The sequence below is a fragment of the Primulina eburnea genome, chromosome 16 (genome assembly GCF_022965805.1).
Source record: "Primulina eburnea isolate SZY01 chromosome 16, ASM2296580v1, whole genome shotgun sequence".
Taxonomy (NCBI): domain Eukaryota; kingdom Viridiplantae; phylum Streptophyta; class Magnoliopsida; order Lamiales; family Gesneriaceae; genus Primulina; species Primulina eburnea.
Window position 1 is genome coordinate 29,084,209 of NC_133116.1, and position 60,948 is coordinate 29,145,156.

General features: G+C 35.5%; 4 protein-coding genes across 14 annotated transcripts; 3 read left to right on the forward strand and 1 right to left on the reverse strand.

The window, feature by feature from the left end:
- Window positions 1-12,874: 12,874 nt before the first annotated feature.
- Window positions 12,875-17,664, forward strand: LOC140816290 (heterogeneous nuclear ribonucleoprotein Q-like). Of its 11 annotated transcripts, none has more exons than XM_073175448.1 (9): window positions 12,875-12,988; window positions 13,812-14,290; window positions 14,390-14,506; window positions 14,630-14,770; window positions 14,859-15,041; window positions 16,577-16,781; window positions 16,968-17,128; window positions 17,209-17,294; window positions 17,376-17,664. In XM_073175448.1, exons 2-9 carry the CDS (start codon window positions 13,913-13,915, stop codon window positions 17,503-17,505), a joined length of 1,401 nt encoding a protein of 466 aa, XP_073031549.1. In that variant the 5' UTR covers window positions 12,875-12,988; window positions 13,812-13,912; the 3' UTR covers window positions 17,506-17,664. The 11 variants fall into 11 exon arrangements, with proteins under 11 accessions (XP_073031549.1, XP_073031551.1, XP_073031555.1 ...); XM_073175450.1 differs by having other exon boundaries at window positions 13,838-14,290; XM_073175454.1 differs by having other exon boundaries at window positions 12,879-12,988; window positions 13,893-14,290.
- Window positions 17,665-32,951: 15,287 nt separating this feature from the next.
- LOC140817391 (very-long-chain enoyl-CoA reductase-like) lies at window positions 32,952-36,002 on the forward strand. Its single transcript, XM_073177049.1, has 4 exons — window positions 32,952-33,114; window positions 33,317-33,356; window positions 34,356-35,110; window positions 35,642-36,002. Exons 1-4 carry the CDS (start codon window positions 33,046-33,048, stop codon window positions 35,708-35,710), a joined length of 933 nt encoding a protein of 310 aa, XP_073033150.1. The 5' UTR covers window positions 32,952-33,045; the 3' UTR covers window positions 35,711-36,002.
- Window positions 36,003-41,635: 5,633 nt separating this feature from the next.
- Window positions 41,636-42,085, forward strand: LOC140816154 (uncharacterized). The gene has a single exon (XM_073175232.1). It carries the CDS (start codon window positions 41,636-41,638, stop codon window positions 42,083-42,085), a length of 450 nt encoding a protein of 149 aa, XP_073031333.1.
- Window positions 42,086-58,015: 15,930 nt separating this feature from the next.
- On the reverse strand, window positions 58,016-59,490 carry LOC140816491 (uncharacterized). The gene is made up of 2 exons (XM_073175813.1): window positions 59,374-59,490; window positions 58,016-59,274 (listed from the first exon to the last, which is right to left on the reverse strand). Exon 2 carries the CDS (start codon window positions 59,052-59,054, stop codon window positions 58,212-58,214), a length of 843 nt encoding a protein of 280 aa, XP_073031914.1. The 5' UTR covers window positions 59,055-59,274; window positions 59,374-59,490; the 3' UTR covers window positions 58,016-58,211.
- Window positions 59,491-60,948: the final 1,458 nt, after the last annotated feature.

Consider the following 60,948-nt stretch of genomic DNA (forward strand, 5'->3'; position numbering starts at 1 on the left):
TTTGGACAAATAAAATTTGTACCGAAAATTAATGTGGAAAAATTCTAAAAATGAAAATAGTAAAATTTATACTAAAAAATGCATTTATGCACCTTTGTTTTTAGGGTGTCACATGATTACTCTGCTTCAGCTGATCTTCTCGGCTATTTATATGCTTTTCTTCCAACGATAATAATGAATTCATTTTGAATCTTTAAATCCGTTGTATAGCCACGTCAACATTCTTCTGACAATCGTACACTGTAGTTTTTCTAAAATGTGGCGTTCCCACTATACGTTGCAGTATGCTCTTGTACAATTGTCGGTTGATAGCTATGTTCCTTAACTGATGATGTGTCAAACTGATTTATCAGTTGACATAGCTGATAGGATTGACTGATTGTTCTCAACTGATTGTAGTGTAACTGATCAGTCTCAGCTAATCATCTAGTTGACTACACAGTTCAGTTAGCTTAGTTCACTTTCATTTTATTATACATGCACTAACCTTCAGTTCGGGTAACTAACAGTGTACGAATTTTTAGTTCAGTTACTTTGAGTCTTCTTGATCAGTTGTTCAATCTTTTCACGCTCAATTTGTCAAACTCCGAAATTAAGTTTCCAACAATTCTCCTTTTTAGGTGTTTGACAAAACTTAAAAGTTACAAACTGATGAAAATGAACTCATCATAGATAAAATAATCTTTTATTGACAATTCTTTCAATGTACAGATTTGTACAAAGAATGAAAGAATAAAAGAATCTTCTATTGACTGAAAATCTTCCAAATTTCTCAACTGAATATAAAGACTGTCTTCTAACTGATCTGGATATCTTCATTCCTTTGCTCTTTTATCAGCTGGTCCTTGATCATTCGGTTGACTAGGTCTCTTCTTTGATAGCTCTGGTGTTCTACTACCTATTCCCCCTTTTTGTCAAACTTACCAACTCTGCTGGATAACGTACAGACTTTCAAGGTGACATTAGATATTGCATTCATTATTTGTTCTTGTATCAGATCAATTCTCTTTCTATCTACTGTTTCCAAAAATTCAATGCGATTTTTGAACATGTCTTGAGTCTGGAAATATGCTTGAACTGTCACTCGGTCTTTCTTTAATTGATCTAGTTGGAGAAATAAGGAAGTGATATCCTTTGTAACCTGGTGTAGGTTCTTCATTGTATTCTACTTCATATAATCAATCTTCAATGTGTGCAGCAATTGGGTTGACTTGATATCAGAAATAGAAGAAATCAAATGGAGAAGGTTGTACTTAATGTCTTTATAATGCAATCAGTAGCCATTAGTATATGAGGAGACAGAGCTTTAGAGGATTCTGATTCCCTCTCCTTGTCTTCTTCATTAAATATTACCAAGGCCTTATTAGTTGATTCAGGAACAACGGTAACCATTTCTGGAACAATTTCTGCAACTACTTTCTGTTGAAGTTCTTGAGGAGAAGTAGAAATCTGAACATCAGCTCTTCAGTTGGTTCCGAGTTCTTACCGGATCAGATGGATTATCTATCACCAATTCTGGTGGGTGTGATTTTTTCAATCTGTATTTAGCATTGGTGGATCGATTTCAGCAACTAATTCAGTTGGTAACTCAACGTTTTCTTCAGTTTCAGTTGCTGCTGCTTCAGTTGGTATTTGAATTTCATCATTTTGCTCCACCAACTGATGCTCAGGAAAAATTTCTTGTTCAACTGATTGATCCAGTATCTTTGGTTCAGGTGTTTAAAGGAGATTTCTATTTATATGAAATTCTTCTTCACTATCACCGTCCAAACTTATATCTGTAAAGCAATTAACTAGCTCAACTGGATCAGTTGGCTTATCAGTTAGTACATATTCATCAAAGACAACATGAATTGACTCTTCTACATTCAAAGTGCATTTTTTAAAGATTTTATAAGCTTTAATAACTGATGAATAACCCATAAATATTCCTTCTGTAGATTTTGCATCAAATGATTTTTGCCATTATCGTGAATAAAATATCTGCAGCCGAATATTCTGAAGTAAGATACCACACTTTTATGTCCATGCCAGATCTCATATGGCGTTTTTAAATGATTTTTGTTAATCATTTATCTGTTCTGAGTGTAACATGCAGTGTTTACTGCTTCTGCCCAAAAACCTTCGAGAAATACCAGAATCAGCAAGCATTGTTCTAGCAGCTTCTTTAAGAGTTCGATTTCTTCTCTCAGCCACACCATTTTGCTGAGGAGTTCTGCTACTAAGAGCTCATGCTTGATCCCAGTGTTTTCTAAAAATTGTGAAAGATTTTGATTGATGAATTCAGTCCCTCGATCAGACCTTATTCTGTCAATACCAACTGATTTTTCATTTAATAATCTTTTGAAAAGTTTAATCAGTTGTGCAATAGTTTGGTCTTTTGATTTAAGAAAGATAACCCAAGTAAATCTTGAAAACTGAAAACTCATCCACAATTACAAAGGTGTACTTCATTTCCCCTAAACTCATGACTGATATTGGACCAAAAAGATCCATATGCAGCAATTCTAAGCATATGGAGGAAGAGTTACTACCTTGGTTTTTAAATGAAGATCTTACTTGCTTACCAAACTGACATGCTGAACAAATTTTATCTTTTGAAAAGTTTATTTTAGGCAGACCAGTTACAAGATCATGTTTACTCAGATGAGCAATAGACTTAAAATTTAAGTGGTTCAACCTTTTATTCCACATCCAGTTTTTAGAAGATTTTGAAGCTATAAAACAAACTGGTGCATTAGGTTGATCAGCCCAACTGACTTTTAAGTATTCTCACAATGATTTCCAGTTAAAATGATCTCATCAGTTGAGTCTTTAACTGTGCAAGTTTGTTTGTTGAACTGTACTGAGAAATTATTGTCGCGTAGCTGATTGATTCTTTTCAAATTATATTTCAAATTCTCAACTAGTAAGACATCTTTAATAATAAACTTACTATGGATAAGCTTACCCTTACCCACAGTTCTACCTTTAGAGTTGTGTCCAAAACTGATGTTTGGACCAGTGTATTTGATCAGTTGGGATACCAAGTTTGTATCCCCTGTCATATGTCGCGAGCATCCCCTATCCAAGTACCAAATTGATTTTTTTGTTGTACCTGTCACCTGCAATCACACACAATATATAATCTTGGTACCTACATTTATTTGGGTCCTGAACTGATTAGTCCTTTAGGAACCCAGACTTGGATCAGTCTAATTGACTTACCAGTTGTTATGTTCCAGGTTATTTTTCTCAGCTTGTGTGTGTTAGGTGTGTGCTGCGTGGATGAAACTGTATGATTGTTAACCTTCTTCAACTTCGTGTTCACTCGATATCTTTGTTGAACTGGCTTACAGTTGTAGTAATTGTAATAGCTATTCCTAGAGTGCTGAATTTTGTAGCTGGACCGTTTAGATAACCAGCTTCGTGAATCAGTTGGACTCTCAGGGCTATATCCAATTCCAAACTTCTTATCTTTGTTCTTATGTTCAATCGGTTGAACAATGAGTTTACTTGGTTCAAAGATTTCATGTGCCACAGTTGATTTCACAAAAGTAATGTACTCTCCTTTGTGCTCATTCAACTTAGGCATTGTATAACTTACAAAGGTTTCTTCAATTCCATTGAAGCCTAAACCAGTTTTATCAGTAACTGATTTTCGCAAACTCTGTGTTTCAGTCAGAGTGACTGATAACTTATTCCAAGCCTGAATCAAGTCAGTTTGTTTTGATTATTTCTCAACTGATGAATCAAGGATTAACTCTCGATCATTTCAGCTTTTTGCTTTGCAATCTCCCTTTTTAGACTCAACGGTTCAACTGGCTCATCAGTTTATGTTGTATTGTCCTTGGGATTAGTTTGCTTAGCTTTGGATTTTTCAAATGAGCGAGCAAGTTTGTGATACTAATTCACCATGTCATGCAGAGTGGTAATGAGTTATTCTCGTGTAAAATCAATAGAACCGAAGTCAAATACCTGTTCACTTGTTTACTCCAGTTTAGCATCGTTAGCCATTAAGCACTTAACCTCTTCTTCATCATCACTGGAGCTGCTTGAGCTCTCTGTATTCGGTTCACTATCAGTCTCTGCCCATTTTGACTTGCTCTCTTCAGCTAGCAAGACTTTGTGTTTTTTCTTGAATGATCTCTTATCATTCTTGTCTCTTCTTTTGTATTCAACTGATTTTTCTCTTTTTCAGTTGAATGTTTATTGTCTCTTTTTGGTTTAGGACAGTCAGCAATAAAGTGTCTTGGTTTGCTACAATTATAACAAGAATTTTGTTCTTCCTTGGAGTTGTTTCTCTGATATTGCCTATGGAATGAACCTTGATTTCTTCTCATGAATTTACCAAATTTCTTCACAAATAATGACATTGCATCACTACTTAACTGATCTGCAGTTTTCTCAGCTGAACCAGTTGGTTCCAGTTTGACAGCACTAAGAGCAGTTGTAGCTGCTGGTGTAGAAGGTTATCCTTCTCTTGTTTGCAACTCAAACTCATAGGCCTTTAGATCAGCAAATAAATCGTGTAGTTCCACCTTATTCAGGTCCTTCAATTCTCTCATGGCCATGGTCTTAACATCTCACGCCTTAGGAAGACCTCAGACCACCTTCAGCGCGACTTCTTTGTTTTAATACACTTTTCCAAGTGCATACAATTCATTTATGATGTTGCTGACTCTCTCATCATATTCACTCATAGATTCTCCAGTTTTCATTTTAATATTATCAAACTCCTGAACAACAACTGAGGATTTATTTTCTTTGGTTTTCTCATTGTCTTCGTAGAGCTGAATCAACTTCTCTCAGATTTTTTTTTGCAGTCTTGCACATATTTATCTTGCTAAAAGTAATTTTATCCATCGTTTTGTAAAAGATTTCTTTAGCCACATTGTCCAAATTGGTTTTTTTTTGTCTTATGCTGTCCATTCTTCTTTGGGCTTTTCAATGCGATGTGGTGCACCATCAGTTATGGCATCAACAATGTTTGCTTTCAGTATTTTCATGGGTCCGTCAGTGATAACGTACTACATATTATCATCTTGTGCAGCTAGATGAGCCTGCATTCTAATATTTCAATCGTCAAATTCTTCTCTGGAAAACATTAGAATTTTGTTGAAGGAAGACATGGTAATCAGATTTGTAGATAAGAATATTTAGGAACGAGATTCAACTTCTCTGATACCACTTGTTAGGATCGGTTGTGAGTGAAAAAGTATTTATAAGGGTGTGTTAAATAAACACTTGACAGTTTTCACACCTTTTTCGAATAATGAGTCAGTAGTGATAAATTGAATTTAAGAATCTTGTTGTCAATGTCAATCAGTTAACTAATGAAAGTACATAAATAAACTGAATACATATAGAATAAATTGAAATTAAGGGACACGAGATTTGTGGATGTTCGGAGATTTCAAACACTCCTACGTTACCCTTTCTATCTCGAAGATATGATATTTACTAAAGACTTTGATCTATACAAAGATTTGTACAAACTCACTTCAGTTTGGACTTAACACTGCAAAAAATGAAACTCTTAGTTTCAATACAATTTATCAGTACTCAACAGATGTCTAACTCTTTAGCACAACTGATCTCTACAAGATCGAATGATACAACAATGAGTGTTTGTATTTTTAAGCTCAAAGTATAGCCTTGAAAGCTACGAATGTGTATACTAAGAGTGAGCTTTTGAGAGCATTTTTTAAACTTTAAAGAATATGCGCAGAGTTCTGCTTGATAACTTGGACAACTTCGTAGCTTGATTACTCTGCTTCAGCTGATCTTCTAGGCTATTTATATTCTTTGTTTCCAACGGCAACAATGAATGCATTTTGAATCCTTATATCCATTGTATAGCCATGTCAACATTTTTCTGACAATCGTACACTGTAGTTTTTCCGAAATCTAGTGCGAAAAATAAAGTCCCTCCGGAGTGTACTGCTATATTCGATCCACCGAAGCGTCAGCACCTCCTTCAATATCATCATCACCTGCAGCATTCAAACCTAGTGAGTCTAATGACTCAGCATATTCTAAACTTGAGTAACAAATAATACATATACAAGCACATGCATTAAAATTATACTTTTATTTAAAATAACTTTTATGCATAAATAAATCATGAATCGTAAAATCCTAAATCATAAAGCTTTCATCATTTATCATTTTGGGTGAAATTTGATTCTTGAAAGTGACTAGTCTTTTATCCTCTGTTCGACTGATCAGTATTTAGATCCACATACGCATGGGGACGTAGGCACTGCCATGGAAATACGATCATCGGGCTCCATCTGAGGCCTTGTCCCGTAAATGGGTTCCATCTGGTGCCTTTTCCCTCACGACATTCTAATAAAATTGTAAGTTCATCCCTTCTTAAAACAGATCCCCACATATCCTCTATATCATTTGTCACAGTCAATTTATATCCCTCAAAATATTTTTCTTTTTAAAGCATAAAATATCATGACTTTCTAAAAATAGCATTTTAACAGTAAGGATCACACAGCTTTACCACAAATCATAAATATAATATTTCCATCGAAATCATCATGTTATATCATTTATAAATTGTTATGACCCTTCGGACGCTGCCAAACATTTCGTACTACCCAGGTGTAAAATGACAATTTTGTCCATAGACGTAAAATTTCTCGATTTTGATTTTTTCTTACTTTTACTGAGTCTAAACCACCCCAAATATTTGTTTAAGCATAAATTAAATTTTAGATATTTTATTTAGTTTAAATTCAAGACTTTCGATTTAATTCATAAATTTCTAATTCGTGGGACGTTAAATTCCCGAATTAATTTAAACCATGATATTTTCTTTCCAAATCTTTAACATATATTTTTTATTACCTAAAATACCCTCGTGAACCATGAACCCACCCCCGTGGACCACGGCTCGACCCTTTTTCATTTTCCTAAGCATTGTTTCGAACTTAAGCTTAACCCTCGAGCCACCTTGCGTTTTTCCTGAGCACACTCGAGCCACCTTGAGCCAACTCATGACCAGGCTCCTCTCGACCCTACTGACCGTCCTTGACCCATAGATGCAGCCCAGCCCACGTAAAAACCAAGCCGTGTGCCCCTCACTATTATTCTCTAAGACCTGGCCCTCCACATCGAGCCACCCTCGATCCCAGATGCACCAGGCCCTAACCCGACTCCTAGGCATATTCCTTGGACCCTAATGGACCAGCCCTGAGTTGCCCTGCCCTAGCCACAAACCACCCTAGCCCCAACCACACTTGTGCGTGCATGGGGAGAGTCTTACTTCACAAGGACTCTTCCCCAGCCGCTGGTCTCGAGTCCTAGCCCTGCTAGGACTCTTCCCAACCATTGAGCACATACAGCACGTCTACCTAGCCCAGCCCCAGCCCCATCCGAGCCACACGACGCACCAGCCTAAACCGAGCCTTCTTTTTTAAAGAAACCCTAGGATTCTAGCTTCTCTTGTGCACATCCCTTCCAGCTCTAGTCCAACCCTCGTTTCCACCTTAATTTGTTCATATTCTATCAATTAAACATCCTATGTTGGCAGCATACTCGTTGAAAATCATAATACGCTCATATAAACGTAAAAACATTCAAAACTTTAAAAATAAATATCATACCGTAAATTTGATCATACTTCTAAATTTTTCATGCATAAATAAATAAAACATGCATAATATTGTTTGAATGATTCTTCGAAAAGATTTAGTAACGTGCCTTTGCATTTAAAACGCTCAAATACGTGATCGTCGGCGAGGAAGGAGGAACGAGTGACGAAGAATCCTAGCTTTTCTCCCTTGAAACTTTCAAATTTTTTTTTTGTGCAAGTGTGTGAAGATTTTGGCTGCTATATGTGAAGAAAATACCTATGTTTTCTATTTCATAATTTTAATTTGCATGTTAATTAGCTTAGGTTTTTGGCCTTCAAGTGTCGGGGCAATTGGGCCCACTCAATTTAGTTAAATTGGGATCAAACTCTTATTTAATTAAAAAATAAAAGTTTATAAAAATTAGTTTCTAAAAATAATACTTTGATCTTCTAAGAACTCCTCCTTTGCCAAAAACTAGCTTCCCGGGAGAGATTGAGCTCGTTTCATAAAATAATTTGAACTCTACTATTTTTAGAAAAATTCAATCATTTTTATTCATATTTAGAAGCCTTGAAAATATTTAATGAAGCATATATGTTTGTATCTCTGTCGTCTCCGATCTCTTTTCCCCCGTCTATTATCGAATATTCGGCCAAAATCTACCATTTCATGAAATCATGCCATATAATCATGCAATCATATACTTAATCATGTGATATGCACCAAGTAATCATTTAAAATCAATCGAATAAAATAATTATGAGATTTAATTCATTTGCATCTATGTGGTTCACGTAGGTCGATTTTTGGGCGTTACACATTAGCTTTTAAAAATTCACAAAAATTGCAATACTCGACCAAAATTCACGAAATTTCAAAAGTAACTTAAAGAGGTCTAGGTAAAAAAAACTAATTTTTCGTCAAGGTTATGGTGGTGTGTGACCGGTCTTTCGACTGCCACGCACATGACCCATTTTTTCCATAGCATGTATTTTAAAGTTTCTCAAATTTCCAGCCAATTAGCAACATAATTGAAATAATCTAACATGACTTATACCCTACTTTGACTGTCTAAAAATACTATTTATAACAGCATTTCCGGGAAACAATCAACATACATGAGAAATATGACACTTGATGAACAAATTTCATGCTTGGACTAAGGTAGTATACGATCAGAATATCTATGAAAAATGGGAGTAAAAACAGTACCTCAAAAATGAGTTTTCTGGCACTACTTCATTCTTGGGCATCGTCGGTTTTAAAATTTTAACAAAAAATCGGCTGGTCTTTTTTTTACATAACTTTTACTGCTTACTTTCTGGGAGATTAATTTTTTTTAAGGGTTTGATAAAAATATGAGCAGTTTTCCCGTATTTAACTTATTAAAACACTATATTTTCACGACTCTCTTCCATAATCTAGACCAGTCCCTCAAACTCAAAATTTGACAATGAAACTGATGGAATTCTTCAAGCGGAAGTCCTTTTATAGGAAAGAATCAAGCATTTCCTCTTATCCATGTAGGACACCTTCCGATCACTGGTTGGTCAATAAAGGAAGTAACGTGTTGACTAAGCAAGCAAGTTGATGATGATAATGCATCTCCATGCAAGTTTGTATACACGTGTACATATATATTTCCCTACAACAAAAACGACATACGACAACGGATTTTATCCGTTCTCGTAGCCTTTTTAAAACTGTTGTAACTGAGGGTGTTGTTGAAAGTTCGTTCAACGACAACGGTTATAATCCATTGTGGTAGGTAGAATTTGCGACTGTTTTACCAAATCGTCGCTAAAACTAGCGACGTTTAGCAATCAAGACCGTAGCTAATTTTAGCGACGTTCGGTAATCATGATTTTCGTCGCTAATTTGTTTCGAAAAAAAAACTTTTAATAATTTATTAAATCTAAAAGAAACTAACAATGGAAACTAAAATCGTGCCAGAAAGAAAAATTTTAAGTGTTGTGAAGTAGTAAAATCGTGTAAGAGAAAAAAAAATTTAAGTGTTATGAAGTGCTGAGAAAAATTTTAAGTGTTGTGTGAAGTGATAAAATCGTGTAAGAGAGAAAAATTTTAAATGTTGTGAAGTGCTGTGGAGAAAATGAACCGACAATGGTGGTATTTATAGAAAGTTTGCGACGGTTTTTGGTAAATTGCGACGGTAATTAAAAACCGTTGCATTTTTAAATTTAGCGACGGTTTGGCTTTGAAATGTCGCTAAACTTAGCGTTGGTTTCAACCAACCCATTGCTAACTTTAGCGACGGGTTATGTAAAACCGTCGCTAATTTTAAACATGCGACGGTTTTACTTAAAACTGTCGCCAAAATATAAACTGTCGCGAATTTTAAAAATGCGATGGTTTTTATAAAACCGTCGCTAAATGTAGCAACGGTTTTAGAAAATCCGTCGCTAAATCTTGCAACGTTTTTCAAAACCATTGTTGTTTGTCCAAAAACCACGTCAATCGATAACTGTTTTAAAAAGCCGTTGTCGAATGTCCAAAAAAACACGCTAACAGACAACGGTTCATACAGTTGTCATTGACCCTAAAAAAACGCTCAAAGACAACTGAACCATTGTCTTTGACCCCCAAAAGACAACCGTTTTCGCTAAAACCGTTGTTAAAAAACATACGACAACGATTTTTCACAAAAAAAAACCGTTGTCGTATGTGCGTTGTTGTATGCAGAATTTCTTGTAGTGTTTATTTATTTATTTATTATTATTATTATTATTATTATTATTATTATTATTATTATTATGTTTATTATTATTATTATTATTATTATTATGTTTATTTATTTATTTATTATTATTATTATTATTATTATTATTATTATTGATATGTTTTACTTAGCTTTTAAATTGTTATTAGTTTTTTTATTATGATTAATAAATTTGCAAGTAATGTAAAAACATTACATATGTACCTTAATTAATTATAGGCTTTACAAAAGTGGTGGAAAAAGTTTTAATCGACGATGAAAAAATGAACAAACTTATGAAAACTATATCACAAAAGAAAATAAGATGAAGAAAACCATATAATTGATTGATCTTGATGATCTCCCAGACTTGCGGAGTCTTTTGTAGGCTTCAAAATCGTAGATCTCAAATGAACACATTTGAGAGCGATTATTCCCTAGTTAATATGATATCTTATCAAGAACCACATAGAGAAAGTGTGAGATCCTATGATACAAACATGAGAGGGCCCCAAAGCGATTTCTAGGTTGGAGGAGAAGGACACATAGCCAGAACAATGTCAAGAAGGAATCAAATTTCCTTGCACCAAACACCATATGGTAAGAATATTTTAGAATCAATATATCCTTACGGATTAGCTTAATCTTGATTTACTAGACTTTAAGAAACAAAAAAAATCTCATAGATGATTAGACGTCGGTTATGAGAATCGCAGAAGGAAAACTTGATCTCAACAAAAAAAGATTTATTAAACTTTTAAAAATAAGTATTATGGAATCAGTTAAAATCACTTACGACATGACTTCGGTATAAACCGAAGAGTTAGTCCTAGGCAAAAAATCTCATTGAGAGATAGCCAAAATAGTGATTAACCTATTTTAAGTGCAATTTATAGGGTAGATTATTTCAACAGTTAAGATATAGAGAAGAAAAAATAATTAATACTCAACCTTTTTATTATCTTGAATTAGATGACAAATGTTTAGTGGATGAATGTTATGCACTAAATATAGATGAAATTCACGAGTCGAGTAAAGAACAACAATACAACTTTTATTTGCCAAAATTCCAAAACTGTGGAGAGAAAAACTAATAAAGGAATACATCCTTGACAATCTAGATATTCTAATCACGAGTACCTATTTTCTTAAAGGAAAATTGATAGAATTGTGTCATTTAGAAGAATTAAAGAAGAACTACAAAAGATTAAATGATATTAATAAATGTACTTCTTTATGTTATAGAGAAAATTATCTTCCAATAATTATTGGAAGTAAATTATAAAGGAAGAGCTTTAGATCTTATCCTTATGCAGAAGTGGGAAAAGTTCTTGGAAAGCAAAAACAATACAGTTTAGACAGAAAGTTGGATCTTACAAACCTAGACAAAGAAGTGGACTCTCACGAAATGGGATGTCTCCACAAGAATAGATCTCACCTCGATTTATGAGATGAAAACCAACAAGAAAAACTTTAAGAAGAGCTCACACAAGATCTAATGAACGTTTTAAGATTATAATTGCAGGAGATGTGAAGCAAGAGATTACATTTCAACCAAATGTTGAGAAAATGATCGAAAGAGAATAAGGAACTTCGAATAAACTCGGGATATCTGAGAAACAATTTATTATCAAGATCTAATTTAAGTATACTAGATTGATGATATTCCCTAAGAAAAAGTATGTATGAAGAAGAAGTCTTGAGTCAAAAAGAGTCAGATGGAGACGAAACACTTTGGTCTTCATTTTGATTGTGATTATGTCACGTGAAGATTTGTGTAATATCTTTAGCAAGACAATTATATCTCATAACATGGTCCAAAAGACCATGAAAGAAAACCCTAGTCTGCAGAGATATTAAGGATTTTCTACATGACAAGTAGAAAAGTTCTTAGAAAATCTTGACATAAGAAATAGAAAGAATCATCTAATTTATAAAATTTCTAAAAGAAAAATAACATTCTCAATGAAACTTACGGGGAACCGGATGAAGATGAAATTAATTCATTTTGAAGAAATAAAAGAATATTACAGAAACTCAATTTAGAAGGAGCAACCTGACAGATTCTACTAGTTATCAGGTTCAATATGCTCTTTCAAATATACATAATTGAGAATTATTTATTACAAATGAGCTTATTGAAATACCAGAAATATTTGCAAATTTTGTTCATACAATTTATCTAGAAAATATCGATTTTTATTTAATATCGGATATAGATATATAGTTCCAAGAAAACTGATTTTACAAAGAAATAAAAGACTTAGAATGGAACCAAAAGAATATCTCTTTACGTATAGAGAATAACAACTCCCATGTGGAGAAAAACATTAGCCCAAAAAATCCAACCATAACAAAAAAAATTTCAACGGTAGGAAATCTTATATGTTTGGAAGAACAAAGATAAGTAGAAATTTAGTATTTGATATTACAAAATAAAGAAATAAATTCTCTTGTAATTCAAACCGAATTAGTTCAAAAAACATTATTCGGTTCAATTAATCGAAAAATTCGATAAATGGTCCGGTTAAATCTATCAAATTGACCGATTTATTTTTAAATAAAATAAAATATAGTTTGCGTTGGGCTTTGTGATAGGCCCAAGATGACAAATCGATCTTCTCGCTTTATATGTGTCTCTTGCCCTAGCTTCTTGACAGGCAACTCCGACGAGTAATCGACTACACAAGAAAGGAGACAGGTTCTCTCTTTTTTTCCATTTTTTATCTTCGATTTTTGCTGGATCTTTCTTGAGCCAAAAATCTTCAGCTATAATGGCTTTAGCGATCGAAAATTCCTCTCAGCCTGTAAATGAGCGAGCTTGTGAGTGGCCTTCCAATCAAATTTTGTGCTACAGGTAGCTCGAAATAAACAAACAATTATTATGTGCTACGGGTTCTTTTCTAGACTTCGGAGGTCAGAGGCGTTCTTGTGTTGTTTTTCTTGTTTTTAGGTTGTAATTTCAACGAACTGAATTCCATTCATCTTTGCTTCTGCTTGGGATATCATATTGTCGTTTACGTGCCAATTGCAAAAGTTTTACAGTGTTTTTCCCCGGATTTTTCACCTTTTCTTCTTGTTTAATGATAGTTGTTGGGAATGACTTGGTTGGCATTTAGTATTTTTTTCACGTAATCGATCATTGGTTTTAGATAGATTAGCTTACATTAAAGGGGTTGAGAAAACATAATTTCAAATTGTATTAATTCATTGCTTCCAAAGCTCAAAGTTTTGGGAAACTTGCAATGAGATCTGTGTTCTGGTTTTGCTCTGTGCTTTTGTATATTTGCTTGTCAAAAACAGAATTTTCAGTATCTTTTCAAAGAATTGTTTTTTCCCCCCAAATCTTCAAAATATAATACTCATGTAAAATATAATATTCTTGCAAGTTTTGTATTTAATTGGAAAGCATTTGAATAGAGCTTAATTTTCTACTGAAAATAGTACCCGAAAACAGGAAGTTGGATATTTCGTTTATTTTTGAAAATCTTATTAATGAAAAAATTGTTCATACTTTTTTCAAGGACCCAACATTTAAGGTTTGACTCAGGTTACGAAATCTCAGTTACGATCCTGGTCTCAGATTCTGTTTATTGTTTGACAAGACCTTGAACGTAAGGAAATCATGGCAGAGAACACTGAAATTGAGGACCAGGTTGATCTTGATGATGACAATTATACGGAAGAGGATGAAGAACCCATGGAAGATGAAGGAACTGGAGAAGGTGGTGAAGAAAATGGTGAAGAGCTCCAGGAAACTACAAGTATTGATGGTAGGAAGGATAATTCTCCCTTCCATTCACTGGGGAGTGATCTAATTGATGGTAGCATCAAGCCTGTGGAAGATGTAGAAAACTCTGATCATGATCATGAGAAAATGAAGCATGCGCAACTTCTTGCTCTTCCTCCTCACGGTTCTGAAATTTTCATTGGAGGACATTCTCGTGATGTTTCTGAAGAGGACTTAATGGAACTTTGCGAACCATTTGGTGATGTTTTTGAGGTCAGTAATTTTGCAACTGAAAGTTTTGTGGGTTGATAATTATGCTATTTTCCTTTCCACGTATTTCTAATTTGTCTTATAACTTCATAAAAATGGCAGATTAGAGTAATGAAAAATAGAGATACTGGTGAAAGCAAGGGTTTTGCTTTTGTCACCTTCAAAAGAAAAGATGAAGCACAGAAGGCCATCGAAAAATTATGTAACAAACAATTTAAGGTTGAATTTGACTCTTTTATCTTTAATTTTTTTTATTTGTTTTTGTATTGTAAATTTGCTCTACTTGTTCTAGTTTGTGGTTCGTTATTTTCTTTCTTAACTGTCATTTGTTTCTTACTGCAGGGAAGAACATTACGTTGTTCACTGTCTGAAACTAAATACAGATTGTTTATTGGTAATGTACCTAAAGGTTGGACGGATGATGAGTTCAGAAAAATCATTGAAGTCACCGGTCCTGGTGCAGAAACCATAGAACTCATTAAGGTTTAATATGGGTTTTTAATGATTTAATTGTCGACATATGTCATTTTGTGAAGGCGGATTTATTTTTTATGACCTGTGCTTATTTCAGGATCCTCAAAACCCAACTCGTAATCGAGGTTTTGCCTTTGTTGAATATTACAACAATGCTTGTGCTGATTATTCTAGGCAAAAATTGTCTGCCGTTAGTTTTAAGCTGGAAGGCAATACACCGACTGTCACATGGGCCGATCCAAAGATTACTCCAGAACATTCTTCTGCTGCCGCTGCTCAGGTATCAGCTCAAATGCCTGAAAATGCACCATTTATTATTGTTAAAATTATGGAAGTCTGGTACCTTTTGGATTGTTTAAATTATGGAAGTCTGGTACCTTTTGGACTTATCTTGGTGTAAAGGATTTTGTGTGCTTTTGATGTCTGAACTCTAAATATTGAAAATTGTTACTTTTATTCTGTACTGTATTTAATTCTGACATTTATTGAAATTTGAAACGATTGGCCTTTATATTTCAGAGAGTTTTTAAAGATGGTGCAGTTAGTCATGGTGTAATTACATGATAAGCTGCATGTTGAACCAACATTAGATGAGACATGAAAACTCGGGCGGGAGTGGGACACAAAGAGTTGTTTAGCTTGTGGTGAAACTATTTATTGTGTAACGACTGAATTCGCCCATCTCGAACCAATGTTGGACGAGGCATGCAAATAAATATGGTGGGACACAAAAAGTTGGTTTAGCTTATAGTGAAACTGGTTTTGATCAAAGTTCATGCATACATGGATTAATTATGAGCAAATGGGAACTATGTTGTGGTTGATACAATTATATTCATTTTAGATTTGAAAGGTGCAATGGACCCCATCATTGAAGTATCAATGTATAGTTGTCAGCTAAGTCTGATGAAGCATTATGCATGTTATTCTTTGACGTGTTCTTCTCCCAACTTGCTTTCTTATTATTATATGTTTCATGGGTTGTCTCTCTTTCTTTTGGGTAAATCTATTGCTGATTTTGATTGATGGGGAAAATCTTTGGCTTGATTCTCTTGCCAAAGTGTTTTCAACCCTTCGTCAAATCTTGATATCGAGTTTTAACCTGGAAGGGTGCTCCTATCCACTTTCCGTCTTAATGCTAAAGCAAAATTTTTATCTTCTCTTTCTCATAACTTAATGGTTGGTACACCTGTACTGCTACTCTTGAAGTTTATTAGGATACTACTACATGCTTTTCTGTACACTCAAAAATTAAACCTTTTGTTTTCTCTTTCGAAAATAGCTCAATGGTTGTACATTTTAAAATATCTTTTTTTGAAATAAATTCTTTTCAAGGTTTCGATGTTCATCTGATGCAAGGCAGATAATGATGTTGTGAAATAGTCACATTATCGAATGCCACCAATAAGCCGGTTAGTTACGGTATACTCATTGTCTGCAGTATCAGTATGTGATAAACATGCCATCAATAAGCCGGTTAGGTACAGTATACTCATTGTCTGCAGAATCAGTATGTGATAAACATGTATTTTTGTTGTCTTAGGGTACATTTTGTGGATTAATGGGATATTGACGTAATTGATGTTTCCAGTATTGAAGATTTTGAGGTGATTGGTTAAACAATGTTAGATGATAATTAATCAACTGATTTGTCCATTTTTGTCAAGCCTTGCTGCGAGTTTTGCAAAGTTTCTTCTCTGTTTTGTTTGAATTAATTTCCATATTTCTCTGTAGTGAAGTTGGCAAAAATCTGAACTTGGATGGTTTAACTCCAGTCGAAAAATTATTTCAATATCCTTCTTAATTGTTTTCCAGGTCAAGGCTCTCTATGTTAAAAATATACCTGAAAATACACCGACTGAACAATTGAAGGAAATCTTTGAGCGCTATGGGGAGGTCATTAAGGTTGTTATGCCACCAGCCAAAAGTGGTGGGAAAAGAGACTTTGGATTTGTTCACTATGCGGAAAGGTCCAGTGCTTTGAAAGCTATCAAAGACTCGGAGAAGCACAAAATCAATGGTATAACCAGAAAATGGCTGTGAAGATCACTACGAATAAGAAATGTCTATTTTTGTCCTTAAATTAATTGTTACCTGCAGTCAGCGGTTGGATGAAAGCAATCCATTTTATAATTAGAATTATATGATCAGAAACCTATATCGACCCCATTGTTTAGAAACCTATATCAATCCATTTAAAATACAGGCCAGGTGTTGGAAGTTGTTCTCGCAAAGCCTCAGGCGGAAAAGAAGTTGGATGCAGCCAGTCCTCATAATCCCTCACCGGTTCCGAACTACATTCCTCATCAAGGATATACTGGTATAACCATGAACCCTTATGCCCCGATGACTTCTGGATTTCAGCAGGTAGTCATCGAACCTTGTGTTTGCTTTCTTGTGTTTTAGTCTGGATGACTTGCTTCTAATATTTTTGAATACCTCGTAAGCCTATGATTTACGGAAGGGGGCCGATGCCGGCAGGAATGCAGATGGTGCCAATGGTCTTACCTGATGGTCGAATTGCATATTTTCTGTATGTTTCTCTTGTCTGGGCTTTCATGTGTAAGCAAACAGCTTCCACGTAATCAGTAATTATCAATCTGTGTATTTGCAGCCAGCAGCCTGGTGTATTGATGCCACCAGCTGTGAGACCCAGGAGGGATGATAGGAGTAATGGTGGTCGAGGAGGACCTGGCAGTAATAATGATGATAGTAGTCGAAATAGACGGTACAGACCGTACTAGAGGTGGGGACATATTGGTTTATGGCGCACTTACCTCTTACAAGCCATGGGAAAACTGTAATGATAAAAGTTTAGTTATTAGAAAAATATGGTAAAACAACTTTTGTTGGGAAAGGTTTACCGGACTGGAACACGTAAATTATTATGTCTCTGTTAAATACGTTATTGAGCGTTCGCGTCATGCTTTTGAAATTGTGAACTACCATCAATATTTATGCCTATTACTTGGTTCTTTGCGAAAAGAAATAGAGAAATCTAAGGTCAATGGACCCATCCATGTCTTGAAATGCATGGGAGATTTGCTTTTTTTAGAACTGCCCAAAAAAATTACCGAGCCTATCTATCATATGAGCGTCCATTAAAGCCTCAAATACCATTCACACAAAAAGAATTAAACATGATGCAAAGATGATGGATTGAACTATTGAAAGATTATGACCTAAGGTTAAAAAGATAGCTAATGCGTTAAGCCAAAAGGAATACATAGTGTTACGACAAGAATTTTGTCCAATAGAGACTCAAAGTTCTTTCCGATTTTGGAAAATGTTTTCAGGGCTCTCAGCACGACTTGTCAATCCCAAATTGATGGCCAAACTGAGAATAAAAATACAGACTCTTGAAGATATTCTTAGGGTATGTGCCATAGACTTCAGATGAAATTGAAGTAAACTCCCACTTTTGATTGAATTTGCCGATAACAATAATTATCATGGAAGTGTTGAAATCAAAGAGAAAACTATCGTGGTATTTGAAATGTTAAAATAACTGTTGATAATGTAGTTATTATCAAGGAAAAACTTAAGGCAGCTCAAGATCGACAAAAGAGTTAGGTTCACCGCTACTAATCGAAGGAAATCTGAACGAGGAGCTTAAGTATGAAGAAGTCACTATTCGAATAGTGGACACCAAAGGCCAAGTACTGAGACGTCGAACAATTCCATTTGTCAAGATACAATTGTCAAATCATATGGAACGAGAAGCAACTTGAAATTTGAAGAAAGTATGCGCACTCAGCATCCTCATCTCTTTAAAGATCTATCTAACTCAAGTTTCGAGGAAGAAAGTTCCAATAAGGAGGGTGGGATGTGAGGATCCAGAATTTTCAAAGAATATCACCTCAAAAAGCTCAAAAAGTAGCTTAAAAAGAAGCCGAGGCAATGCAAAACCATAGGAATCGAAGGGACGTCGCTCGGAAGAGGAAACCCTAAGCTCACAAGCTAAAACCCTCAGCTCAAGGAAGCTCATTGATTATCGAGAAGAAACCCCTAGCTCATAAGCTAAAACCCTCAGCTCAAGGAAGCTCGTTGATTCTTGGGAAGAAAACCCCTAGTTCATGATCTTAAATCCTTAGCTCATTGATGCTTGTCCCAGAGGAGACAAAAATCAGCCACGAGAGGAGCTAAAAATGGGACATAATTAATGTGTAAGGAATGACCTTTGAGTTAACCAGAGTGACCCTTGGTTTTGGATAAACTTTGACCATTTGGAGGCTACTTGGACCATCACTTGTGGGCAATTGGAAGCCAGATTTCGGCTGAATGAAGGGCGAGATCAAAAAAAAAAAATTCACGTATAAATACCCCATCATGTGTTGAGAAATGACACACCAAAAACTCCCACAAAAATTCCAAATTTTTGGGCACTCTCAAGCAAGAAAGGAGCTGCTGTGCTAGTCCATTTCAGGCAGAAACTAAGGGATACGCAAGGGGTTATTCTGCTCAAGAATTTCATCCTAAACCTACTCAAGACGATACCCGATTCACGCCCTAGAGTTGTCCTTGTTCGGACAAGTTTTCGTTCTAGAAACAAGAACCACAACGTCAAATTGTAAGTGGGCTTTTGCTATGTCTTTCTTTGTAACTTAAATTTTGTATAAGTATTTCTTGACATGCTTGTATTTGTGTATAATTATTTTCAAAAAATTGTGATAATATATTTTAAAATCTCGGTCGATATACAATATGTTCATTTTGGTCTCAATTTTCTTTGATTCTGCTGAGTTCATTCTCAATTCCGATAAATGTTGTTTGATGAATCTGATTCTGTGGTACGCTGTTACGATTCGAGTTGGATATGGAACCATGATTGTAAAATCTATCTGGCCCCTATCAGTGAGTATAAAATTGTGTTATGTCTGACCTTCATCAGTGAGTATAAAACTGTGTTCTGGCCTCACCCCCTTAGAGTACTAACATATGGGGACAATTTAACCATATATAACAAGATGAATAATATTGTTCTGTTTGTTCTGATTTGATCAGTTCTGATTTGTTCTGATAAGCTCTGTTTCACATTTGATTCTGATTCTGTTAATGTTCTAATATGATAAAGTCGATATAATAAGTTTTGAAAATATGTTTGCTATTTGGATTTTAAATCCATCTCTATATGTATTTGTGGTAATCGATCAGCCTCCACTTGCTGAGTGTTTCCCAAAACACTCATCCCTTATATATCTCCCCAGATAAGAATGAGGAATAGCTGAACGATGAAGAACATGAAACGTTCTGGCTTGGTAACAAGATCGAAGTACTGAGGATCATTTGTTTACTCTTAGTATTACAATTTTTTTATTTCTCTTTCGCAAAACTATTGACGTAATTTATATTCCTTTATCATTGTAAAAGAAAATATTTATTTATGAATACTGGTTTTGGCTACGAGGTTTATTGTTATTAAACAATATCGGATGTCACCGATGCCTCGGTCTCGGAAATGACATGAAGTGAAGAGTATATTGATACCAAAACTGAAATTTTGATGAGCGATACAAGTTTAAGACAATCACTCTTGCGCACAAACTGAAGAGGAAGGAGACTTTGAATAAATTCATTGCTCTTGAAAAGACTGTTATGAAGGCTGTGAAAAAAGTGACAATAGTTCATGCGTTGGAAAGGAGAGAATATTCCTTTGATCAAATGGGAATCAAGAAACTGACATTGATTTGTGAAGAAATGAATAAGAACTATGATACGACCTGACCAACTGCTCATGATGACAGAGCACCATTTACTCAATTGGATGTGGATTTAAGCTTTTTACAGAACAATTATTCCATTGACCCCAAAAGCAAGAAAAATTACAAAGACTCTACCAAAGAACAACAAGTCGAGAAGGGTTCTTCAGTTCAGGTCCAACAAGAGTCAAGACAACCTGGACCATCATCCAGTTTGGCTGAGCTAGCATTTGACTTGACCGAACCCGCAATCAGTCTAGCACCAGAAGTTCAGTTGACAACTGAACCAGTTTAAGACATGTCTCAACTCAATGTTGATGTGATCCTGAAATCTGTAACTAAGAATATTACAAAGGTTGTTGAAGAAAAAGTTAAGAGAACTGATGAAACAATGATGGAAGTTGAATAACCAGTTTTGGAAGTTTCAGTTCAAAATCAAGAGGAACAAATGGTAGTTGAAATTAAAGTGGAGTTTGTGTGTCAAAATTGTTTCTTTAGAACCACCATCAGTTCCAACACTATTTCAATTAGTTGAGTTCCAATTGCTACAGTCACAATCCCTGGATCATTTTTTATTTATTTCTGTATCAGTGAGGGACCGGCTTGCTCCGAACCAATCAGTGTTTGAAAATTCAGTAGGAGTGGCAAGTCAAACTAAAGTTGTTGAGACAATTGAGTAAAATATCACTCTATCAGTTGAACTAATTGCAACTACTTCAATTTAGAAAATTGATGTTGCAGAACCAAGCCATCGGTTGATCATTTTCTGTTCTCCAAAAGCTCATATGCAAAGGAGGATCTAGGATTTCGACTCTATGGGGGCCGATTATAAAATACGGACAAAATATTATAAGAGGAAAGAAAAAAATTCCATCAATTATATTCAATTAAACATAAATAGTACGTTTTTAACAAGAAAATTTCTAACTAAAAGGAATTCGACGTTCCTTAAAGTTTTCAAAGTCTTCAATAATAACATCTATACAAATATTTTTAAAAATTTCTCTTTCAATAAATATCATCAATGCATCCGAGAGAAAATCATCATCCATTTCGCTCTGAAGTCTAGTTTTGACGATATTCATAAATCCGCCTCTGCTCATATGATTGTTGATTCAGCTGAGTTGGAACTAATAAATTTTTTGCTATGGATGATATTCTTTCACATCTAACTCGAATAAATTATTTGCTTACAAAAGTCAAGAGATTACAGAGACTGAGTGAAACTAACGTTGAGAATTTGAAAATTAAAGTGTTAAAGGACCTCTCAGGCCTATCTAAAGATGTCAGAATGTTATTTATCAAGCTAGAGTCCATGAGAAAGAACTATGCTTCAACATCACAACTATCTAGTTGTCATGATTCTCTTACACAGAAGATGGATCTAGTGCATAATAGCTTAAATTCGAAGATAGATTCAATTCATCAGCTATCTGCAAAGTTTGACTCTATATTTGCACAGACTTCAATAAATATCCTGCAAAGATATGTGGCTGCCCTTGATGTTGACAAATAGGGAAAGTGAGCCTCAAAGACGAAACTGATAGATCTAAAGATAAATCTGCTTCAAAGAAGCCAGACAAAAGGGGGAAGACGAATAAAAAGACAGAAGATAGTTATATTTGTTTCAATCAGTTTACAAGAGTTTTTATCACTTCATCATAATTTTATATCAATACAAGTTTTTCCTAAAACAATTATATTTATTTCTTAATTTTGTCGAACGCAAAAAATGGGAATTGTCGGAACGTTTGTGTTTTGATGTTAACAAATGACTTAAGTCAAAACCGATCTTAGCTATGTTGATGTAAGCTAAACTAGACTATCTAAGTCATTCGAACCAAATGCAGATTACACTTTATCCACAAGCTAAACTTGTTTACAAGCTAAACTTGTTTATCTAAACTGGACTAGTGAAGCAAAACTGACTCAAAGCAAAATTGATTGTTATCAAAATTGAATCAAACTATAAGTTTAGAGATCATCATTCATTCTCAAGGACATTAGTTTACAACATAGGCCAAACTGATTATTGGATAAACTTTTTTGTACTTTGCTGACACAACCAAAGTCAACTGCACTAAATATTATATGGAATCGGATAATGATGACCTGGACAAAAGATGCAGCAACGAATATTTTTTACGGTTGTGACCGTTGCATTTTAAATTCTATAAATAGATATGAAGACCAGTTGAGCAGAAGAGTGAAACAAGTTAAGAATACTTAAAAGTTACAATAACAACATTTGTACACTTTCAACAACTTATAAGTTCAAGCAAAACAGATCATATACTCAAGCATACTTTACAAAGCATTGTATCTGATCATTGAGGATCATTAGTGCTAGGAATTCTTTGTCCTTAATTGTATTTGATAACAATTTGTATATTGTTTCTTCGTTTAGTTGAGTAGACTAGGAGTTTTCGTTTTGACAGACTTTTGCAAATTGCTTGTAAAGAGATTCTTTCTAATATGAAGAAGATGTGACATATGAGCTTGAATTCTCCAAACATTCAGAAACAATCTCGTGTCAGTTTACCTAATCAAGCCATTTTTTGAACTATTCGAATATGTCAGTTTGACTTCTTTCCAGAGGTGGATTTAGTGTAGGGCAAGAGGGGGCCACGGCCCCCCTGGATTTTTTTTAAAAAATTATTACTATATAAAATATATTTTATTATTTAGTATATATATTATTTGACCCAAAATTTAAAGTATCTATAATTAGTCTAATGGTTAAAAAATTTCGAGGTTTACACATATGATCCAGTGGTTCATTCTTCTTATACGCTGTTTTTTGAAAATCTAAATAATGGGCTTTTACAAAGGCCTAACTTAAAACCTTCATAGTTGGTTAATACAAACACAATCAAAAAATCCATTTGAAATAATAATCTAAGGTAACATTTTGCAAAACATCTGCTATATTGTCGACTGAAGACTGAAATATTGTGGGACGCGAGTTCGGAGACACATCGGAAGGAAAGACGAGGATTCTTGGAATTTTTTCTGTCGTTCATGAATTGAGGTAGACCGACCCCCTCAAACATATCATTCTGGATCCACCCCTGCTTCTTTCCACACGTATTTTTGTTAGCCAACTGACATTCACATAAAAATTACACAGTTCATTTTCTAATAATATTGAATTATTTTGAAGTTAATAATTTTTTTGTAAGTATTAATTTAATCTCCTCTTCTAAACACTTCCACTAATCCTGTCAGCGTGTGTATATTACCATAATTCCATCCAAACAAAGAATTACTCGTTGAGCCATTAAATATCATCCAGGGGAGAGCGAGTATGATATAAGCTAATCGACTTAGTTTTGAATGCACACAAGGATGATTCGGCGTTCACTCAAGAAAGCTGATATACACCAGAATGGTTCTATTGTATCTGGACATTCACTAAACCCATTAAATAAAGAAAATCATTTCATTATTTGAACAAAAGATAATACTTGGAAAAGAATTGTAAAAAAAAAATTACCACATAGAAGATTTGAAACCATAGAGAATAGCCGAGCATTAATATTCGAACAATTTTTCATTTACCTAACAAACTTGTCTTTTGATCTTATTAGTCATCAATCTAGGTAGATTTAAAAAAGAAAGAAACAAAGAAAGAAAAGAAATGGTGAGAGAGTCAACCTCCATATATATGGCAGATGAACAACTTTAAATAAATGAAATTTTAGGTACAATATTAGCTTGAAATTACATAGCAATATGAAATCTTTGTAGCTAAAATTATTTCTATTTGTAATGTAATTGTTTTGAGCATAAATGTGTAATGTATTTTATGAGTTTATTAATGCGAGGGACAAAAAAATTTATTAGCTGAAAACTAAACTTGATTTGAGTGATTTCAATTAAATGCACCAATTTAATGGAGACAAAAGCAGTTGGTTCATCGGCCCAGCCAACAAACTAACAACTCGAGTTTTTTGTTTTTTGTTTTAAATAATAAAATGTCTTCATTAGACCAACGACAAATCAGAAATTACAGCATGCTTGATACAATTTTGAGTTTTATATTTGATGTTTGTGAAATAAATTATTTTGGTAATTCTATTAATTTATTTCAACATATTATTATTAAATTTAATGGCTAAAATTATTTCAATTTATTTATGTCGTTTTTTTAAAATCGGAGAATATTATAATTTGATCACAAAGTGGCTCAAATTAGTTCGATAAATTTGATTGTTTTAGTTATTTTGGTTTAATGCATTCTTCTGTCAAAATCGATTCAGTTTGTTCAGTATTCATATATAAAAAAATTAATTAGATTGATTCCGTTTGAATGAATGTACTTTTTCGAACAAAATATTAATTTTGACATTAGAAAATTAATTTAAACAATCATGGGCAAATTTGTTGGACATGGTTTACTTAATGCGGTTTTCAATCTACCGTGCACACCTATGTGAGCACCGATGAGATTTCATACGTATATTGGATGTGTTGAAATATAGAAAAATTGCGCATCTAATAGGTGAGTGACAACTCATCATTACTCACAAAAATGTGTACGATAGGTGTGCAGCATATCAAAACTGTATACAATTATATTAGATTTTATAATAAATTCAATGGAGTTACATAATAGGGAAGATTTAGGAAAATAGACTCCAACAAAAAATCAATTAAAAATTTGACCTTCCCCAAAATTCTGTTTGATAAGTAACCTCCTTTTCAATTTTAAAATCTTAATTAATTACCTTAATACAACCCCCTGGAAAATGGTATCAGAGCCTTAGGTTGAATTATTTCAAACACAAAATTTATTATTATAAAGAAACAAAATGTTTGAGGAGGAGAATTTCGAAAAAAAATTATGAATCCGAACTTCTGTTCGAGAAAAATAATTTACAAGGAATATTCCAATATTTTGGAATATAAACAAGTAAATCTAACTATTGTTAGATCTCGGAAGCCGGAAGGGAAGCATCAGTACTCTCAGGTAAAATCTCAGGTAAACTTATGATTCAAAATAATAAGTTTCTGGAGATAGTTCCAGATTCCTCTAAGCTCTCTTCAGATCTTAGGGAAATTCAGAAGACAGTACAAAATTATGGCAATATGCTATATTTTGTACCGTAACGAGTTGAGAAAATCCTTGAAACCCAAGAAGAAATTCTGGGATTATTAAAGGATATTCAAACAAGAATTCAGAAACTAGAACAACAACCAAGTTTTAGTAAAAGAGCTTCAGGAGGATGGTTACCACCATCATTTGGTACCGAACCTTTGTTACATCAACAAGGGAAGGCCAGAGTGGTGTCAAAACCTTTGACTGAAGAAGAAAAGATGATCAATCTAATTAAGTCTGTCTCAGAAAAGAAATTCATCTGATGACAACCTTAGAAAGGATTGGTTTAGAGGATCTACAAGAGCTTGCGGAATCTTTCGCAAATCTCAAAGTAGTAGATCTAAGGATGAACACAACAGTAGGTGAAACACCACCTGCTATAACCTGGTCATCCTCTCAAGAACTACCCAGAGAAAGCGTGGGATCTCAGAATGTAAACATGAGAGAAGCTCAATCTGATTTCCATATTGGTGGAGGATCACACCCAGCAGGGACAAGGGCAAGGAGAAATAAAATTCCTTTGCACCAAACACCCTATGGGAAAACTGTTTTGGATCCTATACATCCTTACGGGGTTATGCTTAACCTTGATGTATTAGACTTCAAAAACAGAGAAGATCTCATAGATGATTGGACATCTGCTATGAGAATTGCAGCAGAAACACTCGATCTCAACAAAGAAGGATTCATTAAACTTTTGGAAATGAGTCTTATGGGATCAGTAAAGATTGTTTGGGAAATGACTTCATTAAACATGAAAGAGTTAGTCCTAGCTGGTGAATCTCTTAGTGAGATCGCAGGAAAAATGGCTACCCTATTTAAAGCACATTTTATAGGGGTAGACTATTTCAACAGTCAAGATACAGAGAAGAAGAAGAAATACACTCAAGCTCTGTATAGTCTTGAATTACATGACATATGTTTGGTGGATGAATACATTATGTTATTCACTAAATATAGATGGAGTTCAGGAGTCGAAGAAGATATAGCTATGCAGCTTTTCTTCGCAAAAAATCCAAGCCCTTGGAGAGAAATGCTCATTAGGGAATACGTACCTGGAAATCCAGATACGTTGGCACGAAGAGCCTCTTTCCTTAAAGGAAAATTGGCAGAATGGTGTCATATGGCAGCCTTACAAAAGAATTACAAACGCTTAAGGGGTATCAACAAAAGAACTCCTTTGTGTTGTAAGGAAAATGATCTTTCAACAATTATTGGAAGTAAACCACAGAAGCATAAGAGGAAAAGTTTTAGGACTCATCCTTATGCACGAAGTGGAAGAAGTTCTTGGAAACCAAGAACTGTATGGTCTAGACAGAAAGCCAGATCTTATAAATCTGGACAAAGAAGCGGACCATCGAGGAGTAGGATATCATCCCAAGCATCGAGTACATCTCGAAGCACAGGAAGAACACCTACCAAGAAAACTTTCAGAAGAGCTCATACTCGGGCCAATGAAAGTTTCAAGGACTGTAATTGATGGACATGTGGAGCAAAAGGTCATATCTCGACCAACTGTCCAGAAAATGAAAAAAGAGGTATTAAACGCTTTGATCCTACCCCGGATATTGAAGAAGCAGTTTATTACCAAGATCTTATTCAAGTATACCGATTTGAGGACATCGCCTCAGATGAAAGTATATATGAAGAGGAAAAAGTCTTAAGTCAGGAAGAATCGGATGGAACAGAATCGGAATCTGACTGAAGATGAGGTGTTTCGACACGAAACACATGAGGATTTGTCTGGATTTTTTAGCCAGACAACGATATCTCATAACATGGTTCAAAGAATCATGAGAGAAAATCCGAGTCTACAGAGATATCAAGGTTTCTCTGCAGGACAGGTAGAAAAATTCTTAGGAAGTCTTGGCCTAAGAAACAGAAAGCATCATCTAATCTATAAAGTTTCTAGAAGGGAAATGGCAATCCCGATGGAACTTACAGGAAATAGAATGGAGATGCAGTTAATTCCTTCCGAAGAAATTAAGGAAGAATTACAAAAACTCAAGATAGAAGTAGCAAGGACTATGTCATGGATTCATATGTGAGCAATCCAGATTATGATAAAGGCTACTTTCAAAGAAGGGATAGATTCGCCTATTGATATTGCTATATGCGATAAAAGAATGGGGAATCTACAAGATTCAGTTCTGGGAACAATCTCAGGAAATCTCTGTGGGAAAGATTGTAGGAGTTATCTATCCAAGGATAGCCTACAACCTGGCAGATCGAGATTTCAGCCGAGCCTTGACACTGCATCAGAACTTCAAGGAAAAAAGGCTGATGAAAGAAGGTAATAGACCATACTCTATTACCTATCAAATTTCATATGCTCTATCTAATACACATCATTCGGAATTGTTTATTAGAAATGAGTTTATTGAAATCCCTGATATATTTGGAAAAGTTGCCCAGGCAATTTATCCAGAAAGAGTCGAGTTTCCTTTAATACAGGAAATAGATCTCCAGATCCAAGACAAACCGATTCTACAGAGGAATCAAAGTCTTAGACTGGAATCAAGAAGACTATCTTTTCAAGGAGATAGAATTACAAGTTATAGATAGGATAAAAAGCCTATCATAGAAACCCCACATGAGCTAAAAAGTTTTTCTACAATAGGAAAACTTAGATGCCCAGAAGGGTGGAAGGAAGTAGAGATAGTATTTGATATTACAAAACAAAGAAATCAATTTCCTTGTAATACCATATACTATTTGGAACAACCTACGATAGGAACTTACCAAGGACTGATTAATATCGGAGAGTTGGAAGTTCATATTCAAGGAATTCCAGGGAAAGAATCAGATCGACTGATTCTCGGATTAGAGTTTCTCGAGGAACATAAACCTTGGAAACGTCTAGAGTATAGAATGGAGTTTATGGCAGAAGATAAGATGTGGAAAGTCCAATGACCACAAGTCCATTCTCCATTTACATTCCGATAGGAATGTTATATGAACAATATAGGGCAGAATATTTTGCTGCTTATATTGATTCAGGTGCTGGAATCTGTACAGCAAAACGAGGAGTTTTTCCAAATAATTTGGAAGAAGAATTTCCCAAGATTGCTGGAAGAGATTTTTTCCAGAAGAATCTTAATCTTATGTAAAGGGATTAAGATGACTGAAATCATGATTGGAGGTGCTGGGCAAACACCTTGGTACAAGGTAAAGACACCACAAATTTATTTTCATGATACAAGAGCTGACATATTGTTAGGAAATAATTTCCTACAAATGTTCAAGTCCTATACACAAGAAAATGAGACAAGAAGTTTAGTGTTCACAACACCATGTGCTCACAAAATCATAGTCCAGAGACTACGAGAGGCATTTTACAGAAAACTGCCAATCCAGTTTCGCAGCAAGCGTGGTGATTCAGGAAAACTTCTGAATCCAAAAATGAAGGATTCAAGACGGTTTGGAGAAACAATGCTCCAGTTGAGAGCAGATAAAGAACTCCATCCAGATGATATAGAATGCCTTTAGATAACTCTACAAACAAATGAAGTAGAGTTTGAATCTAAGGTATCATTGGAAGATGTCAAGAAGAGGATCAAAGAGAATTACAATGAAGATCCCTTGGCATGGTGGGACAAAAATCAACTCAGGGCTTGCCTTAAGATCAAGGAAGGCAAAGATCATGAATTTGTCCGTTGTAAACCCATCCCAATTAACATCATTGATCAAAGGGATATGCATATTATAATCAAGGAACATTTGGACCTTGGTTTGATCAAAGCAGGTATGTCACCATATAGCAGTCCAGGTTTCCTGATAAGAAATCATGGTGAGATTAAACGAGGAAAACCCAGATTAGTTATTAATTATCAAGAAATTAATAAAATTCTGGAGTTTGATGGGTATTTTATACCAAGCAGAGAACATCTAATTAGTTGCATACGCAATGCAAATATATTCTCTAAATTTGATTGTAAGTCTGGATTTTATCAAATCCGGATGGAGGAAGGAAGCAAGAAATTCACAGCTTTCTCCACACCTCAAGGACATTATATCTGGGAAGTATTACCAATGGGATTGGCTAATTCACCACAGATATTTCAAAGAAAAATGAATAATCTTTTTAAAGATTATTTTAAGTTTATGTTTGTTTACATCGACGATGTTTTGATAGCATCTAAAGATATGAATGAACATGTTAAACATTTAGAGATTTTCTCTAATGTTTGCAAGAAAGAAAGACTGGTTTTATCTGAAAAGAAAGCAGTCATTGCTACAAGAAAGATTGAATTCCTCGGAATTGAAATCGATGAGTCAGGAATAATTCTGCAAGACCACATAGTTGAAAAGGTGCAGAATTTTCTAGAAAATCTCAAGGACAAAAAGCAACTTCAAAGTTTCTTAGGAGTTGTTAATTCTGCTGGGATGTTTATAAAAAACCTAGCAAAACACAGGAAGGTGTTCAGTCCATTGTTGAAAAAAGATGCTAGATTTATATGGACAGACGAACACACAAAAGGACTGATCCATTTAAAGGAGGTTTGCAAATATCTTCCGAAAATGGCTATTCCTCAAGATGAAGATGATCTGGTATTATATACTGATGCCAGTGATCATTGGTGGGCAGCAGTTCTTACTAAGCTCACCCCAGATGGAGAACAACCATGCAGATATTGTAGTGGGTTATTCTCAGATGCAGCAGATGCAGAAGCCATAAGATGACATATCAACGAAAAAGAATTTTATGCAGTAAAGAGGGCTTTTGAAAAATGGCCATTATTTCTAATTGCAAAGAAATTCACTTTGAAAGTTGATAACACACAAGTTAAAGCTTTTTTAAGGAATAGAATTGAACCTGAGAAGGCTAGATTATTACGATGGCAAGCACTATGTCAAAATTATATTTTTGATATTGTGATAATTAAATCTCATGAAAATATTCTTGCAGATTTTTTAACAAGAGATGGACAGCATTGACATAGATGCTATTATCAAGATGCAGAGGCATTTGAGGGAACACCTTGAAATGCTTCAAACCGAGTTCAACAAGTTAGCTGTAAACGTAGAAGTTGCGGGAAGGCTACAACAAGCTGATAAGAAATTGTCTCTGATCGAATTACAGGGTGTTTACAGGCATATACTCAGTTATGGTCTGTAATGCAAAGGCCTATCCTCCAAGGCATTGAGAAACCACTTTTTTCCCAAATGGAGAGTTTTCGAGTACATGACTCTATACTGTAGCGGGGGATTCAAATACCCCTTGCACAAGTGTTAAGTCGGGATCATCACGAGATGAGTCGGCTGAAACAAAGATTGAGACTCCTGATCCTTATCTTGAGTCCTCAAGTCAACCCTTCACCTCGGGGATTGAAGAGGGAGAGATCAACCTTAGGCCTCGTATTGACAAAGGTAAAACTAAGGTTGATACTAATGAAAGTGTAATTTCTCCATTTCAGGTTTATCAACAAAATTGGGAGAAATTGAAAACAAGAATTGGCATTAACCCAGCTACAAACAGGGTTGATGTTTCAGGGAAATATCCCAGGGTATGGATGAAACAAAATTCATATCCAAAGGAGGTCAAGGCATGGTATGAATTCGGGGCTCTTGCCTCAGTTTATACTACATCACCCAGCTTTCCAGAAATTTCAGGTCTACCAAAGTAGATCCAGGAAGCTGTTCACGAGACTTGGGCAAATAATGATTATTTGTCCAGAGGAGATGTTCTAGAGCTATACTTCTTTATAGCAGCACCAGAACCAGCAGGAAAAGGTTCTCATTAAGCCTTTCATTTCATCAAGCTAAGGAGGCCGGATACAAATGTCCAAAAATTTATCAAGGATCCTCCAACAGAAGAAACACCCCTGGTTGCTTCAATTTTTGAAGATGATATGTCTACCAGAAGAGCTTGGGGTCTATGGGTCTGTCTCACTGAGATGGACAAAGTCAAGTTTCCGTTCAAATTTTACAATCATTCAGTGAACGGATCATTCCTGTTAAATACCATGACAAGGAAAACCACAAGTTTTGCAGAGGATTTATTTGAGAAAAAGAGAAATCTTTTGTGGAACAGCAAGCTGCCGGCTAGTAAAGAAACTCGCCGAAAATTCTGTAATATGGCACACATAGGAAGATGGTCAGAAAACATCTGCCTTGAATGCCAAAACCAGAAGGAACCGGAATTCGGTACAAGATTCAAGCCGAGATCTGATCGGAAACACTTTACCGATACAAGTACAAGTGGGGAGAGACCACATTCACGTTTTCCTCGAGGAACCCGAAAGCCAAAGATTCCTCGACAAAGCTAAAAGGAACATGTGAACATCCCACCAAGAAAAGAAGGACCACCATGTGAAAAAACATGTGAGTGGAATTCAAGGACCACCAATAATAGGTGGTAGGTGACTCGTTAACCACTAATAAAGTGGAAAAAGACAAGAAACTATTGGATACCAAAAAGAATCCAATGAAGAAAAAGAAAATAACTGGTCCCGAAATTTTAGCTATAAAAGGACATAATGGAACCAGTTAAACACACCAGAATCAAAACTTAAAAATGTATCGGGTATATCTGAAAGTTTTGAAAAGAAGAATTAATTACAAGAGAAAAGAGGCGGATGCTCTCAAATGGCTAGTCCAACGTTTCCAGGAAAAGGGAGACGAAATTACCGCAGACATCTTGTATACTCATCGACAATGGCATCTCAGGGAAATCAAAGAAGATGAGAAGTTAATTTCTAGATTGATAATCTAGAAAAAGACAGGTCATGAAGGGACCACCCAACCACTATATGGTTCCCAAGCAAGCTGTAAAGGCTTATGAAGATTTGAAGTGCGAGTTTCAAATCCGAAGAAGCCTTCTATAAATAAAGAAGCAGAAGGAAGATGAAGGCATCGATCAACCTCTTCGTTTTTCTTCTAAATCATTTGTAATATTTCTCTTTTATGTGTGTAGTGAGTTCAGCTACTGTGAGTAGCTAAACAAGTTTCTCCTCCTCTACAGGAGGTTTCAATGTAATAATAAATATGTGTGTTTGAATAAAGAGATCTTTGCTCTTAGTCCCTCTCATGCATTATTTTCAAAATTTTATTTTTTACTATACACTCTAAGGTAGGAAACGAATTAGAGTTGTGCTAAGTGCTGCTGAAGGAATCTACGTCAGTAACCATCGGTTGCGATCGCGTGGTCGGGCTGTGAGGAGCAGTTCGTAAAACACGGTGGATATAACCCGGTAGCATTCTGGTCAAAAAGATAAAAGATTTAATTTAATTTCGGAAACATGATGGACGTTTAAGGGAATTAATTAAGTTTAATAGGAGATTACTGTTCTTTTAAAAGGAAAGGGTCAAATATTGAAAAGAATATTGTCAGGAGGCTATAAAAACTTAAATGTCCCTACATAATAGAGCCATTTATTAGCACGACACAACCAGCCCTTCATAAATAAGCCCATCTCGTAGTGGCCTGCTGGACTTTCCGAATTCAGATCTTGGAAGGGGAGAAAGAAGCAAAGAACAATAACATGAAGGTGGCGGTCACCACTCGTAGCGGGCGAGAACTCGTGAAGGGAGGCTTGGAGCTCAGTGATTCGGTGTGTTCTTCGTCCTTTTTCCTGATTTCTGGGCTTGGTTTCGACTGTGTTGATGTTTTTGTGATTTGCAGACTTTGTTTTTTGTCTGCTCTGTTTATTCTTTTGTTTTTGAGAATTTGGGTTCGAATCTTTACTCTCGTGGCTTAGTCTTGATATAGAACAAGGGTTGGGTTCAAAGCTTGTGATTTGGTGTTGATTGCAGGCCACTGTGGCTGATTTGCAGGAGGCGATTTACAAGCGAAGTAAGTTGTCGCTTGTTTATCTTGTTGCTTTGATATGGGATGATTTGCTGAGTTCATTGTATTTATTTATCTTGCATATTGTCTTCCATTAACATAAAGGCGCATTCATCGGCCACAACCTTGGATTAGAATCCAAGAATGCTACATAAGTTAAATTGAAAAATGAGAAAAGAGAAGCACTTAAAAGATCTTGTGGGATTTTTTATGTGTTCTTATAAGGTGATATAACAGAGGAAATATGCAATCTCAGAGAATTTATATACATGAAGTATGGAGTTATGAAATAAATATCTCCCTTTTATGAAGCAATAAACTTGTAAACTGGTTGGAATTTTTTATAGACATGAAATGAAATACTAGTTTAGATTCTAATCTCTGAATTGTATGGTTCGAGTATATAACTATATTTAGCTTATAGAAAATTGTTCATTTTTAATGGTTTGTGAGAACATAGAACAGAGTATCACTTTGATCAGCTATACTTTGTTGCTAGCACTTTCTTATGACAATAACAGTTAGTTTTCTGTTTAAAAGTTGCTTCTTGAGTTGCTTTTTTCGGTTTCGTTATTTCATAGTAAAGGAAGAATTTAGGGATTTCATAATAAAGGAAGAATTTATCCCTAGTAAGCTTTATTCGATCTAAATTCCTTTCAATGTAGAAAATGGCGTTGCTTCTATGCATTATGATTTTAAATTAACTTGGAAGTCTAAATTAGGTGCTTAGCTGGAAACTATTCTGATTCTATTTTAACAGCCTGTGGTTATTTAATTTGATTCTGCACAATAGAACTTACGTTATTGTTTTATGTGGTTGTGCCATTGAATTTTATAACACCCGTTAATCAATTGTTCGAGTAGAGAGCACTTCATGGTTCTTGACAAATCTTTCCTCTTATGGGCTCGGTTTATTTTATTCTTTTATACTTTGTTCATTTCTCTTTTTTTCTTGTTATTTTCCACATTTTCCTGGTGCTCTAATACCTTCTATTACGTCCACAGCCAAAAAATTCTATCCGGCAAGACAGCGATTGACCCTTCCTCTCCCACCCGGATCGAAGGAGAAGCCCATTGTCCTTAACTATAAAAAGAGTCTGAAAGAGTACACTTATGGGAACAAAGACCAATTCATTGTACTTTTTAAGGATTTGGGTCCACAAGTTAAGTACAGTACCCTTTTCTTCTGGGAGTATTTGGGTCCGCTGATTCTCTATCCTATCTTCTACTTCTATCCCATGTACAATTTCTTTGGTTACAAGGAGGAGCGTGTCATCCACCAAGTTCAGACATATGCCATGTATTACTGGTGTTTCCACTACTTTAAACGTATTATGGAAACCTTTTTCATTCATCGCTTTAGCCATGCAACTTCACCACTTGTAAATGTCTTCCGAAACTGTGCTTATTACTGGACTTTTGGTGCTTGGATTGCTTATTATGTCAATCACCCACTGTACACGCCTGTCAGTGATCTCCAGATGAAGATTGGTTTTGGGTTCGGTTTGCTTTGTCAAATTTCAAACTTCTATTCTCACATCTTGTTGAGAAATCTTCGGGGTTCTGATGCGGGTGGGGGTTACCAAATACCACGTGGCTTTTTGTTCAACTTAGTTACATGTGCAAACTACACGACCGAGATTTATCAGTGGCTAGGCTTCAATATCGCGACACAAACTGTTGCAGGTTATGTCTTCATGGTGGTTGCTGCTGCCATAATGACAAACTGGGCCCTTGCTAAGCACCGCCGTCTCAAAAAGGTAAATTTATCCCTTCTAGTTGAAAATGATTTAGTCTTTGTGCCACTAGGGGAAACATTCATACGCAGCATACACGGGCACATATTCTGATCTATATCAACAATATATATTGCAGAGGTATTATTTGCATAGACCAGCCCATTAGAATTTAGTAACAAAAGATTTGGTACGTTAATCATCTCATCTGGGATATTCTACGTGTATAGAATATATATATTTTTATTTTCCTGCAACGTATATTTCTTTTTCTTCTTGGTTCTTATTTGTCCTTCCAATGTTCCTCACCATCTTCAGAGAATTAGATTAGAAAACAAATACTTATATTTCCTGCGACATTCTACCATACAATAGCCACCTTCAAGTATATCTGTGACTTGTACCATCTGCCTATATGCAGTGATGCGTCAGCAAAACTCATTAACTTCGGTCTATTTCGGTTGATTTTGATTGAAAATTATCAACAGCAGCTTTTATATGCCTCATATATTGTCAATGTGTTCCACGTTTACGAATTTGACCCGTTTGTTGCAGCTTTTTGATGGAAAAGAAGGAAGACCCAAGTATCCGAGAAGATGGGTGATACTACCTCCATTCCTGTAGAAGGAACACTACTGAACCCAGTGTTCTTGTTTTGCCAATGAATTGCCACTTCTTTTCTTTCTGTTCTTGCAACTATTTCATTGGCAGACGTACTTTCTGTTCAATGGTTTCAGCTGCCATCTTTGGCTGTTCTTAATGTTTATTTGCTTCAAGTTTAAAAAAGGATAAGATTATTAATTTATTATCATTTTTTTAATATTTAAGTCTCTTAGCTTTGTGCATTGGGTTAATATTTTACTTTTGAGAATGGAAAAATTATATTTAATTTATATATTTGATCATCTTCGCACTACTTGTTTCCCCTCTTCAAAGTCAAGGATTTGAGGTAGCAAACTCAACATGACCTTCGTTACTCATTCACTTGTAGGGATGTAATCGAGTCGAGCCGAACTATTGAATGTTTGAGCTTGGTTCGTTTATAATCGAGCCGAGCTCGAGCTTTATTTAATGAATATATGTATGACTCACGAGCTTATTTAAACCTTTGTGGAGCCTAAACAAGTTTAATAAATATGAATTATACATTTAAATTTTCATTAAATTAATTAAATATTAAATTATATATTTAAAGAAAAATATATTGTTTTTATTAAAATTTGTAAATTTATTATAATAAATAAATTTAATAGATTTTTCTATATATTTCATAAATAATATGCAAAATCAATAAATCAAATATCAAAACTATTATTTTTTCATCTAAAAGATTACTCATTAACTTACCAACGAACATGTTCACGAGCTAACGAGCCGAATACTGTAAAGCTTGAGTTTGGTTTGTTTATCTTAATGAGTCTCATTAAACGAGCTCAAACGAGCTTTTAGCGAGAGTGTATAACTTTGGGAATTCCAACAATTTGTTTAATCGATACAAATCGTGACCCCGATCTTGGAGATATTTCGATTCCAGCGAATGATGACACAATATTTTCAATCCGCTTAATTCTTAACAAATTAGTATTTGCAATTTCTGAAGGCTGTTCTAGCTATTTAATAAATTCTTGATTAATAAAAGTAACTTTGACTTCGCAAATCCGATAGATTTATGGAATCAGTCGAGCTTCGAATAGCTCACAAACGGTTTGGTTCGTTTACATCCCTATTAACTTGTATCAACAGGGGATGCAGATGGATAAATCAGTTCGACACCTTTTCGAGCTAGTTTAAAATAGTTCTTGTATTTAAAATTTAAAATTATCAAATTCGAGTCGAATCAGAACGTATTTGAATTATATTTCAAGTCTGATTCAATTCATAAATTTTAACTTTTAATGTCAGATCGATTTGATTCGTAATCTTATAAATCGAATTTTTTTTAAGAAATAAGAGGCTATGTTTTCTTATACTCATATATGATAGCTTTTGTTATTTATTCAAAACTTATAAGGCGAATTTAAATATATATATAGGATTTATGTCTCTTAACCAAGAGATTTTTCGTAAAATTTTATGGTTATTCTGGACTACTGATAGAATATACAGTACGTTAGTTTGATGCAATTCAATAGTTTTTATTTTGTGATTATCATATGGACCTCGACATACAATAAAATTATTATATTCAATTCGCGGTAGCGAAAACATATACAATCTTTAATTTATAAATAACAATAAAAATATGAATTCAACGGAATACTCACGGTCTTGCTAAGTCAACATTTTTATTTTTCTCAATTTCCATCCTATTTGGAGTAGGGAAACCGTGTGGCTGAAATGTACCATTAACTGAAAGAAAATAGAAATTAAATCTTTGATTGCTTAGTGAGAGACTAAATTGGGCTTATAGATAGTTAACAAATCAAAAGATAACATCAGTGTAGTAATTCAATATGAGATACAAGTATCAGTATTAATGTATCATTAAAATATCTTCTCAACTGAAATACAGTGACAGTTAAGAACTCTGAAGTGTATATCATTGGATAAAGAGATGACTCCCACCAACATTCTGTGTCAGTTTTTAGGAGACAGAATGATATCTCGGTTGAGCAAGAAGCAGACTTTCATTGCAATATCCACAACAGAAGCAGAGTACTTAGCTATTGAAAGTTGTTGTGCCCAACTGCTCTCGATACAACAATAGCTGAGTGATTATGAGAAAATTGCACACGAGTTACCAATTTTTTGTCATAATACAAGAATCATAGCAATCACCTACAATCCAATTCTTTACTCCATGAACAAACATATTGATTTTAGCATCGCTTTTTCATCATAGATCATTCATTGACGAAAGAAATAAGTCTATAATATGTCTCAACTAATCAACAAGCAGCGGAATTTTCACCAAGCTGTTGGTTCATCGTATTCTCGCACCCAAGACGCAGCGGAAGTTTAAAAATTTTGTTCTTGGGCGTCGTGTGTTTAAAACATTCATAGGGCGTTTAGAATTATACCTTTGCGTTCTAAACGCTGGACTCCAAACTATTCCGGTTTGAGGCGGATATAGCCCTTCTTGTAAATCCCTACGAACGGATCTTCAACTTTAATCGCCTAATTAGGTCCACGATCGAAGACTGTTTTCCTCGCTTGGATTGCACTAGAAATCACAAACGATTTGTGCGTTGAGACTGCAACCTCCGAATTTCCAAAATCCGGAGACGAAGCGGCGCGGCGATGGAACAAGGGAAGTGGCCGAAAATTTCTTCACCCAATTTCAAGAGATGGCCGAGAGTTCCCTTGATTCAAATCATGGGTTTTTGGCTACTCAATTCTTAATCAATCATTAAAAATAATATTGATTCTTAATCAAATATCAAGCAAATCAAATTTGCTTTTCTTGCCAAAATCTCTTTCTTTTTCCTTATGGGGTGGCCGTAGGTTTCAAGGGAGAAAGGAAGGAGTTTTCTTGTGTTTTTTTTGGTAAAATTATCATTTTTCAACAATGAACCCTAATGTTGCATTTATAGAGTGAGATTCCTAATCTAATTAGGAGTCTCTCTCTCACAAGGACTCTAATGATTTCATCATATTTAAACTCCCATATATTTAATATATAATGTATTTATTAACCTTTAATAATACATGATATAATAATATCATATACACATATTTTATATCACCATATAAAATATATACATGTATATGTATATTAAATCAAATAACTATTATTTAATTTATAAACTAACTCATTAGTTTATTTATTTCTAGACACTTCTAGAATATTTATGAATATTTTTGTGCAAGTTAGTAGTCACAACTACTAGCATAATCATTTAATTAGTAAATTCCAAATTCACTAAAAAATTGATTCCGAACTCATTATAATCCCGATCGACGATCCGAGAGCGCCGATGTACCAAGGATACAAATCTTGTTCATATAATGAAAATCGAAAATTTCGAAGATCAAAATTTTCATTTACCAAATTTAGAACTTATCATGTATGGCAGTTGCCAGTTTTAGTGAACTCCTTCACAAAACAGGCAGTTCCACTCTCCTTTCTTATTTAGCAATAATGCTAACTTCCACTTCTTCCATCCTATGGAATCAGCTCATAAACTCCTTTACAAGCTTCTTGTTTGATCTCGATCAAACTATAGTCGCCAAATTCCAACTCCTTGAAATTTGACTATCTCAACGGGAATACAGAATCCGATACTTGTGTGACCCTCAATGGTTCAGGGATACAGCTAGTCGTGGGTTCACATCTCCATGTGATTCAGAATAACATTTATTCTTATTCGAGTTTACCCTAGTTAACCCCATTCTTTTCATCAACTCCTTGATCAAGAATGTCAGAACTCATTTCTGATTGCACCCATCGGATCATGGTAAGAGCGTCTAGTAGCATCGCCTCATGATCCCCTAGGTATCACTGATAGTGCCTGCAAGAACCTTTAGTCATGGTTAACGTACAGTACGGTCCCTTCAACACATATATCCCGATCGAATCTGCAACCATTGGTATATCGAGAGTTGCATATGAATTCGATAACGATGTGATTTATCTTTGAGTATTAATAGTGGCATGGTATGTGCAACTAGGAAAACACCTTTTCCTAAAGCACATTTCTCGCTCTGGCCAGAGACTCCTTGCACTATTAACTCATCAGATCACATAGGATATCTTCTCCCGTAGGCGAACGGTGAATCCCCGACTACAATGTATTTGCTCCTACGTATTTCGAAACTACACCCAACCTCGCCACCTGATGACCCTCAATGGAGTCGGTAAACGGATCAAAGTGCATGCTAGTACGTATAGCCCCTACATTGTCCCGGGTCAAAGGACTAATGGTGTACAACCATAACTGCGGACCATTCCACTCGATAAGTGGGAACCACTTGGATAGTCCGAGGGAGAGTTGTTCAGTGCATCATCATATGATCACCCATCTGTATGAATGGACATCTCCATGCCCTTGACAATGAAACACGGTGTTTACATCACAGATGCTAGTCTCGAGCTCGAGCGACCTTTATCCTTGTTTTAGGCGGCTGAATCGACTAGGAACCTGTTTAGAATATACGGTACGCTTCCTAATGAGTTTCATGATCTTACGTGGAGTCGCAGACCTCATGGTACCTATTGTATATTCAAGGACTTTATCTATGCAGCTTGCATGGGTATACAGATAAAGTATAATGCCATAATCGAATAAAATCGTAAAATATTATTAAAATAAAGATTGTTTTTCCATTAGAGTCAATAAAGTCCGAGCCACAAGTTGGCTTGCCGGGCACCTACTCTAACACAAGCCACTACCAGATATTAAGTTTTCTTACTTTAGAACTATTGTTGGAAACTAAATTTCAGTTGTTTGACAAACTAGTGCTTAAATCAATTGGACTAACTGATCAAGAAGTTTGTAAGTAACTGAACAAATACTCAAAATGACAATTGACTATAACTCAAGATTAATGCGTAGTTTAACAAAGGCAACTGAACCAACTGAACAGAACTTACGCAGACAACTGACTGATCAGTTGGAAACTGATCAGTTGCTACATTCAGTTGTAAGCTTATCAGCTATTTCTTATTAGCTGATCCTTCAGCTGTACATGTCATCAGTTAACGAAAAGGACATTCAACCGACAACAGTACAAAGCAGACTGCAACTAATAATGGGAACGTCGCATTTCAGAAAAGCTGCAGTATACGAATGTCAGAAAGATATCGACGTGGCAAACAATGGATATAAAGATTCAAATTACATCGGATTATTACCGTTGAAGAGAAGCCTATAAATAGCAAGAAGAGCAGTTGAAATACAACGATTCACTATTATATAATCTACTACTCTGCTGAAATTCTCGCCCATATTCACAATTCAGAAGCTCACACTTATCAGATTTATTCGTAGTATTCTAAGCTACTTTTCGAGCTTACTAGCAGAAATTATTTTGTTGTAAATTCTATCTTTAAAAGAGATCAGTTTTGATAAGTCCAGTTGAGTACTGTGAAAATTGTAACTAAGAGTTCAGTTTTGGCATTATTAAGTCAAACTGAAGTGGGTCTGTACAAGCATTTGTATCGATCAAAGTCTTTTAGTGGATATCCTATCCTTAGTGATAGAAGGGATGACGTATGAGTGATTGAAATCTCGAACATCCATAAAATCTCAGTGTGTTCTTATTTAAGTTTTTATTCTATCTATCATGTCAGTTATTTCCGCACTTTATTGTTAATTGATCGATATCGACTGACAAGATTTCGAGTTTTAGTTTGTCACTAAATGACTCAACATTAGAAAGACTGTGAAAATCGTGAGTGTTTATTCAACTCCCCTTTCTAAACACTCTTTCACTAGTTAATCGATCATATCAAGTGGTATCAGAGCAGTTGAATCTTGTCCCAAAATATTCTTATCCACAAAACTGATCACCATGTCTTCATTCAATAAAATACCAATGTTTTCCAGAGAATATTTCGATGACTGGAAAATAAGAATGCATGCTCATTTAGCTGCACAAGACGACGACATGTGGTACGTAATTACTGAAGGTCCCATGAAAATCTTAAAAGCAAATACAACAGTTGCAATAACTGATGGAGCACCTCATTGCATTGAGAAGTCCAGAGAGGAATGGACAACTGAGGATAAAAGGAAACCAACATTGACAATGTGGCTAAGGACATCTTATTCAAAACGCTGGATAAATTCACTTTCAGCAAAATCAAAATGTGTAAAATTGCTAACGAGATATGGGAGAAAACTGATTCATCTTTGTGAAGGAAACGAGCAAACCCAGGAGAACAAGCTATCAGTTGCTGTTCAGAACTTTGACAATATCAAGATGAAAGTTGGAGAATCCATACATGAATATGATGAGAGGATCAGTGGTATTATAAACGAGGTGAATGCACTTGGAAAGGTATACTCTAACAAAGAAATAACAGTGAAGGTGGTCAGAAGTTTTCCCAAAGAGTGAGACGTCAAGACTATGGCTATGCGTGAATCAAAGGACCATAACAAGGTGGAACTTCATGATTTGTTTGTTGATCTAAAGGCATACGAGTTTGAACTACAAACCAGAGAAGGGGAACCTTCTACATCAAATGTCACAACTGTATTAATCGCTGTCAAGCTGTAACCAACTGGTTCAGTTGACAAATCTGCTGATCAGCCGAGCAATGACGTAATGTCATTGTTTGTCAAGAATTTTGAAAGGTTTATGAGGAGAAATCAAGGAAACTTCTAGAAACAATATCAGAACTCCAAAGAAGAACCTTATACTTGCTACAACTGTGGCAAGACTGGCCATTTCATTGCTGATTGTCCCAAGCCAAAGAAGGACAAGTCGAAGGTCAACACTGAAAAGGGAAAGAAGCACTATGAGCACAGAATAAGAACCACGGATGACAAGAAATCTCTCAGAAAGAAGAACCATGAGGTGCTTCTAGCTGAGGAGAGTAGTTCAAAATGGGCAGAACTGACAGTTAGGAAGTGCAGAACCTGAAAGCCCATACCAGTTCAAGTGATGATGAAAGAAGAAAGTACAAGTGGCTTAATGGACAGATGATAGCTAAACTGAGTCAACAATGTGAAAATGTATTGACTTCGGCTCTAGTGATTTCACTCATGAGGAATCATTAACATATTGCATGACATGAATTGAGTTATCACAACTGCTCGATCATTTGAAGAAGGCCAAGAGCTGAGTGATTGATCCCAATGATAACAAAACTGAAAACTTATGAGTCCAGTGAAGTGTTGGGTTTTAACAAAGGGAGATTGCAAACCAAAGCTGTGAAATGATGAGAACAAGCTTTGATATATAGTAAAAAATTGAAATTTCAACTAAACGATTCAGTACACAAATCAAACATCTCAAGGATGAACTATTTACAATTACTTACAACTGTAAGCCAGTGTCAGAAACACGGTATCAAAAGAACACTAAGTTAAAAAATTACAAATCATATTGTTCTTTCCTTCCTCACAACTTATTGTTTTCTTTCTTCCTCTCTTTTTCTTTCTTCCCCTCAAACCACACACTTATACCCAAAAGCAAGAAAAACTATTTGGTAACACATCAACTCCTGGAAAGTCAGTAAGACTGGTCCAGTCTGGGTACATACGGACAAATCAGTTTAGGACCCAAATGAATGTGGTGTACCAAGATTATATATTGTGTGTGATTACAAAGGTGACAGGTACAAACACAGACTCCACTGGTATCTGGAGCAGTGAATGCTTCAAAGCGTATGACATGGGAATGAAAGTTTGTTGATCCTCAACTGATCAAATACACTCGGACAAACATCAGTTTTAAGAGAAAACTCAAAGGTAAAACTGTGAGTACGCATCGAGAATTGTTAATTTAACACTACCAAAAGGTAGCTTATCCATGGTATTTTATCAACTAAAGATGTTTTATTAGTCGAGAATTTGAAGTATAACCTGATTAGTATCAGTCAGTTATGCGACAATAATTTCTTAGTTCAGTTTGACAAACATACTTGTTCAGTTAGAGACTCAACTGATGAGGTCATCCTAACTGGAAATCATTGTGGAAATACTTAGAAAGTCAGTTGGACTGATTAACATTATGCTGCAGTCTGTTTCATTGCTTCCAATTCTTCTAAAAACTGGTTGTGGCATAATAGGTTGAACCACTTAAACTTTAAATCTATTGCCTATCTGAGTAACCATGATCTTGTAACTGGTTAGCCCAAAATATGTTTCTCAAAAGATAAAATTTGTTCATCATGTTAGTTGGTAAGCAAGTAAGATCTTCATTCAAAAATAGAGGTTGTAAATCATCCTCCCGATACATATGGATCTTTTTGGTCTAACACCAGTCATGAGTTTAGGGGGAATGAAATGCACTTTAGTAGTTGTGGATGATTTTCAAGATTTACTTGAGTTATATTTCTCAAATCCAAAGACCAAACTGCTGCACAACTGATTATTCTTTTCAAAATATTATTAAATGAAAAATCAGTTGGGATTGATCGAATAAGGTCTGATAGAGGGACTGAATTCATCAATCAAAATATTTCAACATTTTTAGAAAATACTGGGATCAAGCATGAGCTCTCAGCAGCTAGAACTCCTCAGCAAAATGGTGTAGCTGAGAGAAGAAATCGGACTCTTAAAGAAGCTGCTAGAACAATACTTGCTGATTCTGATATTTCTCAAAGGTTTTGAGCAGAAACAGTAAACACTGCATGTTACACACAGAACAGATCAATGATTAATAAGAATCATTTGAAAACACCATATGAGATCTAGCATGGATGAAAAAGCGTGGTTTCCTACTTCAAAACATTTGGCTGCAGATGTTTTATTCTTGATAATAGAAAAAATCATTTAAAAGTTTTTGATGCTAAATCTGCAGAGAGAATATTTCTTGGTTATTCTTCAGTGAGTAAAACTTATAGAGTTTTTAATAAAAGCTCTTTAAATGTTGAAGAATCAATACCTATTGTGTTTGATGAATATGTTCTAACTGACAAGCCAACTGATCCAGTTGAGCTAGTTGATCGATTTACAGATATCAGTTTGGAGGATGATAATGAAGAATAGAATCATATCAATCGAAATATCCTTTAAACACCTGAACCAGAAGTACTGGATCGATCAGTTGAACAGTAAATTGTTCCTGATAATAAGTTGGTGGAGCATATTGATAATATTCAGTTACCAACTGATACAGCTCCAACTGAAACTGAAGAAAACATTCAGTTGCCAACTGAAGCAATTGCTGATATGGACTCAACAAATACTGAGCTCAGATGGAAGAAATCACATCCACCAGGTAATCCATCTGATTCGGTAAAACTAGAAATCAAATGCTTAATTTATTTATTCATTCAGCTTTTGTGTCACAACTAGAACCAAAGAAAACTGATGAAATTATTGCTGATCCTAACTGGATAAATGCTATGCAAGAAGAGTTAAATCAGTTTAACCATAACAATGTCTGGAACTTAGTTCCAAGACCATTTTCTAAAATTGTTATAAGTAGAAAATGGGTATTCAGAAACAAACTGAACGAAGATGGTTCAGTTGTACGCAACAAAGCAAGACTTGTAGCTTAAGGATATATAGGTAAGAAGAAGGAATTGACTACGATGAAACTTATGCAGCAGTTGCAAGACTGGTAAGCAATGAGAATGTTCCTTGTCTATGCATCATTCAAGATCTTTAAAGTCTACCAGATGGATGTGAATAGTGTCTTTCTGAATGGTCAGTTACAGGAAGAAGTTTATGTTGAACAACCACCAGGTTTTATCAATCATTTTTTCCTGATCATGTCTATTATCTGATCAAAGCTTTATATGGTCTTAAAGAGCTGGTATGAAATACTTTCAAATTTCTAACTGATCATGATTTAACTGTTGGATAAGTTGATAGACTTTGTTCAAATTCTCTAAGAATGATCACATTTTACTTGTGCAAATTTATGTGACGATATTATTTTGGGTCAACTAATCCCACAAATTATGTGAGAAGTTTGCCAAGTTAATGCATGACAAAATTGAATGAGTATGATGGGTGAACTGACATTTTCATCGGTCTGCAAGTGAAGCAAATGGAACTGGTATTTTATCAGTCAAACCAATATACGAAGGAACTGCCCAAGAAATTGTTAGAAACATGTTCAGCTGCAAGTACTCCCATGAGCTCATCAGTCAACATGACAATGATCAGGGGGGATATCATTGAGACGATAGTCCCGCAGGTTTATAGGTTCATTATAGTACTAACTGCTAGTCGTCCGATTTGTATTGTTGTTTGTTTGGCTAGATTTCGAATCTAACATTGCATTTTTCAGCTGCCAATGTATGTATATCTAAAGCACCAAATGTGGGATTGTTTTGTCCTTTCTTTCATTTTGTTGGATATTCAGATGTAGATTATGCAGGATGTAAGCTATATCGTAAAAGCACCAGTGGATCTTGTCAGTTTCTAGGAGACAGACTGATCTCATGGTTAAGCAAGAAGCAAACATCCATAGCTACTTCCACAACTAAAGCAGAATATCTTGCTGCTGGAAGCTGTTGTGCCCAACTGCTCTGGATTCAGCAAAAATTGAAAGATTATGGAGTCGATGCAAAAGAATCTCCAATATTTTGTGACAATACAAGCACAATTTCAATCACATACAACCCAGTTCTTCACTCAAGGACCAAGCACGTTGATGGCAACCATCATTTCATCAGAGATAATGCCTTGAAAAAAACAATCAGACTGGAATATGTGCCAACTGAACAACAAGCTGCTGACATCTTCGCCAAATCCTTCTCCTCCTCCACAACCCCAACAGGAAGTCTTACATGATGATGTTTCAGAAATGGTGACGCTTGAAACTGATACAACTGTAACATGTGTAACATTGTGATTTGGATCAATGTAATGCTTTATATGCTCACTAATATTAGAGCTTTTAATCTCTTTGCTATATTATCGACTTACTTGCCTAAAATATCACTCATTTACTTACATGTTCATCCTCATACGTGAGATTGATTTATTTATTTGTAATTTGTACTTGTTTTATTATAAACATGTCAATGTGTATCACTAGCTGTTCAGTTCAAGTTTTGCATAATGAGATACTTTTCCCCCTCCCAATTTAGTCTTAGCTTTTATTTTTTTTCCTTTAATTAGCCAAAGGCTCAAGTCTTTAACTAGGCATAAAGTGGTTATCATAACATCTTAACTTTTGTCATGAATGACACGTCGTTCCAACGAAAAGGAGAGCACCACAGTACGTTTCCTCGTAATTTGGGAATATGATATTAAATATCAAAAGGAGAGCACCACACCACATTTCCTTGTAATTTGGGAATATGATATTAAATATCATAGAAATAAATTGTCTCGACACAAATATATTTATAACATAAAATAATATATTTTTTTTTATGGTTTGATCGAATAAGATATCTAATTTACTAAATTAACTTGTTAGACCGTGGAGTTTTTATGAAATTTAAAATATTTAGAACTCAATTTTTACAAATAGGCTTGTTTTTGCTCAATTTGTAGTGGGTTTTTTTTATCTTCCTAATTTTTTAAAAAAATTAAGTAATCGAAATATCCTTTATTTTATCTAAGGAGTTGGAACACTAGGTTTTCCCCTATGCCTACTAATTCACAAACTCACATTTTGGTATGTGTCGTTTTGTTGTATAAATTTCTAATATTATGTCCTGCAAAACAGACAGACACACATGCGATGCCAAAGCTGATGCGACAACCAAATGATTGTTTAAGAAGGGACACCATCGGTTCGATCACGGGCAACCATCTTCCTTCTTTGTGCAGAAAAAAGGACAAAATGGTCTCTTTTCAAAAAAAATTAAATTTTAATTTATTTTTTAATATTTATTTATGATTGAAACAATTTTTTCACTAGCCTAAATCACTATTATTTTTATTTCAAATATTTTATTATCGATTTGGTCCCACGAATGCATCTTTCTTGGATCTTGCCAACACAAGTAATGAAAACATATTATATCATAAATCTGATTTTGTGATTCCTTTTGGTTTACAGATTGCAAGGGATATCAAAATGAGAGGTTTTACTTAATTTCGTTTTCGACTGACAAAATGTGAAAGTCCAAATATTTTAGTACATATTTATTTCCATCACATTCATTTCAATATATGAACTATTCATTTATATAAACTAGTGCACCGAGACACGCGTTGTGGATCAAAATGTAATTATAAAAAATAGTAGAAAAAAAGGGCAAAAAAGATCAAAGTAAGAATTGAACATACAACTTGATACTTAAAAACAAAGACTTCTGTCCGCTAAGCTACATGTGATAATATTAAAGTTTTAAAACTTTATTAATATATAATTATTAAATAATATAGATGAACGGGTTTCGTTGTACCAAAAAGATATAATTAGTAATAATGATACAAATTCAAATTTTTAAACAATATAACATCTCAAAAAAGAGCTCTTGACAAATATTTCTAGAAGCACAAGTTTACACGTATACAAAATGCATCTACACTTCTTACTCTTTAATAAAGCAGCAAAGCCATTGCCTTTCTTCTTCTTCTTCCTAGCTGTCCCATTTATTACATGGCTCAAGTAGTCTCTTGAATACGCTTTCTCCCACGTTATTACCACATTACATTTACTAATAAAATGAAAAGAAAAAGTGAAATAACTAAAAAGTTTAATAGGAGACAGAAATTTCTAAGATCCGATCACTTGTATTAAAAAAAAAAAGTGGATCATGGCTGTGCCAAAATTACAGCTAAAGACAACAATGTAACTCAAAGTTATTTAAATCGTACAACAATCAAAACTTCATGTTCCAAATACGAGTTTGATCTTGCTAGATTCTCAGTGTTTGCACCCATTTGAAACTCATTAGAATCTGAAAGGAATTAAATTTCTTGATATAATTTCATATAATTTCCTTATTAATATCTCTAATGTTTTGCTTTCTAGACTTGAGAATAATCTCTAATTTATGATGCGATCTCGTGTAGATTTGGGAGCCATAATATCTTTAATATATGGAATCTTATATCTTTAAGATATGAGATCCTTTGTTTTTTAGGAGTTTTTTTTCTAATAAAACTCTGTGGGTGTTTTAATAGGCAGTGTGAGAAAAAGAGGAGAGTGCGACATACGAAGGAGTTTGAAGAGCTTTTCGAGACTGTAGTCATCTCGTGATTGATAACGTGTTGTTGTGAAGTGCTGCCAACATTCGAAGACAACACCTAATCACGGTGTTGATTAGTGTGTGGAGTGTTGAATATTTTTGTCACTTCTCGGTTGATGCATCCGATATAGTTTTGTTATACGGTTTGTTAGAGGTGTAGGATGCAATTTGTTACTCGCCTTTATAAGGGAGTTGTTTGATTCTCTCACTAGTATTGGTTTTTGTAGACTTACAAGTTTTTCTAGTGAATTATTTTGCCCTGAGGCACCGCACAAGTATTTGATACTTGTGCATAATTTATATCTCGTCTCTCTTATTATTATCGTTATTCCAACTACGTTTAGGTGTGTTAAAATTATAACTTCCGCTGCATGTTGTCGTGGGTGTTACAACACCTACGCACAACACCTATATTCTGAAACACACAACACTCACTCTCAACTCACACATACACTGTGGAAACAGAACTTTCAATTGGTATCAGAGCCTCCACTTGAAACTACTAAGTGAGATCCTGTTTTGTTTTGTTTTCAGAGTGAAAAGGAATTATGGAAGGATCAACAAATACTGTTTTTAGGCCTCCCGTGTTGAATGGATCAAACTATGCATTGTGGAAAGTAAAGATGAGGGTTTTTATTAAATCCATTGACGAAAGAGCTTGGCAACGTGTACTTGATGGTTGGAGTCCACCAAAACTCGAGGATGCTGATGGAGACACACGGCTCAAACCTGAAAGTACATGGACTGTCGATGAAGTGCAATCTTCAAACTTTAATTCCAAGGCTCTCAATGCTGTATTTTCATCTGTTGACACAAGGATGTTTAATTTAATCACCAATTGTGTATGCGCCAAAGATGCTTGGGAGATACTCCAGAAGCACTGTGAAGGATCCGCAAGTGTGCGTAAAACTAGGCTAAGGATGGTGACATCAAAGTTCGAAAGTTTGAGAATGGAGGACAAGGAGTCTATTCTTGAGTATGACTTGCCGGTTGAGACAACTCTCAAATGAATCACATGGCCTAGGAGATCACATACCAAATGAAAGATTGGTGAACAAGGTTCTAAGATCTCTTCCTGAGAGATTCAATGTCAAAGTTTGCGCTATTGAAGAATCTAAAGACACTTCAACGATCAACTTGGATGAACTAATGAGTTCTCTCAGAACTTTTGAGATGAATCTTGATCTACAAAGGAAGGATAAAGGGAAGACAATAGCCTTTGAAGCCTCAACCGAATCTTATGATGAAATCCTTCAAATATCTAAAGAGGTGGATAAGTCTGATTTAGGTGAAGAATCGATCTCTCTTTTTACTAAGAAATTTGGTGATTATTTGAAGACTATGAGAGAAAAGAAGAAAATTAGACAAAAATCTGAGCTGTCCAATAACTCCACTTTTGCAAAAGCTCAAAAGTTTGCTCCTATGAAAGGACAGTTTCGACCAAAAATCGAAGTGCAAATCCAATCTAATGTCAGAAACCTGGACTCGGTGCAATGTAGAGAGTGTTCGGGATATGGACACTATGCCAATGAGTGTGCCAATCGACTTAGGAAAAACAAAGGCATGACTGTCACCCTGAGTGATGAAGAGTCTGATGATGATCAAGGATCGAGTGAATCTGAAAATCACACATCGTTATCTTCTGTGATCAAGGAAAAACGCTCAATGCAAATCAATCCTTTGGGTGTTGCCACAGGTGTTGCAATACCTGGCCGCAACACCTCTTCAAATTCAGTATGTCTTAAATCTACAACCCTTGCGGAGGCAAGTCAGTCTGAAACTCAAGAGGTAGATGATGATGAAGTCACTCTAGAAAGTGTGCAGACGATGTACGAAGAATTATATGAAGACTGGATCAAAAGAACTAAAGGAAATGCAATTATCTCCAAAGAGAATGTTGAGCTAAAATCACAAATTTCACGACTTGAAGTAATCTTAAGCAAGAAAGATTTGGAATTATGCAAAGTCAAAGAGGAACTTGGAGAAGCAACTCAGATTCTTGCCAAGATGAATTCAAGTTCATCCAAACTTGATTCACTGTTGATGATTGGACAGAATGACAAAGCTGGACTTGGTTATCCGAATAGTCTGTTCGAAATTGGAGAATCTTCCAATACTAAGGGAAAACCAACTGTTTTTGTCAAAGGAAGTGTTAAAACCTCGAATGCTACACAAACTGAAAAGGGTGCTCCATCAAAAGGGCGAATGTCTATCAAGAAGTCTAAATCCAAAAAGCGCCACTTTATCTGTCACTACTGTTACAGACCTGGTCATATCAAACCCTACTGCTTTAAACTGAGAGATGATTACAAGATATGGGAATCAGAACAGGTGTTGCCACAGGTGTTGTACAACACTCGGCGCAACACTGCCAACAGAAAACCGACGGTAAAAAAGGTTTGGGTACCAAAGGCTAAGATTCAATGCTCCGTTATTTATAATTCATTAAAGACTAACATTGCAGGAATATGGTACTTTGACAGTGGCTGTTCACGCCACATGACAGGTTCTAAAGACCATTTGATTGACTATGTTGAACTGAGGAGTGGTCATGTGACGTATGGTGGTGGTGCTAAAGGAAGAATTGCTGGCAAAGGAACCTTGAATGTTGATGGACTGCCTAACCTACACAATGTGCTTTATGTCGAAGGGCTTAACTCAAACTTAATAAGCATAAGCCAACTTTGTGATGACGGTTTGCATGTTAAGTTTGATAAAGACAATTGTGAAGTGTTTGATAATACTAATACTCGTATTTTGACAGGTACAAGGTCTGCTGATAATTGCTATCAACTTGGAGAAGACTTAGTATGCAATCATTCAAAGGTGAGCGAATTAAACTTGTGGCATCAAAAATTGGGACATGTAAACTTCAAGACATTAAAGAATCTTGGTAAGTATGATGCTGTGAGAGGTATGCCTAATTTATCATCTGGAATTCCGTATGTTTGTGGTGCATGTCAAAAAGGTAAGCAAACACGTGTTCCCCATCAAGTGTTGCAACACTTTGGGACAACACGGTGTCTTGAACTCTTGCACATGGATCTTATGGGTCCAATGGAAGTGGAAAGTCTTGGAGGTAAGAAGTATTCGTGTGTTTGTGTGGATGATTTCTCTCTCTTTACTTGGGTAAGATTTCTTAGAGAAAAATTCGACACATTTGATGTTTTCAAGAAATTACATGCTAAGATTACCAATCTACATAATCTGAGGGTTGGTAAGATAAGGACCGACCATGGTAAAGAATTTGAAAACTCACACTTTGTGTCATTTTGTGAAAATAGAGGGATAACTCATGAATTTTCGGCCCCTAAGACTCCTCAACAAAATGGAATAGCCGAAAGGAAGAATAGGACACTGCAAGAAATGGCTAGAGTCATGTTAAGTTCAAAGAATATTTCAAAGAGATTTTGGGCAGAGGCCTTGAACACAGCATGTCATATTTCAAATCGTGTGTACTTAAGGAGTGGTTCTACTATGACATCTTATGAAATCATCATGGGAAAGAGGCCGAACCTCAAGTATTTTCATGTCTTTGGATGTGTATGTTATGTTTGAATGATCGAGACCATCTTGCAAAGTTTGACTATAAAGTGACAAATGTTTATTCGTTGGTTATTCATCTAATAGTCGTGCCTATCGCGTGTATAATCTGAGAACAAGAACGACTATGGAGTCTATTAATGTTGTTTTTGATGATCTTGCAGATCTAACAAGAAAAACTATCGAGGATGATATTGATGGGCTGCTGAACGAAAGTGAGACACTGCCTAACACAGATGTTGCACCCGGTGTTGTAACACCGGAGACAACACCTGCACTGGCAGAATTAACTGATGAACTAGGAAAGTATACTGAGAATAATGACAGTGTAACCGATGAAGAGATTGATATTCCCAGCAAGGTTCAGAAAAATCATCCATCATCTCAGATCATTGGAGAAACATTTGGAGGAATGCAAACGAGAAGAAAGGAGAAGGTAGACTATCGCAAAATGATGGGACTAGTATGCATGACGTCCGTGTACTCTCAAGTAAGTCACTCTTGTTTTGTGTCACTCATCGAACCCAAAAATATAAATGAAGCCTTAAAAGATGAATTTTGGATTGATGCAATGCATGAGGAACTTGAACAATTTGTTAGGAATGATGTGTGGGATTTGGTTCCCAGACCTGATAATATGAATGTTATTGGAACCAAATGGATCTTTAAAAACAAAACTGATGAATCTGGAATTGTTGTGAGAAATAAAGCTAGGCTAGTGGCTCAAGGGTATACTCAAATTGAAGGAATTGATTTTGATGAAACGTTTGCCCCTGTTGCCCAGATTGAATCGGTTAGACTTTTACTTGCTATTGCATGTCACATGGACATAAAATTATATCAAATGGATGTGAAAAGTGCCTTTTTGAATGACATCTTGAAAGAAGAAGCTTATGTAAGCCAACCTAAAGGATTTGAAGATCCACACCACCCGAACCATGTCTACAAGTTGAAGAAAGCACTTTATGGACTTAAACAAGCTCCAAGAGCATGGTATGGAAGGCTTACTGAATATCTGCTTGACTTAGGCTTCAAAAGAGGTGAAGTTGATAAAACTCTTTTTATTCAAAAATCGAAGCATGATATTCTTGTGTGTCAAATTTATGTGGATGACATCATTTTTGGTGCTTCTTCTCAAAAGCATGTTGATGAATTTGTTAAATGCATGTCTACCACATTTGAAATGAGCATGGTAGGAGAATTAAGTTTCTTTCTTGGATTGCAAATTAAACAAATGCATGATGGTATCTTTCTATGTCAATCCAAGTATGCCAAGAATTTGGTGAAGAAATTCTCTACCGAGAACACTAAGCACATGAAAACACCAATGGGGTCGACTGAAAAATTGTCCAAAGACGATGTTGCGGCAGGTGTTGACAACACCCAGTATCGCAGCATCATAGGCAGTCTTCTTTACTTAAGTGCAAGTCGTCCCGACATCATGTTTAGTGTTTGTTTGTGTGCTAGGTACCAGGCTGATCCTAAAGTCACTCATCTAAAGGCTGTCAAAAGAATTTTGCGATATATATCTGGAACAGTTGACTTAGGTTTATGGTACACCAAATAAACAAACACCAATTTAGTGGGCTTTAGTGATGCTGACTGGGCTGGAAACTTAGATGATAGGAAAAGTACCACGGGTGAGTGTTTTTATCTTGGTAACAATCTGGTGTCATGGTATAGTAGAAAGCAAAATTGTGTGTCTTTGTCCACTGCTGAATCTGAGTATGTTGCAGCCGCTAGTTGCTGCTCACAACTTCTGTGGATGAATCAAATGATTAAAGATTATGGATTCAACAGTGACACCTTAATTGTATACTGCGACAATTCAAGTGCAATTGATATTTCAAAAAATCCAGTGCAACACTCTCGAACGAAACACATTGACATTAGACATCATTTTATTCGAGATGTGGTTGAAAAGGGTATGATTCGAATGGCATTTGTTGGAACTGAGAACCAACTGGCTGATATCTTTACAAAACCATTGGATTTTGAGAGATTTTCCAATCTTAGGAAGTCTCTCAGCTTGTGTACACAATGATCACTCACGGATGTTGTCCTTGGTGTTACAACACCTGTGGACAACACTCAGCATGCATGTGCATTTTATTTTTAGGATGCTAGACATATTGCATACATCTTATTTTGTGTGAAGCCTGTACAAGTGAATGATACTGAATGGTGCGCTCTCAGTTGTGAATCAAACTTTCTATAGAAATTCTCTAAAGTATGGAGTATGCTCAATCTAAGTCGTAAAGCTGTTGAGGATGTTCATGTACTACATGATCATGTCCAAAATAGACAATGACTTAGAAAATTCTTGAGCAATGAGGCGAAAAATAGAAAGAGGAGAAAAAAAAAATGGAACAAAAACATTGTTTAGAAGAAAATGGAAAAAGCTACCTAGAGGAGTCCAATGAAGACCGTTCTTCTAGTGTGGGAGCTACCACTTCTAAGTCAAAATCCAGATGGAAAAAGCTACCTAGAGGAGTCCCATGAAGACCGTTCCTCTAGAGTGGGAGCTACCATGTCTGAAATAACAATGTTTAAGAAAGTTTGAGTCCAACTTGTGAGTTTTGCCAAGAGGTGTTGCCAACACCTAACTACAGACTGATCACAGTTTGATCACATGCGTGTATATTTCATTTTTGATCATATTATAGGCATAAACTTAAGTCATTCATACTACTGCTTTGTGAATTCATCATGACCAGTGGGCTACCAGCTTTTAATTCATGAAATTCGAAAAATAACCTAACCAACTTAATTTTGGAATACCTTGATATCTAACGGTTAGTGGGGTTAATTCAATGTGGCGTTTCATCCTGCCTGATCTTTTTGAAAGAATGATTACACTGTCTCAGAAAGTTACCGTTGGAGTAAAAAACGGATTTGGAAAGATGCCGGAGTTGCGGCTCATCAAAATGTTACCGTTGGAGGGGTGTGCTTAAATGTTTAGGGATAAATAAGGAACAACTTTACGGCGTACTATTTTCCCTCATATTCTAAAATCTCTCCTACCCTAACTATTTGGTTTCTTTTTCGCGCAAAAGTATCTGCGTTCTTCGTAAATTTCTGTCTTCTTCGAACTTCCCTACTTTGTTGTTCTCTATTTCGCAGATGGCTGTCTTCTTCGTAAATTTCTCTCATGAAGCTACAGTACAGAAGAACAATCTCCTGGTGAACCTGAAGATGAAGAACAATCTTTGGCAGAATTTCTTGCTCAGCTCAAAGAAGATAAGGCCGCCCGAAAACAAATGGCTAAGGAGGATGAACCTGACTCAGAAATGTTGAAGGAATTCGAGCAAAACCAGCCTGGTGCCTCTGATGACTCCTCCTCATCGTCTGTATCTGATTTTGAGTCTGAAGAACAAAATGATGCTGATTCTGAAGATATTGGCTCTGAAGAGAGTGAATCTTTCGAAGATGATGCTGCTCCTGCTGCCGGTGTTGAGGAAGATGTTGCCAACACTGAGCAACACACTGACTCTGCCGATTACGATCTGAGTAAGTCCTTCTCTCCCAAATTTTATTCTGAAGATGCCTTGGCGTTGTGGCTGCTGTTTGTTCAGAGAGAGTTGGTTGAGGAGAAAAATATTGATGTCACTGCCTATGGGAAATACAACCTGGTTGAGTTTCTCAAAAACAGAAGGTTGCTATCCACAGTCACCACTGTTATGCCCTACTGTCGCCGTGTGGTGTTAGTATTCTACTGCAATCTTCTGTGCAGTGTTGGACATGAGGAATCGGTGAAATATGGGCGAGTGTTTGTTCGGGATCATATCTACAAGTTCTCTCCATCGGTAATCAATGAATTCTACAACACTCCGGATCTTGAGGAAGCTGACGAGGATCTTGACATACATGCTGTCACCTCTGTGCTCACTGGAGGTGTGATCCAAGTATTCCCCGACTATCCCAAGAAGCTGAGCGCTGCTAATCTCACTTCTTTCTACTCTGTCCTCCATAAGACCTCCATTTGGAATTGGACCCCGTCAACAAATTCCACCACTGTGACCAGATCTCAAGCCCTGGTTCTGTTTAATATTGGCACTGGAAGGGCCTTTAATTTTGGGAGGTTGGTGTTCAGGACAACATTACAATATGCTGAAGGGGACTTCAAGAAGACAAAGCTACCATACCCCTCACTGATCTATGGGATCTTGGAGTCTCAAGGGTTCATTAGGGACATTGATGAAGATCTCTGCCTTGTTAGAGACTCCCTGAAGATTTCTCCTGTGTATTTTAAAGGCAACAGACAGATTGATCTGCCTTGGGGGACTTCCAGTGTTGCTCCGGATGTTGGCAACACTGCTGATGAAACATCTGAATCTCTGCCTGACTTGACTAGCCTGCCCCCTGCACCTCCTCCTGGTTATGTTACATTATCTCTCCTACATTCGCGAGCAGATTGCCTATGGTCGGCAACAGATTGCAAATGCCAAAGCGACCATTGATCATTATGAACATCAAGTGGCAGATTATGAGCTTCTACTTGCTGCTAGTATCCATTCTGGACAAAAAGGGGGAGATGATACAGCCGGCACCAGTGGAGCCAAAATGACTAATGATGATGATGATGGCAGTAACAATGGAGAATGAGCAGTTTGAGAAAGTTTGAGTTTTTTTTGGTGGCTGTAGTTTTGTTTTATGGCTGTAGTGATTAATAAGTATTTGCATTTTCACTAATGTTAATTGTGATTGTTTTTCGATGTTGTGATTCGAGTGCTGTAACATCTAACATACAACACTGATGTTTGATTTCAGGAAAGGTTTCCCGGTCGAATTCAGGGGGAGTCAACTAAAGTTGGCTGAGTCATTGATCGACTAATTCAGGGGGAGTTGAGCTGTATAACTATGTTGGGGTGTTTTGTCCAGAAAGGCAAAAAGGGGGAGATTGAAAGGAATTAAATTCCTTGATATAATTTCATATAATTTCCTTATTAATATCTCTAATGTTTTGCCTTTCTAGACTTGAGAATAATCTCTAATTTATGATGCGATCTCGTGTAGATTTGGGAGCCATAATATCTTTAATATATGGAATCTTATATCTTTAAGATATGAGATCCTTTGTTTTTTAGGAGTTTTTTTCTAATAAAACTCTGTGGGTGTTTTAATAGGCAGTGTGAGAAAAAGAGGAGCGTGCGACATACGAAGGAGTTTGAAGAGCTTTTCGAGACTGTAGCCATCTCGTGATTGATAACTTGTTGCTGTGAAGTGCTGCCAACATTCGAAGACAACACCTAATCACGGTGTTGATTAGTGTGTGGAGTGTTGAATATTTTTGTCACTTCTCGGTTGATGCATCCGATATAGTTTTGTTATACGGTTTGTTAGAGGTGTATGATGCAATTTGTTACTCGCCTTTATAAGGGAGTTGTTTGATTCTTTCACTAGTATTGGTTTTTGTAAACTTACAAGTTTTTCTAGTGAATTATTTTGCCCTGAGGCACCGCACAAGTATTTGATACTTGTGCATAATTTATATCTCGTCTCCCTTATTATTATCGTTATTCCAACTACGTTTAGGTGTGTTAAAATTATAACTTCCGCTGCATGTTGTCGTGGGTGTTACAACACCTACGCACAACACCTATATTCTGAAACACACAACACTCACTCTCAACTCACACATACACTGTAGAAACAGAACTTTCAGAATCGAACATACGAAATCTGGTGTTGCAACTCTGATCGAAGGCTTGAACAGGTGAAGAAGCCAGAGTAAGTAACAAGAAGAGCATAAAGAGTAGAATGGACCCAAAAATTTGGTCATTATGAACTTAAATCTTCGTGTTAATACTTCATATTTCCAAAATTTATATACATAATTTGAATTTTTTTTATTCAAATTAACAACTAGCCCTGCTTGCTGTTGCTGTGCTTCATCCTGCTCCTGCCCATTTCTTGCTTATCTTGATCAATATGCTTGCTAATATCTTCTTCTTGGCCATTAGCAACAATTATAGTGATGAATGATCCATTTTCCTCGTCTTTGTGGCACATCGATGATGAACTAACAGACTTGTGATCTTTTCGTGGCACACCCTTTTCGATTTCTTCCAACAATTTGCGCCTACGAACCAGTTTTTCCTCGGCATCCCTCAAGAACTTGAACTTGGGAGGTGGAGAAGACCTCAACTTGTTGAACGCTGCATCACTTTTCGACTCGAAGAATGGCCCGAAATTTTGCTTATCGTAACTGTTTGATGGGGTCAAAGGAGGGGTGAAGTAGGGTGAAGAGGCAACAGGGGTCAAGAATGGGGTCTCCATGATGTGAAGGAAATCGCCCAAACTCGCTCTACTTGTGGAATTCTTGCTGTTCCTGATGATCCCATCTTCTGATTCCAAATCTTCTTTCGTTTCTTCTGCGATTGTGAAGAGATATCTCGGTGGGCCGGAGAAATTCTCCAAGCTTCCTTCACCAAAAGGGGTGAACCCCACGAAATCTTTGCTTGGATTTGCTTGTGGCTCGTGCACAAGAATGGAAGAAGAGCACAATTCTTGAGTTGCCTTGATCCAACAGCAAAGCATGTAGGAGGAGTTTTTTCTTGGTGGGATTTGGTCACCGTTTCCATGGGTTTTCTCGCAAATCCTCCTCTTTTTCCACCATAGGAGATAGTAGAGCTCCCCCACTAAAGCAACTAAAAGACACCCAAAAACCAGGCTCAAACCAAGCCCCACTCCACTCAAGGATTTCATCTTCGGATAAAACTATGAAACTATTACACCATTTCTTGAAAAGAGAAAAGAAAAGAAAAGAAAAGAACTGAACTTATCGAAAAGGGAAGAGAAACTTTTAGCTGGAACTTGATCTGCATCACCCCATTTTCTTGAAATTCTTGAATCCAAGCCAAAACTTGAGGAGTAAAATCTTCTGAGGTGGAATCAAGAACCACTGATTTGCAGCTTTTAACAATGGCTGAAAAAGCAAGAAAGTGTCACCAAAAGAGAGAGAATTATCAACTTCATGAATCATAAACAAGAATGATTTATTTGTGAACGGCCTGTCTGATAGGACCTCGGTATCTTTTGTCAGCCGCAGACCACTGAATACTTCAAACCGTTCTCCAAAACTACCACCTCAAAAATTTGTTTTAAGAAAAAATTTGAATAATATTGGAAAATCCAAAGCGTGTGTATATATATAATCTATTTAATGTTTGTTAAGTAACTTGGTTAAAAGTTATGAAACCGAGAATGGTTTAATGGTTATAAATTTGTTACTGTGACATTTGTCTAGTTATGGTTTGAAAAGTCGCATCACGTGGGATTCGTTGGAAAGGAAAGGCAAGTTTCAATGCACATGTTCTCTTTTTACATGCCATTTATTTGTTTATATATATTGAAAGGAAACGTGAATTGTGTAATATACAAATTTATTTTTAATTTATTTTTATAAGATTTTGTATAAAAATTGTCTTTTTAAAATATAAAATTTAAATTTTAGATTTGATCTTTAATATTTAAAAGGATTTGTTTCTTAATGAAAGACTGATTTCCTTATCTTGTAGGGACTTATTCAAGCAATTCTATCAAGAGCAACAGAAGTCTATATATATTGAAGAATAATTGATGCAATAGGTGTCGCGAGATTATAGACGAGAGAGAAACGAGACAAGAAGTACACAAGAGAATTTTCAGAAGTAGTGGGTCTCATGTGAGACGGGTCAATCCGACAGATATTCACAATAAAAAGTAATACTCTTAGCATAAAAAGTAATATTTTTTTATGGATGACTCAAATAAGAGATCCGTCTCACAAATACGACCTGTGAGACCGTCACACACAAGTTTTTGCCTTTCAGAAGAACTCGTAAAGACGAAGCATCATAATTATATTGTATTGTCGTCGAGTGTTGGAACCATATGAAGACAACACTTGTGAAAGTATTGATTGAAGATTTCATTTTGTTGCTCTGGTTTACGAAACATTGTTTTGCATTCCTTGTAAAACGTCCACTACTCATTTTTTTCTCTAAAATGTACTACATTTTTTTTCCCACTTAAGCATTCGGCCGAAAGTATACCTAAATATATTTTAAAGTACTTTTGTACCATTTAAAATAAATCAACCAACCTAAGCTAACATTATTTCAAAAATAAACTTAACTCTAAAATCATTTCAAAACCTCTCAAAAGCATAATAAGTCATTAAAGTAGCTTAAATCTTAAACATAATTTTATTTTCGAAAAACTAGCGACAGTCTTCGGGTTGTGTGCGTCTTCAGTCCAGCTAGTTCAACCATCAAGTCATCCATCAATATCATGCTCACCTGCATCGATCACACATAGTAAGTTTATTGACTCAGCATACCTTAACCATGATAACAAGTAATATATATACATTCACACGCAACAGTGAAAATACTTTTAGGAAAATAAATTTTCATAAACATGCAAAACTGAAACATTTTTGTTTAATCATATACTTTTTCTTTTTCATCATATACGTGTACGTTTCTCTTTTTTTTTATTATTGAATTCCGATACTTAATTGTGACTTTCGTATCTGTAAGGTCCAAAATTAAGACGACATAACTCAACTGCATGCGAATCTAGGAAATATGAATAATGAGTAATTAAATGTTTTTAA

What these genes read in the sequence shown, in the direction of transcription:
- LOC140816491 (XM_073175813.1), bottom strand. Translation starts at nt 59,054, where the DNA reads ATGAAATCCTTGAGTGGAGTGGGGCTTGGTTTGAGCCTGGTTTTTGGG.
- LOC140816290 (XM_073175444.1), top strand. Translation starts at nt 13,099, where the DNA reads ATGAGCGAGCTTGTGAGTGGCCTTCCAATCAAATTTTGTGCTACAG. An exon ending in CATTTGGTGATGTTTTTGAG is followed by an intron (nt 14,291 to 14,389) that starts GTCAGTAATTTT and finishes TAAAAATGGCAG; the next exon opens with ATTAGAGTAATGAAAAATAG. An exon ending in GGAGAAGCACAAAATCAATG is followed by an intron (nt 16,782 to 16,967) that starts GTATAACCAGAA and finishes TTTAAAATACAG; the next exon opens with GCCAGGTGTTGGAAGTTGTT.
- LOC140816154 (XM_073175232.1), top strand. Translation starts at nt 41,636, where the DNA reads ATGTGGTACGTAATTACTGAAGGTCCCATGAAAATCTTAAAAGCAAAT.
- LOC140817391 (XM_073177049.1), top strand. Translation starts at nt 33,046, where the DNA reads ATGAAGGTGGCGGTCACCACTCGTAGCGGGCGAGAACTCGTGAAGGGA. An exon ending in GGAGGCGATTTACAAGCGAA is followed by an intron (nt 33,357 to 34,355) that starts GTAAGTTGTCGC and finishes TTACGTCCACAG; the next exon opens with CCAAAAAATTCTATCCGGCA. An exon ending in AGCACCGCCGTCTCAAAAAG is followed by an intron (nt 35,111 to 35,641) that starts GTAAATTTATCC and finishes CGTTTGTTGCAG; the next exon opens with CTTTTTGATGGAAAAGAAGG.